This window comes from Ahaetulla prasina, chromosome 2 (genome assembly GCF_028640845.1).
Source record: "Ahaetulla prasina isolate Xishuangbanna chromosome 2, ASM2864084v1, whole genome shotgun sequence".
NCBI lineage: Eukaryota > Metazoa > Chordata > Lepidosauria > Squamata > Colubridae > Ahaetulla > Ahaetulla prasina.
Genome location: NC_080540.1, coordinates 10,089,184 through 10,148,907, shown reverse-complemented (window position 1 = coordinate 10,148,907; position 59,724 = coordinate 10,089,184). Strand labels below are relative to the sequence as shown.

General features: G+C 41.8%; 1 protein-coding gene and 1 pseudogene across 1 annotated transcript; both read right to left on the bottom strand.

Annotated features, from left to right (window-relative positions):
- Positions 1 to 7,096: 7,096 nt before the first annotated feature.
- LOC131193529 (zinc finger protein 850-like) lies at positions 7,097 to 24,340 on the bottom strand. Its single transcript, XM_058173785.1, has 2 exons — positions 19,920 to 24,340; positions 7,097 to 8,495 (listed from the first exon to the last, which is right to left on the bottom strand). Exons 1-2 carry the CDS (start codon positions 21,335 to 21,337, stop codon positions 7,409 to 7,411), a joined length of 2,505 nt encoding a protein of 834 aa, XP_058029768.1. The 5' UTR covers positions 21,338 to 24,340; the 3' UTR covers positions 7,097 to 7,408.
- Positions 24,341 to 29,082: 4,742 nt separating this feature from the next.
- LOC131193520 (zinc finger protein 850-like) lies at positions 29,083 to 58,923 on the bottom strand (annotated as a pseudogene).
- Positions 58,924 to 59,724: the final 801 nt, after the last annotated feature.

Genomic DNA, 59,724 nt, shown 5'->3' with positions numbered 1-59,724 from the left:
GTTTGCTGGTCTCCGGCATTGAGGTGTGTGTTAACGCAATGCCAAAGAGTAAAGATATCGGCAATTATCTTAGAAAAGAAATTGTTGCTGCCAAACAATTTAAAATCCATCATTCTACTGTGAGGAAGATTATTCACAAGTGGAAAACATTCCACACAGTTGGCAATCTTCTCAGGAGTGGACATCCAAGAAAATTCACCCCAAGGCCAGATGATGTAGTGGCCAGAGAAATAAGAGTTATATCTCAGACTCTACAGGCTTCAGTTAGCATGTTAAATGTTAAGATTCATGACAGTGCAATTAGAAAAAGACTGACCAACTATGGTTTGTTTGGAAGGATTGTGAGGAGAAACCCTCTTGTCTCTAAAAAGGTCATAGCAGCAGGGCTGAGGTTTGCAAAGTTGCATCTGAACAAATCACAGGAATTCTGGAACACTGTCCTTTGCACAGACCAGACTGAAATGGAGATATTTCTCCATAATGCACAATGCTGCAAGAGACTGATAACATCATACAGAAAAGAATTACTTCTAGTTGTTGCTGCTAAAGGTGGTTTAACAAATTATTGAATCATACGTTTTTCACATATGACTTTTCTGTTTTGGCTTCCTTTTTATAAAATAAATGATGACCTGATGTAATATGTCATGTGTTGTTGTTCATCTGTGGTTGTATTTACCAATTTTTAAGAACTTCTACGGACCAATTGATTTTTACTACGTCCTGATATATAAAATCATAGAAGGCAAGGAGAGTGTACTTTCTTTTTCACCTGACTGTATATCTGGAAGTCCTGGGGAGAGATTATGCATTTGCAGATATATACACTCTGAAAAATAAAAATATACAAACCTACAATATGGAAAAAATATTGTATCTTTCAAGCCTGAAAAATATCTCAAAATGGTTACAGTCAAATATTGTATGCTAAAGTTAATCAGGAATTGGATAATTGCTCATAGGTTGAGATGGCAAGGCTGAAATTCAGGCCTCAACAGGCTTCTGAGGCCATGGAAACTTTCACAGGAAACCACCAGCCTGTGGGTCAGGCATATGACCAAAATCACGGAAGGCATGCCTGACTATTTCTATAATTTCTATATATTATCTGTCATGTGCCAGTTGCCTCTTACTTTATGTAATGGAGTGAAAGCAAAAAATGTAGGTAGAAAAAGTTCTGGGTTTCTTCCTTCTTGGGAGGGAGCCATCTTTATTCAGATGAATAAATGTATGGGATTATTAATACAAACACTTGGATTCTGTCTTTTATTTTTCAAGCCACGCCTGTCAATCTGCATGACACTAGATGGGGGGGGGTTTAACTGATGAAATGATGCCTAAAGTAAGATTTGAAGCACCAGTTATGCCCATGGAAGCCATGAGCTCCAAGTAAGGGCAGAAAATACTTTCCACAACCTCTTTGGTGACATCCCAATTGACGTAGTCCTCACTTACTGACTACAATTGGGACTGGCATCTGTGTCACTAAGCATTTTATTTCCAGATCCTTTCTCCTGGCTTGGAACCGGAACGGATTTTTCTTCCTACAATTGATTTAGGTTTTAATGTGTATCTATTGTCTTCTGTCTCTAAGCCACCCACAGTTGTGTCATGGTAAGGTTGGTGGCCAATACATTTTATAAATAAATAAATACAACAGAACAATCAAAATGTTGAATAGCGATTTTTTAAAAATGTGCTGGATTAAGCAGTTGAACCTGGTTAATACACAGATGGGGGCACTAATAGGAAACACCGTGCTTGGTAGCTAGAACTGGAAGTAGAACAAAACAACAACAACCCAAAAAAGACCAGAGGCACAGAAGTCCGATATTGTTGCAACATTAGGTCCATAACCATGAGACTATTGCCTTATATACACTGTAAGCCGCCCTGAGTCTTCGGAGAAGGGCGGGATATAAATGTAAATAAATAAATAAATAAAATAACAGAATAATTGAGTTGGGGGGACCTTGGAGGTCTTCTAGTCCATCCCCTGTTCAGGCAGGAGACCCTATTCCATCCAGAACAAATGGCTGTCCAATCTCCCCTTAAAACCCTCCAGTGACGGAGCAGCCACAACCTCTGGAGGGAAGCCATTCCCGAAGAATCAACCTTAATTTAAAAGAGACTTTTTCAATCTTCCCACCAGCAGAAAATTGCAGCCACCAGTTTCACAGCCTGCAGCCCCAGTGGGCTTCCATTTGGGGAGGGAAGGAACCTGCAGCAGCAGCAGCAGCTGACCTGCTTCATCCCAGTTGCTTCTCTGCTTCCAGGCCGTGGAGGGAACCGAACAGCCCGACTTGCTCCCGGACTCTCCTCCCACCTGCTGCCCTCAACTCACCTGCCAGCTGCTGCTTCGACCCTGGGAAGAGTAGAAAAGCCGCTCTGCACTCCAACTTCCTCCCATATCCGGAAGAGGAAGTTCCTCTGCGCTTCTCCTCTCCTCCCGTCCTTTCTAGGAATGCAGTGTTGATGCCTTTCCAGGCACAGATGTTGCCTGATCGCCATCTAGCGACCACCAAGACGTTTGGAAGATGTTTTCAGTGATTATATGGCAGCAGGTCGTTTTCGACTCCTAGCAACTGACCTTCTATTCCTTTGTCTAGGTATTTTATGAAGATTTTGCTCACTGCTGGGTCTAAAATGCAATCTGGGGATACCCCACTGCTTACGTCCCTCCATGTGGGTGTAGCTCCATTGAGGACTACACCTTGAGTACAATTTGTCAGCCAGTTAGAAACCCATTTTGTGGTGAAGCTGTCTATCCCCCTTTTCTAGCTTGGCAAAAAGTAGGTTGTGATCTACTTTATCAAATGCTTTACTGAAATCTAAGTACACAATGTCCATAGCGTTTCTCTAGTTCACTAATAAAAAATTATTGCTACCAACCTGCCTTCCATTGAGGACCCGTATACTGCACGAATCAAGAAGAGGGCCGTGAAAATATTTGCAGATCCCTCGCATCCTGGACATAAACTGTTTCAACTCCTACCCTCAAAACGACGCTATAGAGCACTGCACACCAGGACAACTAGACACAAAAACAGTTTTTTCCCGAAGGCCATCACTCTGCTAAACAAATAATTCCCTCAACACTGTCAGACTATTTACTGAATCTGCACTACTATTAATCGTTTCATAGTTCCCATCACCAATCTCTTTCCACTTATGACTGTATGACTATAACTTGTTGCTGGCAATCCTTATGATTTATATTGATATATTGACCATCAATTGTGTTGTAAATGTTGTACCTTGATGAACTTATCTTTTCTTTTATGTACACTGAGAGCATATGCACCAAGACAAATTCCTTGTGTGTCCAATCACACTTGGCCAATAAATTCTATTCTAATTCTAATTTAGTCACTTTGCCATAGAATGAAATAAAGTTTGGTTGGAATGATCCGTTTTTGATCAACCCATGTTGATTACTGGTTTGCTTTTAGGTGTTCACAGATTTGTTGCCTGTTTTCCAAGATGTTACCAGGTATTAATGTCAGACTGATTTGTCCGTCATTTCCTGGATGTGTTTGTCTCAGTCTCCTCTGAATAAGATGCAAATACTGTGGACTTGAGAGATGCTTTCCTGTCATCTCTTTAGTAATGGAATTTGCATATCTCCCAAGGCATTTTCTTTAGTCTGTGCACGGGGGGGGGGGCGCTCTGGGCATAGGAAAAGGGTGAGTGACAGTGCTGGGCTAGGAGCAGGGAGATCTAGTTTGTGTTCTCTGCTCAGTCATGGAAAGTCCCCAGTGATTATCCACACAGATCATACATTCACTAGCAAACCTCTGAGACGCCCCTGCACCTGAATACTTGTATAGAGTACTTGAAGTATTGTAAGTAAACATTGAAAACAAGCTGAATTGGGCCTGAGTGGGCACTGGGGGAAGAATCAGACAGGAATTTCTGGACCAGTGGGTCAAGGTGTTTACATTCCCTGATGTCAGCTTTGGAAGCCATACTAGGCAGGCGGCTTCCATGCTGCCACTTTCCCATGTGTGGGAAAGTAGGAGGGAGGATTTGGTAGAGGGGGCCATTAGATATAACATTCTTCCTGCCGTCAGGCTCAGGCCGAGCCTACATTTGGAGAAGGAGTGGTCAGAGTGTTGTCTCGAGATGGGACGGTTGGCGATTGGAGCATGTGATCGGCAGAGGGGCCAAGGGGGTGGGGATTTTGGAGTTTGTCTTGCTGAGGAAAAACCAGATCACCAGATTCGGAGTTTCCCCAATTGTGCCAGTTTACCTCTGCTAGTAAAAGAACTTTGAAAGATGTTTGCTTCGGAGTCTTTTCTGCAGCAGGGGGTTTTCTGGAACGCTGACACCCTGACCATATCTCACAGAGAGCAGAGCTGCCAAGCTGACTTTCTATGCAGGGATATGCACTTTGGCTGACCCACCCAGGTCTGACCGAAAGTACACGTATGTAGTAAAGAGAGAACGAAACAGCGAAAAATACAGTTGTTATGCTGATGTGCGGCGAAGCATCAAGGGTGGTTTCCACAGTCTCCTGTCCTCTCAGCTGAAGCAATTTTTGCTAAAAGTATGAGATGGACAAGTGCAGCTGTCAGCCTCCACTCCAATCCTCACATATTTTTTGTACAATTTATATTCAGTAGTTAGAATGTAATGGGTTCTTTCTGTAATGTAAAATAGTTTAAGGATGTAAGATGTATCACTGCCCTATACAGGGTAAGGGAAGAGGGCCCTTTAAGAGTGTCGTCTGACATAACAGAAGGGGAGGGGTGATTAACGGTTGAATGTTAGAGCGTGGGCTTTTTCAACAGAGACTGCATTCCTGAGATGATTAACAGCTAGAGACCGGCGGAAGAAGATTACCATGGGGGCTGAGAAGGAGCTGGCATTGGACCAGACCAGCCTGACCTCCTGAGGAGAGGAGGGACAAATGGGGGGATATGGAATGTTAGCCATATTTTGTCTCAGATCCAACTTTATACTGCTGCAGTCCAGATGTATCTAGTAAAAGTACTTTTCTTTATTTGCAAATGAAGTCAAGGTGTATTCTTTCCTAGATATAATCAGAGGCAGCCTGACAGCGGCCATCTTAGTGACCATCCACTCTACAGTACTCTATAAGGTGCTTGCCTGTTTCTATATCTTTGTAATGTAGTGGGCCAATGGTATATAAGCTGTAGTTCTGCTTTAGGCCAGGGCTACTCAGAAATCTGCCAATGTTTTCCTGGAATGCAGTGTGCATAGTGATTGTTTCTATTCTTAATATATGTTGAATCTTGCAAGTGATTGGTTGCTTTAGATGAGGCAGGTTTGGGCCACAACATTTCCTTTCTTTATGCTTCTTCCTTTTATCTCTCTTCCTCCCTATTGACTGCCAGGGATTAGCTCTCGCTGAGATGTTAGCAATGTCCACAGAACTGTGTGTACTGTTTTGTTGTTGTGTGTATGTGTGTGTGAGAGAGAGGAAACACCCTGAAGAAGGAAAAAACAGTTTGTGAATTGCTGTCAAGAAATCTCTAATAACGAATCCTTTAAACCAGGAGTCTTCAACCTTGGAAACCTCTGGGAGTTGAAGTCCTCAAGTCTTAAACTTGCCAAGATTGGAGACCCCTGGTTTAAACCACCAGGCATTGAGTGCCACCCCAAAGAGACTTGGGTTCATTTTTTCTGCTGCAGAATTGCTGTCCTTCTAACTTGCTTGTTGTTCTGGGAGGCTCCCACCATCAACAGTGTTTCCCCCAGAGAAGTCACAGACCTTCCTCAGGGAACATACAGCAGCAGGAGGAGAAAGTGGACTTTTGACTCCCCTCCAAGGAGCTTGGTGGGTCCCTACAAACTGTTCTGCATCTCCTATGAGATCCATGGGCAGCAAGCAATGAAAACCATGGCCTGTTTTCCAGTCTCATTCCCTGGGATCCCACCTGGCTCAAAGAATCCTTAAGTGGGAATTAAGCATGAGGATCTGGTTACTGCTTGCACCCTGTGCATTGAGAAAATCTTGTTCCTCTGCAGGCATATGAGCAACTGATCCTCCCAGCTCCTAAATCCTTGGGAGCCAACGGAAATCAGTCATCGAGTTTTGGGATGTAGAGAGGTTTGGATCTCCACTGAGTCACCCCTAAGAAAGTGCAGGTACCTATACATCAGCTTTCTGCAAAGTATTGGCCTCTGAGTCTTTTGCCCAAACTGTTTGGGAATAATAAATCTAACTCCTGTGGAGATTGGGAAGGCTGCTCAGAGCAATTCTTCCCTCTAGTGAGATTTAGGCTCTCCAAGGATGCAGATAAAAAGAATCTCTCCTATGTAGATGTGCTTTGGAAGCAAGAAGAAGGGATGTTTCCAGTTATCCTTCTGTGTTTCATTATTCTATTGATTGGATGAAGCTGCAAATCATTTAGCGGCTGTGCACACAAACAAGAACATAATAAACAATTATGGCACAGCACCTCCCTAATCTTGAGAAGCTAAGTAGGACAAGGTTCCCTCTTTAAGGTTTGCTTAGTTTCAAAAGTAGGTTTTGGGGAGTTATCCTGGCAAGGTTTTTTTGAAGCAGATTCCACCTATTCTCGGCTTGAGAGGACGGGACAAGTCAAAATCTCTGAGATCGCTTTCTGCCTAAAGCACAACCCAAAGGTGCTTTTTAAAGAGGCAACTGGACTTTCTGTTTTTTGTTTGAAGATGTTTCCCTTCTCATCCAAGAAGCTTCTTCAGATCTTCTTCAGGGCTGAAGAAGCTTCTTGGATAAGAAGCAAAATGTCTTCAAAGAATGAGAAAGTCCAGTCCCCTCTTGAAAAAGCACCTTTGGTGACCTGGATGACTGAGAATCTCCATAGACACTAAAGCCTTACATGGAGCATTTCAAACAGAAAACCCCAAAGAATGTATAAAAGCCCATCTATCCCAACCCCATTTTGCCAGCTGTCCCAGAACAACATGCTGCTGTTGGTTCTGCTCATCTATAAACAGAATCCTTCTTTCCAATCAGCCTCCTTTTTATTTCCATCTCCTTTCTCCTGGCTTAAAACCAGACCGGGTTTTTCTTCCTACAATTTATTTAGCCTTTAATACGTATGTATTATTTTATGTCTCTAAGCTGCCCACAGTTGTGTCATGGTAAACTTGGTGGCCAATATATTTTATAAATAAATAAATACAACTGAAGAGTCAGAACATTCAATAGCTATTGTTAAAAAAAATGTGCTGGGTTAAGCACAGTTGAACCTGATTAATACACGGTTGGGGGCACCAATAGAAATGAAATTCAAGCCTTCTCTACACTCATTGCTTGGGGCCTCATGTGGATTTTCTTGTGTGGAATAAGGGTGGAAGGTTTCCTGAAGCGTCGTCCATAGGGCACTCAAATAGTTTCTCCCCTGTGTGTATAAGGACATGATTTAGAAGGCTAGTCCTAATACTGAAATCTTTCTCACAGTCTGGACACTTCTATGGTTTCTCTCCTGTGTTGAGTTCTCTGGTGTATCACTAGGTTGGAATTCCAACTGAAACTTTTTCCACAAACAGGACACTCATACCGTTTCTCTCCTGTATGAGTGCTCTGGTGTTGAACCAGGGTGGAATTCTGACTGAAACTTTTCCCACAGTCAGGACATTTAAAGGGTTTCTCTCCTGTGTGAGTCCTCTGGTGTATCACGAGCTGGGAACTCCGAGTGAAACATTTCCCACAAATAGGACATTCAAACGGTTTCTCCCTTGTGTGAATCCTCTGGTGTTGAACCAGGGTGGAATTCTGAGTAAAACCTTTCCCACAGTCAGGACATTTAAACGGTTTTTCTCCTGTGTGAATCCTCTGGTGTTGAACCAGGCTGGAATTGTGACTGAACCTTTTACCACAGTCAGGACATATAAAGGGTTTTTCTCTTGTGTGAGTCCTCTGGTGTTCCATGAGGTGGGAATTCTGACTGAAACTTTTCCCACAAATAGGACATTCAAACGGTTTCTCTCCTGTGTGAGTCCTCTGGTGTTGAACCAGGCTGGAATTGTGACTGAACCTTTTACCACAGTCAGGACATATAAAGGGTTTTTCTCTTGTGTGAGTCCTCTGGTGTTCCATGAGGTGGGAATTCTGACTGAAACTTTTCCCACAAATAGGACATTTAAACGGTTTCTCTCCTGTGTGAATCCTCTGGTGTTGAACCAGGCTGGAATTGTGACTGAACTTTTTACCACAGTCAGGACATATAAAGGGTTTTTCTCTTGTGTGAGTCCTCTGGTGTTCCATGAGGTGGGAAATCTGACTGAAACTTTTCCCACAAATAGGACATTCAAACGGTTTCTCTCCCGTGTGAATCCTCTGGTGTATCACAAGGCTGGACCTGGTACTGAAACTTTTCTCATAGTCAGGACATTCAAAGGGTTTCTCTCCTGTGTGAGTTCTCTGGTGTATCACCAGGCTGGAATTTTTACTGAAACTTTTCCCACAAACAAGACATTCAAAGGGTTTCTCTCTTGTGTGAATCCTCTGATGTTTTACCAGGCTAGAATTAGTACAGAAACTTTTCTCACAATCAGGACATTCAAAGGGTTTCTCTCCTGTGTGAATCCTCTGGTGTTTCACCAGGCTGGAATTCTGAGTGAAACATTTCCCAAAATCAGGACATTCAAACTGTTTCTCCTTAGTGTGAGTCCACATTGCCATGCTCGCTATTTACTGCATTGAGAGCACTTGCAGGGCTTTTCTCCTGTGTGGGTCCTTCTATGCAAGAAAACGGAGTTGTTCTGATCAAAGGTTTTGCCACATTCAGAATATTTGTATGGTTTTTCTCCAGTCTGGATCCTCTCAGGCATAATCAGCTGTGATTTGTAAGTTGTATCTTTCCCACAACAGGAACGTCTTTGGAGCTTTTCCACAACTAATGTTCTTGAGGAGGTCAAAAATATGGACGATCCCTTGTTTACTGATGCTTTGATTTACTGGTGATTTTCTTCCTCCCAGAGTGAGGCCTGCAACACTGTCTGTCATACGTGGTTATCCAATTGACCTTTTCCTTCCCATTGACTTCCAGCTATTCCCCTTTTGCTGAATGGAAAAATAATCTCCCTTGACTTTTGATGTAATGCATGCTTGAAGTTCACCCTCTACCTTTCTGAGCTATAAATCTCTTCTTGATTTTCTCTAGTTTTTCTCTCACTTGCTGAGGAAAGTGAAGAATTGTATGGCTCTTTGAAGGAAATAGAAATATTTTGATTTCGGGGCTGACTTGCTTTGCTATTCAATGTTGCTGGTTATCCTCAGTTGTCCAGAGTGCTCTTATTGCCATCCTCTTTGTCTATAAGATTCAAATAAAAGGATATCTTTAAAGGTTGCAGAAGATGAGAAAAAAAGAAAAACATTACAATGAAAAATGATGAAATTCACTTGTTGACTAGGTAAATCACATATTCTTAGCAGAGCAAAGGGTTTTTTCAAATATAGTAAAGTGAAAAAGAAAGTACACCTTCTTACATTTCTATGGTTTTACTTATCAGGGTATCATAAATATAATCGCAACAGAACAGGAGAATAACAGAATTGGAAGGGACCTTGCAGGTCTTCTAATCCAGCCCCTGCTCAAGCAGGAGACCCCATGCCATTTGAGACAAGTGGCTGCCTCATCTCTTATGAAAAGCCTCCAGTGATGGAGTACCACAACTTCTGAAGGGAAGCTGTTCTGCTGTTCTCACCATTAGGAAATTTCTCACTGCTTCCATAATATAAAGAGGCCAAGTAGCAGCCAAGTACTGCTAATAACGTGCCCTCGATCAATTGATCATCAGGAAGTATGACTACATCTATAAAAGCCGAAGTCGTAGAAGTTTCCTGGTGTCCGGCATCGAGGTGTGTGTTAACACAATGCCAAAGAGTACAGACATCAGCAATAATCTTAGAGAAGCAATTGTTGCTGTTGATCAATTTCAGAAGGTTTAAACGGCCATTTCCAAACAATTTAAAATCCATCGTTCTACAGTGAGGAAGATTATTCACAAGTAGGAAACATTCAGGACAGTTGCCAATCTTCCTAGGAATAGATATCCAAGAAAATTCGCCCCGGGACTTCCGTCTGACATCGCAGCAAGATCGAATGCAAGGTTTGCATCTCTGCTCTCCCATTTCTTTCTACAGTTTTCCCCCTTGGAGGGCTCCAAAAGGAGCTAAAGCCATCCTGTAGGGGTGGTGAAGGAAAGAAGGGTGCCCTGCAGGTCACGGGGGAGGTGCAACTCTCCTGCCTGATCCAGGGCTCTTTCACACTCGACATCATTGGCTGCCATGAAGCTGGGACAGCCGAGGCAACAAAGGAACTAGAGGAGCGGCGTAAATGAATAGTGACTGGAACTGGGTGAGATGATTCTTTTGCTACCTAAAATTTAACCCTAAAAGGAAAATATATCCAGAAAAGAGACTCTTAGAACTATTTGTAAAAGTGGCAAACAATTATTCAGAGAAAAATTTCAGACCTGAAAGAAAGAAACCAAGGGGAGAACAAACATTTTTAAAATAAAATAAAATATAGAAAATTGGACTTCTAAGCTGGGTAGGTGCTGTTTTGGAAAAGCATTTTAAAATGCTGGAACTTTTTACTTAAATAACTGACTTTGTTTCTATAAGTCAAATTAAAATTGGATTAAGTACCAGTTAGAATTGAGCCGTCGAAACCTATGCTGCGGGCGCCACATACTGTTGAATTGGAAATATAAAGTATCCCTACAAGCCTGGGAAAATTTCTGATAAGAGAAATAAACAACATCTATCTGAAGACCTGATAATTATTGTTTTATATTTATCTACTCTATGATCATTGGAGGCTCAACTGCAAGACCAAGGAAGAGATCTAATTAAAGCGATCTTTGAATGTTAAAGACATATGACTAAATTTATAAAGTGGATTTAAGAAGACATCTAGAAAGCTTTCTGGACTACTTAAATGGAACTGATTAATTAACTGTGGAATATAAAGAACTGCTGTATTCTCTGGGGAATAATATTAGGCCTGAATATATGGTTTTTGGACTACTGAGCAAGAATGGGACTTACTAAAACAAGATGAGTTGCTCTATCAGGGGGAAATGAGTGGATTTTTGGAACAAATGGTGTTGATGTTTCAAAACATTAAGGACATTATCACAAAGAACTCTAGAGAGATAAAGAACCTAATGCATAGCACAGATAGGAAAACAGAAAACATTTAACAAGGGACACTTGTTGATCACTATGTCCAGGAAAGGAGGCAATAACAGAAAGAATGGAGGAAAAGACAGAACAGACAAATCAACAAATAAAGCAAGAAGATAAGAAGGAGAAGACAGTAAAGATAAAACTAACTGATGAAATAAAGCAAGGAAAAAATATTTTAAGAGATTTCAAAATGGATTGGGACAAACAGGATGATACTTTTGAAAGGGAGACAAGAGAGTTAGGAGTTTGGGCAGACATTCTAGAGGCCTGGTAGTTTAAGATGGGAGAAATATATAGACTGAATAGTAAAGATGTAGAGGTCGATAGAGGATAAAGATCCAAGAGAGAAGTATGGGAGGCAACCCAAAAAGCGAATAAAAATTGAAGCATTAAAACAGACAAGAGATGATGGATAGAAAATAAATTATTAGCATACTCAAAATTAGGAACTTTATTTACATCATTAATACATCAACGTAAAAGAAGAATAGCCATGTATATTAAGGAAAAATTAGAACCAAAATTTTTCTTTGAAGATGGAGAAAGTAGAGTCTTCTTGTTGGAAATAAAAATACATTTCAAATACTTTTGATAGAGCTATATGCCCAAAACAAAAAACAAGAAGATTTTTATAAGAGACTACACAGAAAAACATTAGAACTGGATTACGAACATATTTGCATAATGGGAGATTTTAATGTCGTAACCGATGCGGAATTGGATTATAAAACAATAAAGATAAATAAAAAAGCAAGGAAAACGATGCCAAAATCTTTTCGTACAATGACAGAAGAGTTGAGTATTCAAGATATTTGGAGACAAAAGCATTTAAAAGAAAAACAATTTACTTTCTATTCAAACAGACACTTATCATGGTCGAGAATAGATATGATATGGATGTTGGCAGACTTGACAGAGAATATACAGGAAGTGAATATTGGTTCAAATATATGGGCAGACCATAATCTAATGATGATAATATGGAAAGGACAGAAGAAAAGAACAAGATGGATTTTGAATACATTAATATTAAAAGAAAATGATTTGCAACGATTTGTGCTATTTATTTTGACATTAGAAGTCTTGAACAGGAACAGTCGAAATGATAATATAAAAGGAATGAAAATTTTAAAAAGTAGACTACAAACTGCAAGCTTTTGCTGATGATTTAGTACTTATTTTGGAAGAACCACTTACATCGGCTTCTAAACTATTAGAACAAATAGAGCAGCGGTTCTCAACCTGCTGCCCTCAACTCACCTGCCAGCTGCTGCTTCGACCCTCGCAAGAGCACAAAAGCCGCTCTGCACTCCACCTTCCTCCCATGAAGTCATCCGGAAGAGGAAGTTCCTCTGTGCTTCTCCTCTCCTCCCATCCTTTCCAGCAATGCAGTACTCAATGGTTTAAAAACTCCTTTTTTAAGCTCACAAGCGGATGGCACTAAAGTGTGGGTGGCTTTCTAGGCAAAGATATTGCCTGACTGCCATCTAGCGACAGAAGATAGAAAAACACAATTGTCCAGGCTCCACAAAGACGTTTGGAAGATATTTTCAGTAATTACATGGCAGCAGGTCCTTCTCGACTCCTAGCAACTGACCTTTGCAACTCAGCCAAGTATTAATGCAGCCCAGGATTGTATTGGTTATTTTGGCTGCTGTCACTCACTGTTGGATCACATTTAAGTGAGTGTCCACTGGGACTCCAAGATCCCTCTCACAGTTATGGGCATTAAACCAGCTTATACTGGCTTAATTCACCTAGTTTATATCTATGCAGTTGGTTTTTCTGGTTTAAGTGTAAAACTTTACTTTTATATGTGTAATATTTTGTTAGATAGGGGCCACGGTTCAAGTCTGTCAAGTCTTTTCTGGATCTTGAGTTTATCTTCTGGGGTTTTGGCAATTCTTGCCAGCTTAGTGTTGTCTGCAAATTTGATGAGTTTCCCCTTCTATCCCCTCGTCTAGATTGTTTATGAAGATTTTAACAGATTAACAGAGTTAGAAGGGACCTAATAGGTCATCTAGTCCAACCTGCTGCTCAAGCAGGAGACCCCACCCCATTTCTGACAAATGGCAGTCCAATCTTTTCTTGAAAGTCTCAAGTGATGAAGCTCCCACAACTTCTGAAGGCAAACTGTTCCATTGGTTGATTGTCCTCACTGTCAGAAAGTTCCTCCTCATTTCTAGATTGAATCTCTCCTTGGTCAGTTTCCATCCATTATTCCTTGTCTGGCCTTCAGGTGCTTTGGAAAACAGCTTGACCCCCTCTTCTGTGGCAGCCCCTCAAGTATTGGAAGACGGCTATCATGTCTCCCCTGGTCCTTCTCTTCACTAGACTAGCGATACCCAGTTCATGTAACCGTATGTTGTTTTAGTCTCTAGTCCCCTAATCATCCTGGTTGCCCTCATCTACACTTTTTCTAGAGTCTATAGTGTAGTGACCAAAACTGGATGCAGTACTTTTTGATCAGTGCTGGGTCTAAAATTCAATCTGGGGATACCCATTGCTTATTTCCCTCCATGTGGGTGTAGCTCCATTGAGTACAATTTGTCAGCCAGTTAGGAATCCAGCTTGTGGTGGTACTGTCTATTTCACATTTTTCTAGATTTCCCAGAAGTAGATTGTGATCTACAGTACTTTATCAAATGCTTTACTGAAATATAAGTATACCATGCCCACATTTTGCTGGTCCACTAATTTAGTCATTTTGTCAAAGAATGAAATAAGGTTTGTTTGGCATGATCTCTTTTTGATCAACCCATGTTGGCTACTAGTTATAATTTTGCTTCATTCTAGGTGTTCACAGATTTGTTGCCTGGATATGTTTTCCAAGATGTTACCAGGTATTAATGTCAGGCGGATTTGTCTGTAAATTCCTGTATAGAATAGAATAGAATTTTATAGAATAGAATTTTATTGGCCAAGTGTGATTGGACACACAAGGAATTTGTCTTGGTGCATATGCTCTCAGTGTACATAAAAGAAAAGATACGTTCATCAAGGTACAACATTTACAACACAATTGATGATCAATATATCAATATAAATCATAAGGATTGCCAGCAACAAGTTATAGTCATACAGTCATAAGTGGAAAGAGATTGGTGATGGGAACTATGAAACGATTAATAGTAGTGCAGATTCAGTAAATAGTTTAACAGTATTGAGGGAATTATTTGGTTAGCAGAGTGATGGCCTTCAGGAAAAAACTGTTCTTGTGTCTAGTTGTTCTGGTGTGCAGTGCTCTATAGCGTCGTTTTGAGGGTAGGAGTTGAAACAGTTTATGTCCAGGATGCGAGGGATCTGCAAATATATATATATATATATATTTTAACCGTTTTTTTTTTTTTTATAAAAAGTTTTATTTTTACAATCATATCAAATAATTCATCCAATGTACAGTTATATACAATTAGTCGGGCTTGCCCAGTCACCACCCCCCTTTTTAACACTCTTCCCTCTTCTACCTTCTTCTACTTTCCAGACCTTCCTCTCCTTCTCTTATCTACATCCTCTCCTCCCTCCACCCTACACCTTCCTTCTCCCTCTTCTACCCCTCTTCCTTCCTCTTCTCCTCTTTCCTACCTCCTACTCTCTCTTTTTTTTTTTGTTTTTGTTTACATTTATACCCCGCCCTTCTCCGAAGACTCAGGGCGGCTTACAGTGTATAAGGCAATAGTCTCATTCTATTTGTATATTTTTTTTTTACAAAGTCAACTTATTGCCCCCCCAACAATCTGGGTCCTCATTTTACCTACCTTATAAAGGATGGAAGGCTGAGTCAACCTTGGGCCGGGCTCGAACCTGCAGTAATTGCAGGCTTTGTGTTCTTAATAACAGGCTTTGTGTTCTTAATAACAGGCATTACCAGCCTGCGCTATTCACCGGCCCCTATTTCTCCCTCCCCACCGTTCTAAAATGGTAACTGGGCAGACCCAACCCTGCATTAATTATATTTATACATCTTCAATAATCCCTGTACATTAACCATCACTCCATCTCTACCAAACCCCCCATTCCCTCCCCTTACCCCCACCCGACTTCCCAGAACAAAATGCAGGGTATCAAAACTAACAATCATAATCTAAAATAATTCCTAAATTATAATCTCTAGTCACACCACACTTAGTCACACTCTCAATTCCCCTCTCCTTCAAAAATATATCTAATACAAAATATTTCCTAAATTTACTCATATGCTATTCGATATTTTTTTATCTGATACTTATTTTGAATATAATCAATCCACATTTTCCATTCTAAAATATATTTTCTAGTGTATAGTCTTTCAAGTAAGCGGAGATTTTGCCATCTCTGCCAGATTTGATACTTTGAGTGTCCATTCTTCAATTGTAGGTAATTCTTCTTTCTTCCAATACTGAGCAATCAAAAGTCTTATGGCTGTTATTAAGTTCAAAATCAATTTAGTCTCTATAGCTATACAATCCATAATTATTCCTAGTAGAAAGAACTGCGGAGTAAACTTAATCTTTTTCAAAATATTCTGCATGATCCACCATACTTTAATCCAAAATGCTTTAACTTTTTTACAAGTCCACCATATATGGTAATAAGTGGCATCTTCACAATCGCATCTCCAACATTTAGCCTGTACATTAGGATACATACATGACAACTTTTTGGGGTCTAAATGCCATCTATAAAACATCTTATAAAAATTTTCTCTCATATTTTGCGCTTGTGTAAATTTAACATTCCTCACCCAAATTCTTTCCCAAGTTTCCAACATTATTGGTTGCTGAAAATTTTGTGCCCACTTAATCATACAATCCTTAACTAGTTCGGACTCTGAGTCTATTTCTACTAATACATTATACAACCTCTTAATATGCTGTTGGCCTTGATCTCTCATTTGTTTTAACAAATTATCCTCAGTTTGCTTAACACCTATTTTTGGATCTAATTGTCCATATTGGAACCATGTATAATTTTTCCCTTCTTCCCCCATCTTTTCTCTGGATTTTAATTGTAATTCCCCCTTTTCCATACAAAGAAGTTCTTTATAGGTAACTACCTCCATCTTTTGATATATATTTATATTTTCTATCATGTGTCTCGGGATTGCCCATATTGGAATCTTTCCATCTAATTTATATTGATATTTCCTCCAAACCCTCAATAATGCATTTCTAATTATATTATTTTTAAATATTTTATCTACTTTCTTATCATATAATATATAGGCGTGCCACCCATATAACAAACCATACCCTTCTATATTCAAAACTCTTTCCTCAGTTAAATTAATCCAATCAGTAATTAATGATAAAACAACTGCTTCATAATACAATTTCAAGTTAGGCATTTTAAGACCCCCTTTCCTTGTATCCTGCATTATTTTTAATTTTATTCTTGGTTTTTTGCCCATCCATACAAAGTTATTAACCCCCTTTTGCCATTCCTGTAATTTGATATCATTCTTAAGCACCGGTATCATTTGAAATAAAAATAGAAACCTGGGCAAAACATTCATTTTTATAGCCGCTATTCTTCCCAACAAGGATAGTTGTAACTTCTTCCAACTCTCCATTTCTTTCCATACCTTCTGCCACAATACCTCATAATTATTTTTATATAATTTGACGTTTGAAGCTGTAATATATATTCCTAAATATTTAACCTTTTTAACGATTTCAAAACCTGTAGTTCTTTCTAACTCTTCTTTTCTAAGAGCAAATTCCATATTTCTATATTGTATCAAAACTATTTCATCCTCTGTTTTTTCCATTTTACTTTGAAATTCATCCATTTTATTTTCTAATTTTAAATTATGTTGCTTAATTTCTGCAACCTCCTCTTCTAATAAAATCACATTTGTTGCCAAACTTTGTACTGCCATTACAAATCCTTCTTTAACTTCATTTCCCACTTGAATTTCTGATATCTGCTCTTTCATTTCAGACATCTCATCAGTTATTACTTTAAATTTTTCTTCTATAAAGCCTTTTAAGTTCTCTTGTAACGCCTCTAAATTCAATGTTCTAGTCTCTGCTGTATGAGCTGGAGAGGCACCAGCTGATAAAGTTCCAGAGCTCTTTGTTACAGTAGACTTTAATTGTTTGGCTGCCATCTTCTATAAAATTATTTATTTATTTATTTCCAACTTAATATTCACTTTAAATCTTCTTAACTTCTAAGAAACACAGTCTTTTAAAGCAATATTTAAAAATCTCCCTAGATTCTATCAGCAGGCAGCAAAGAGTTAAAGAGTTAAAGCAGCAAGTAACATGCAAATTACCAACTGCAGACGGCAAACGCTGAAAGTATCGCTTTCGCTTTCCACTCGTTAACTTGTTAACAATTCGCCTCCATTTTCTTGCTGTTTTCAAGCTTGTTACAAAGTAACGGGGAATCGGCTTAGCTACTTGCATAAAGTTCTCCCACTTTCGTTCTGTCCGGTATAATCCTTTATTGTCCAAAATAAATCTCGGCGTTTGGTCGTGGTGATTGGTTCCACCAAAGCAGAAGAATCCTCGGATCTGGAGCACTTCGGGTTACTGGAGGGAACTTAACCCTTCAAACCCCTTTTTTCTCAGGGGCTTTAGGGAAATTCAACCTCTGCCCTCAGCTCACCACCTTCTCCTTCTCCCGAAGAGGGGGTTTTCCGAACCGCTGGACAGCAGATTTAAGCTGTCCTAGCGATTCCACATAATCCAGAGGTTGGTGATCATAAAGATCACCGCCATCACCTACGGTGCCAAACCGGAAGTCTTTTATATATATATATTTTTAACCGTTTTGATGATGGGAACAACATCAGCTCTTTTCCAGTCTTCAGCTATATAAAGTCCTGAACTGTCAGGGTAATAATGATTTAATAGCTGACCAGCTGCTGTAATGTAGTAATACTGTAATGTTGTAATGGTGATGCAATGGTAGCAATGAGTCAACAGGGTTATTACCAGGTATTAATGTCAAGCTAATCTTGCCTGTAATTTCCTGGATTTCCCCCCACCCCTCTTTTGAAGATGGGAACCCCATTAGAACTTTTCCAATCCTGTTACAGATAGTCTTGAAATTACAACCACAATTGAGTCCAAAAGTTATGTGGTTAAGTGTGAAACTTGTTAAGTGGGTTTTGCCCCATTTTACGACTTTTCTTGCTACATTTGTTAAGTGAATCATTGCCGTTGTTAGATTAGTAACGCGTTTATACACGTTTGTTAAGTGAATCTGGTTTCCCCATTGAGTTTGGTTGTTAGCAGGTCACAAAAGGAGATCACATGACTCTGGGACACTGCACCCATCATAAATCTGAGTTTGTTGAGCATCCAAATGTAAATTATATGACCATGGAGGTGCTACAATGGTTGTTACTTTATAAGTCACTTTTTTCAGTGTCATTGTAACTTCAGTCACTAAATGAAATGTTGTAAATCGAGGACTATCTCTAGTCCCCCCATATTCCAAGGTCTTTGAAACATATGTTTCAATGGTTCTGAAATCACCTTCGGAACTCTGGGATGCAGTCCGTCCCAACCCAGTGATTTGAATTGGTCTAGAGCTGACAGGTGTTCTCTTATATTATTTTTGAATATTCTGATTTGCATTCCTAATCTGGCATTTATGATTCTGTTTTTGATAAGTTGTGTCATGTTTTCTTTTTGGGTAAAGTATCTTCTTTATACCCGCTTCTTATACTCCTGTGAATTAGCAAGATTTGTCTGAGACTCCTCTGAATAGGATCCACATGCTGCGGACTTGGGAGATGTTTCTCCCCTCCCCCCCCAACTCTTTAGCGATGGAGTCTGCATATCTTCCAAGGCCATTTTCCTCAGTCTGAGCATACGATAAGAATATAGTGCTGGGCTGGGATCAGGAGATACACGTTGTGTCCTCCACTCAGTCAAGGAAAGTCCACAGTGATTATCCATACAGACCACTGAGTTACATTGTTAAGAGTGTGCACAGCGTGACTACTATTTTGAGACAACCCAGGAGCAAAATACAGTACACAGAGGTTTTTCAAACAGTGGTTTATCTACAAGTTATATATATACATACACATGCTAAGCAAAGCCAGGCACTCAATCAATCAATCTTCAACTGTAACACGAAGTATACACGGAGAGAAGTTCACAGCAGGATTTGCGAATAAAGCTGGAGATCCTGTGCTCAAAACCACAATCCCTTTTCTCAATTTAATATCCCTACACCTTTTCTCCATAAAGGTCACTTGCAAGGCACAACAGCCTTTACATCTGAAATTTTACGCTAGTTTTGTCACTGCCCAAAATTTCCCCAATATATTTGCTATTCACATGGTATCTTCCACTTGCGTGCCTCATTCTTGACACAAAATGAACTTTGAAACTCCTCTACTTCGCTTCTCATTTTCTCCTTATATGAGGAGCCATATTTTTGCACAATTGCACATAATTGCACGATTTCTGCAAAAATAAATATCCAGCAACTTCTGCTGATGTCCAGATAGCCATTATCAAACAAATATGTTGCAATTTTTTTCTTTTTTCCTTCCCACCTAATATCATTACATATTTGCCTACAAAAAATCAGGCAAATACAAATTCTTTGTAGTCAGATTAAATAGTCAGTTTCTCAGCTGAACTTACAATAGGACATTAGAAATGAAATTCAAGCCTTCTCTACACTCATCACTTTGGGTCTCATGTGGATTTTCCTGTGTGCAATAAGGCTGGAATGTTGCCTGAAGGATCGTCCACACCTGGGACACTTAAATGGTTTCTCCCCTGTGTGTATACGGACATGATTTATAAGGTTACACCTGGTACTAAGATCTTTCCCACAGTCAGGACACTCATACGGTTTCTCTCCTGTGTGAGTCCTCCGGTGTGTGACCAGACTAGAATTGTGACTGAATTTTTTCCCACAATCAGGACATTCAAAGGGTTTCTCTCCTGTGTGAGTCCTCTGGTGTATCATGAGCTGGGAACTTTGAGAGAAACTTTTTCCACAATCAGAACATTCAAAGGGTTTCTCTCCTGTGTGAATCCTCTGGTGGCTAATGAGGTGGGAACGCTTACCGAAACTTTTCCCACAATCAAGACACTGAAAGGGTTTCTCTCCTGTATGAATCCTTTGGTGTATTACCAGATAGTTATTCTGACTAAAACTTTTCCCACAAACAGGACATTCAAATGGCTTTTCTCCTCTGTGAGTCCTTTTGTGTATCACCAGGTTGGAATTGTTACTGAAACGTTTCCCACAAATAGGACATTCAAACGGTTTCTCTCCTGTGTGAGTCCTCTGGTGTATCACAAGGCTGGACGTGTTATTGAAACTTTTCCCACAATCAGGACATTCAAAGGGTTTCTCTCCTGTATGAGTCCTCTGGTGTATCACCAGGCTGGAATTGGTATAGAAACATTTCTCACAATCAGGACATTCAAAGGGTTTCTCTCCTGTGTGAGTCCTCTGGTGTATCACAACACTGGACCTGGTACTGAAACTTTTCTCACAATCAGGACATTTAAAGGGTTTCTCTCCTGTGTGAGTCCTCTGGTGTATCACAACACTGGACCTGGTACTGAAATGTTTCTCACAATCAGGACATTCAAAGGGTTTCTCGCCTGTGTGAGTCCTCTGGTGTTTCACCAGGCTGGAATTCTGACTGAAAGTTTTCCCACAATCAGGACATTCAAAGGGTTTCTCTCCTGTGTGAGTCCTCTGGTGTTTCACCAGGCTGGAATTGGTACTGAAACTTTTCTCACAATCTGAACATTCAAAGGGTTTTTCACCTGTGTGAGTTCTCTGGTGTATCACCAGGCTGGAATTCTGACTGAAACTTTTCCCACAATCAGGACATTCAAAGGGTTTTTCTCCTGTGTGAGTCTTCTGGTGTTTCACAAGGCTGGAATTGGTACTGAAACTTTTCTCACAATCGGGACATTCAAATGGTTTCTCATCTGTGTGAGTTCCCTGGTGTGCAACAAGGTGGGAATTCTGACTGAAACTTTTCCCACAAACAGGATATTCAAAGGGTTTCTCTTCTGTGTGAGTCCTCTGGTGTCTAATCAGGCTGGAATTATCGCTGAAACATTTCTCACAATCAGAATATTCAAACGGTTTCTCCCTGGTGTGAGTCCTCTGGTGTAAGTGGTGAGTCCACGTTGCCATGCTCGCTAAAGCATTTACCATATTGGGTGCACTTCTAGGGCTTCTCTCCTGTGTGAGTTCTTCCATGATCCACAATGGAGTTGTTTTGACCAAAGTTATATGTAAGGTTTTTCTTCACTCTGAATCCTCTACTGCATAATCAAGTGTGATTTGCAAGTTGTTCCTATGGAGCTCTTCCACAACTCATATTCTTAAGGAGGTAAAAAATATGGATGATCCCTTGTTTAGTTGTGCTTTATTCAAGCCGTTTTCGTCCTCCCAGAACACTGTCTACTCTACATGGGTTTCTAATTTACCTTTTCCTCCCCACTGATGTCCAGATATTTCCCTCTTTGGCTGAATGAAAAAATAATCTCCCTTGACTTTTCATGTAATATGTGCTTGAATTTCACACTCTACTTTTCCCAGCTCGAAATCTCTTCCTGATTTTCTCTCGTTTCTCTCTCAATTGCTGAGGAAAGTGAAGAATTGTGTGGTTCTGTGAAGGAAATGGAAAATATTTTGATTTCTGGACTGACTTGCTTTACTATTCAAAGTTACTTGTTATTCTCAGTTATCCGGAATGCTCTTCATTGCCTTCCTCTTTGTCTATAAAATTCAGATAAAAGTGTATCTTTAATTGTGCATAAAATGGTTGCAGAAGATAAGAAAAAAAGAAAAAAGAATAGAATAGAATAGAATAGAATTTTATTGGCCAAGTGTGATTGGACACACAAGGAATTTGTCTTGGTGCATATGCTCTCAATGTACATAAAAGAAATTATCTTACAATGAAAAACAAAAATCCCACAATACTCCAATACGCTCTTAAATTAATCATGATTCATTTGACACATGGAAGACTACCCAGATCCAAGTTTGAATATCCATTCAGTGATGAAATTCACTTGTTGACTGGGCCAATCACAAATTCTTAGAGCAAAGGGTTGTTTTCAAATACAGGCAAGTGGAAAAAAACTACACCCTCTTTGATATCTTTGGTTTTACATATCAGGGCATAAAAATATAATTGCAACAAAAAAAATTAATAGAATTTGAAAGGATCTTGGAGGTCTTCTAATCCAGCCCCTGCTTAAGGAGGAGACCCTACACCAGTGGTAGTCAACCTGGTCTCTACTGCCCACTAGAGGGCATTCCAACTTTCATGGTGGGCGGTAGGGGTTTTGTCCGATTCTGAAGCACTTTCCTTTTTAATTTAATTGACTTTTTAAAAAAATTTCATAGAATTATTTAAAAACATTTTCATTAGGTTTTCATAAAATTCCCCGTGACAATTTAAATTTCTGAAAATATACTATTTGTATCGCCCGCGCATAAGTTTAGTTCATGTTATGTAAGTGAAACTAAATGGCGATATAGTGCGACCGCAAACAAAAGAGCCTTGTCCCAGAATAGCTCGCGCATCTCCCCCCAAACCGGTGGACATTTTAGAAAATAAAAAATAGAAAATTTTACTACTAACAGAGTTAGTACTCTGTAATACAAAAGTGGGCAGTATGTATAAAAAGGTTGACTACCCCTGCCCTACACCATTTCAGACAAGTGGCTGCCTCGTCACTTCTGAAAAGCCTCCAGTGATGAAGCACCACAACTTCTGAAGGCCAGCCATTCTGCTGGTTAATTGTTCTTACCATTAGGAAATTTCTCACTGCTTCCATAGTATAAAGAGGTGAAGTAGCAGACAAGTATTGCTAAAAAAATATATCTATAAAAGCTGAAGTTGTAGGAGTTTCCTGGTCTTTGGCATTGAGGTGTGTGTTAACACAATGCCAAAGAGTAAAGACACAATCAATGATCTTAGAGAAGCAATTGTTGCTGCCCACCTATTTGGGAAGGTTTAAACGGCCACTTCCAAACAATTTAAAATCTATCATTCTACTGTGAGGAAGATTATTCACAAGTGGAAAACATTCCACACAGTTGGCAATCTTCCCAGGAGTGGACATCCAAGAAAATTCACCCCAAGGTCAGATGAATAAGAGTTATATCTCAGACTCTACAGGCTTCCGATATCATGTTAAATGTTAAGATTCATGATTCATGAGAGTGCAATTAGAAAAAGACTGAACAAGTATAGTTTGTTTGGAAGGGTTGTGAGGAGAAACCCTCTTGTCTCTAAAAAGGTCATAGCAGCACGGCTGAGGTTTGCAAAGTTGCATCTGAACAAATCACAGGAATTCTGGAACATTGTCCTTTGTACAGACCAGACCAAAGTGGAGATGGCTGGCTTTAATGTACAGTGACATGTTTGACAAAAAGCAAACACAAGCACAAGCATCTCAAACAAACCGTCAAGCATGGTGGTGGAGGGGTGATGATTTGGGCTTGTTTTGCAGCCACAGGACCTGGACACTTTGCACTCTTTGAGTGGACCATGAACCTCTGTGTATACCAAAGTGTCCTAGAGTCAAAAGTGAGGCCATCTATCCAATAGTCAAAGCTTGGCTGATATAGGATTATACAAAAGGACAATGGTCGCAAAATACATTAGCAAATCTACAACATAATGGCTGAGAAAGAAAAGGATCAAGTTGTTGTAATGGCAAAGTCCAGACCTCAACCCGCCGCGAGCTTAAAACATACTTATTTAATTGCGCAGGACTGAGTTAGATTTTAAATTTATGGGTTTTAAATTGGGTTTTATTCCTATATTTTTAATTATTGGGCTTTTAGAATAAGTTTTTTAATTGTTTTTATATTGTATTTATGTGTTTTTTTAAGTGCCTGTAAACCGCCCTGAGTCCTTCGGGAGATAGGGCGGTATATAAATATGATCAAATAAAAACCCAATTGGCAGGACTTCAAGCGAGTTGTGTATAAGAAAACACCCAGAAACCTCAATGAACTGAAGTAATCATGTAAAAAAGAGTGAGCCAAAATTTCTGCCCAACGCTAAAAGAGACTGATAAAAGTCATACAGAAAATAATTACTTCTAGTTGTTGCTGCTAAAGGTGGTTCTACAAAATATTGAATCATACGTTTTTTTACACATGACATCTCTGTTTTGGCTTTCTTTTTATAAAATAAATGATGATCTGATGTAATATGTCATGTGTTCATGTTCATCTGTGGTTGTACTTACCAACTTTTAAGAACTTCTAAGGACCAATTGATTTTTACTATATCCTGATATATAAAATCATAGAAGTCAAGGAGAGTGTACTTTCTTTATCACATGACTGTATATCTGGAAGTCCTGGAGAGACAGTATGCATTTGCAAATATATACACTCAGAAAAATAAAAATATACAAACCTACGATATGGAGAAAATACGTATCTTTCACGCCTGAAAAATATCTAAAAATGATTACAGTCAAACATTCTATGCTAAATTTAATCAGGAATTTGATGAATTGGATGATTGCTCATCTGTCGAGATGGCAATGCTGAAGTTCAGACCTCAACAGGCTTCTGAGGCTATGGAAACCTTCACAGGAAACCACTAGCTTTTGGGTTAGGCACCTGACCAAAATCACAGAAGGCATGCTTGACTATTTTTATAATTTTTATGATTTCTATATTTCTATATCTTATCTGTCGTGTGCCAGCTGCCTCTTACTTTATGTAATGAAGTGAAAGCAAAAAAATTATAAATATCTGGGTTCCTTGCAGCCACCAGTTTCACAGCCTGCAGCCCCAGTGGGCTTCCATCTGGGGAGGGAAGGAACCTGCAGCAGCAGCAGCAGCTGACCTGCTTCAGCCCAGTTGCTTCTCTGCTTCCAGGCCGTGGAGGGAACCGAACAGCCCGACTTGCTCCCGGACTCTCCTCCCACCTGCTGCCCTCAACTCACCTGCCAGCTGCTGCTTCAACCCTGGGAAGAGTAGAAAAGCCGCTCTGCACACCACCTTCCTCCCATGAAGTCATCCGGAAGAGGAAGTTACTCTGTGCTTCTCCTCTCCTCCCATCCTTTCTAGCAATGCAGTACTCAATGGTTTAAAATTTCTTTTTTAAGCGTAATCACGGTTGGCCCCACTGTATCTATGCCTTTCTCGGCACAGATGTTGTCTGTCCGCCATCTAGCGACAGGAGGTGGAAAAACACGCTTGTCCAGGCTCCACCAAAGCTTTGGAAGATAATTTTAGTGATTACATGGCAGCAGGTTGTTTTCGTCCTAGCAACTGACCTTTGCAATTGAGCCAAGTCAAATAGTGAAATGTGACATTACTTAGCATCGTTTTTTGTGCCTTTGGATCAGTCTTGATGCCTGGCCTTTCAGTTTCCTAGACAAGGATTTATGGAAATGGTACCCCCCCCTCTGCCGCACTTTCCTGCTTCCTAGACTTCAGAGGACTGGCTAATGTTGAACAGATGGTTTTGCCCTTCAGGTGCAACTCGAACTTAATGTTTCTGTGTCTTTAACCTGGTGCCTTCACCACTACACCAAACTGGATCTTCTTCCTCCCCACAAAATATGGGGAGGATCTGTTCCTGCTGCTCCAACAGCAAATTCAGGGCTGCAGCTTTCAAGATAAATCAATCTATCAGGATAGATCTGGAGGAGACCTTAGTGGTCTTGAGTCAAACTCCCTGATCAAGCAGGAGACCCTAAGTTGCTTCTCTCCTTCATTAGTTTCCATCCGTTGTTCCTTCTCTTGCCTTGTGGTCCTTTGGAAAATAAGTTGACCCCATCCTCTTTATGGCAGCCACTCAAATATTGGAATACTACTATCATGCCTCCGCTTGTCCTTTTTTTCATTAGACTAGACATACCCAATTCCTTTAACCATTTTATGTTTTAGCTTCCAGCCCCCTAATCATCTTTGTTGCTCTTCTCTGCACTCTTTCCAGAGTCTCAATATCTTTTTATATTGTGGTGACTAGAATTGGATGCAGTGTTCCAAATCTGGTCTTACTAAGGCTTTGTAAAATGGTACTATAACTTCACGTGATCTTAATTCTATCTCTCTATTAATGCATTTTAGGATTGTATTGGTTATTTTTGCTGCTGCCACTCAGTGTTGGCTCACATTTAAGTGAGTGTCCACAAGGACTCCAAGATCCCTCTTACCGTTACTGTCATTAGGGGTGTCTTCCCCCACAGTATTTTTTTTTCCACATAGTAAGTCATCTGTGTACCAAGTTTTGTTGAAATTGCTCAAGGTGTTCCAGAGTTATACTGGAACACACACACACACATATAGATATATATTAAGAAATTTATTAAGAAATGTGTATCAAAGAAAGAGTAGAGCAACTTTGATATATTTTTGCATGAACATCTGTATTACCAATCTTTTTTCCAACCCTCTGAAATGCCTTTTGGAAACATTTCTCTCACCATATACAGACAGTCGTCTCCTCTTCCTAAGCCCCCCTTTTCTAAACCTGCTGGGTATGTGAGTTTTTCATTTTGACCTAATGGAGACTTCTGTGTATGCAAAGTTACAGAACCAAGACAAATTCCTTGTGTGTCCAATCACACTTGGCCAATAAAAAAAAAATCTATTCTATTCTATTGGAAGCATCTCTGGACAGCACAAATGAAGCTGGCTCCCTTTGAGCCTCTGACCCACTGATCCTCCTGAGTCTTAAATCCTTGGGAGCCACAGGAAATCAGTCTTAAAATGTTGGGATGTAAAGAGGTTTTGATCTCCACTGAGTCATCCCTAAGCAAGGTTTTTGGAAGTGAATTTCCCCTTTTTCAAGGCCTGAGTGGACAGGACAAGCCAAGATTTCTGAGATGGTTTTGTGCCTAAAGCAGGATCAGAAATGAGCGTCTCAAGCTCTATTCTGCTGATCAACACACTAGGTCTTCTTCCTCCCCACAAAATCTATCCATTCAGCTGTTCCTGCTACTCCAGCCCCAAATTCAAGGCTGCAGCTTTCAAGATCCAGTATCCTCCAAATAACACACATTTTACACCTTTCAATCTGAGCTTCGAAGTCTGATTCTGAGGAAATGGACTGTTTGTCTGAGTGGGGACTTATGACTTTTGAACTCACCCTGTAGACCATCCCCTCTGACTCTTAGGTTGTGCGGGAAGCCACACACACCCCTAGAAGAATGAAATATACATGCTCTTGGAGACAGAAAGCAGCCCCCACCTTTCTTAATTAGCCCTCAGCAGATGTCAGCACTTAAGAGTTCAAGAGCTTATTTTGAAAGAAGCCAAGTGTCTAGAGAGAATAGAAAAATAGAATTTTATTGGCCAAGTGTGATTGGACACACAAGGAATTTGTTTTGGTGCATATGCTGTCAGTGTACATAAAAGAAAAGAAAAAGAAAAAAAACCTACATCAAAGGTTGTACATTTGTGTTGTACATTTACAACACAAATGATGGTCATAGGTTGCAATTTAACCCTTAATGATAGCAACAAAAAGTTACAGTCATACAGTCATAAGTGGAAAGAGATTGATGATGAAAACGATGAGAAGATTAATAGTAGTGTAGATTTAGTAAATAGTTTGACAGTGTTGAGGGAATTATTTGTTTAGCAGAGTGATGGCCTTCGGGAAAAAACTGTTCTTGTGTCTAGTTGTTCCTGGTGTGCAATGCTCTGTAGCGTCGTTTTGATGGTAGCAGTTGAAACAGTTTATATCCAGGATGTGAGGGATCTGTAAATATTTTCAAGGCCCTCTTCTTGATTCCTGCAGTATACAGGTCCTCAATGGAAGGCAAGTTGAGAGCTCTATTCATAAGCAAATAACCTCAACCCAAGAGCCAAAACAGGACAAAAGCCATTAAGCCACAATAGGAATTACCCAACACCCTCTCAGAACACAAACCCCTTCATTGCATCATCCTGAGCAGAGTGTTGTTATACTATTAGACATGCAATGTATATCAATACTAAGTTTAAGAATAGATAAAAATGAAGATGACTGTAAATTTTAATTGTTATTCCACAAGACATAAGTACCCAGATGACACACTGTTTAATGGAAGATGGATTGTTTGTATTAAAATAAAATAAAAACAAATTCAAAAAAATAAATATAATGAAATTCAAGTCTTCTCTACACTCATCACTTTGGGCCTCATGTGGATTTTCTTGTGTATGATAAGATTGGAAGGTTTCCTGAAGCACCGATCAACCTCAGGGCACTTAAATGGTTTCTCCCGTGTGTATAAGCACATGATTTAGAAGGTTAAGCCTAGTACTGATATCTATCCCACAGTCTGGACACTCGTACAGTTTCTCTCCTGTGTGAATCCTCTGGTGGCTAATGAGGTGGGAACTCTTATTGAAACTTTTTGATACCTGGCCTTGCAGTTTCCTCGGCAAGGGTCTTTGGAAGAGGTTTCCCCCCTTTCTTGCTTCCTAGGCCTGGGGTGACTGGCCAAAGTTGAACAGATGGTTTTGCCCAGTTGTGGGATCTAACTAATTTAACAACGGGTTTGTCCAAAAGACCAGGTGGGCATGGCTGTGGGGGGGGGCATGAGACTGAGTGGATGTGACCAATTCAATGTCACTCATGTCAAGTTGGGCCAGTGCAGGCAGGGTCAAAGCAGTGGTGGCTGAAGCCTTAGACTTACCTTTGTGCAGCAACAGCGATTCTCTGACGCCCCATCTCTTGCTAGGTCTCGCTGTCCGATAGTCAGGGTTTTTAAAAAGGTTTTTGCAGCAGGAAATGGGTGGCTACTTCTGGCCTTTGTCGGTGAAGCTGGATACAGGACCCCACCCTGAGACACTGGCCTGCAGCCGCGTCCTCTTTTTTGCGCAAGAAGCCTGCAGCCGCCACTCTTTATTGGCACAAGAAGGCTACAGCTGCTGCTCTTTTACAGTGCAAGACGCCTGCAGCTGCTGCTGTTTGCTGGCGTGAACAGCCAGCCAGAACCAAGGCAGCAGTGGCAGATGAAGGCTTCTCATGCTGGCAAAGAGTGGCAGCTGGAGTCTTCTTGAGCCTGGAAAGACCGGCGGCTGCAGGCTTCTCGCACTGAAAAAGAGCGGCAGCTGCAGACTTCTCGCACCAGCAAAGAGGTGGTGGCTGCAGGCTCTTCATGCCACAAAAGACCAGTGGCTGCAGGCTTCTCACGCTGGCAGAGGTCGCGGCTGCAGTCTTTTCTGGAGGGGGGGACACGGCAAGGCTTGACAGCTTTTCAGGCTCTGCTCTGGGCTGCTGTTTGCTTAACCTCCACTCCACCTCAGGTCCTGCATTTTATTTATTTATTTATTTATTTATTTATTTTGTCATAACAATATATGTAGGTATCATACAAAAGATTATATAATATATAAACACATATATGGGTAAATATAAGGAGGTATAAGCATATATGTATATAGGAAGAAGAAAAGAAAAACAATAGGACAGGAACGGTAGGCACGTTTTGTGCGCTTATGCACGCCCCTTATGGTCCTCTTAGGAATGGGGTGAGGTCAATAGTAGACAGTGTTTGGTTGAAGATTTTAGGATTATGGGAAGAGACCACAGAGTCAGGTAAAGTATTCCAAGCACTGATGATTCTGTTACAGAAGTCATATTTTCTGCAATCTAGATTAAAGCGGTTGACATTAAGTTTAAATCTATTGGTTGCTCTAGTATTATTGCAATTGAAGCTGAAGTAGTCTTTGACAGGAAGGACATTACAATAGATGATTCTGTGAGTTAAACTTAGGTCTTGTCGTAGGCGACGGAGTTCCAAGTTTTCTAAGCCTAGGATTTCAAGTCTAGTGGGATAAGGTATTTTGCTGTTTTCAGAGGAATGGAGAACTCTTCTTGTAAAATATTTCTGGACACGTTCAATTGTATTGATGTCAGAGATGTGGTGAGGGTTCCAAACAGGTGAGCTATATTCTAGAATTGGTCTAGCAAATATTTTATATGCATCCAGGCCACAACAAGGCGACATGCCACTTCAAGGCCAGCCCAGCCAGTGGAAGGGTGAGCAGGTGGCCCTCGGGGGAGGCATTTTCTCTCAGGCCTTCCACCTGGAAGGTCCCACGGAAGCCGAAACTGGGCTCCCATCTCCCTTTTCCCATTTCCTGTCTCCTCTCTAACCTGTTTGCTTAAACTGCTGCGGAGGAGGGCAACTGGGGCAACGTCAAAATCCTCCAGCCAGGTTCCCGCTATAGAGGCTCAACTATATCACCCCCAAGAAAAGACAAGAGGTGGAAACGAAGCCCCGGGATTTTCTTTTTTCAATATGTTGCGCCCAAAAAACAAGTCAATTCCCCTTTTTTACTGGTAGAATTATGTATTATCAAATATATGTGTAAATCCTGAAGAGAGATTATACATATGCACATATACGTGGGTACTGTTGGAAAAAAAATGGTTTGGTTCCAAGCAGGGAGAAAGACACTGGAAATAAAATGGAGGCCGATTCAGTTTATGGATGAGACCACCATGAAATTCTGGGAAAGCTGACAAAATGGCTGAATAAGGGGCCTCTGGTGGCTCAGACTACTAAGACAGTCTGTTATTAGCACAGCTGCTTGCAATTACTGCAAGTTCAAGTCCCACCAGGCCCAAGGTTGACTCAGCCTTCCATCCTTTATAAGGTTAGGTAAAATGAGGACCCAGATTGTTAGGGGCAATAAGTTGACTTTGTATATAATATACAAATGGATGAAGACTATTGCTTAACATAGTGTAAGCCGCCCTGAGTCTTCGGAGAAGGGCGGGATATAAATGCAAAAAAAAAAAAAAGTGGATGGATCTTTATAGGTTTCTGTGACTTTGAAGTATAAACTGTTTTCAGGATTATGCAGTGAAGGGGCTTTTGTGTCTTTTGCTTTTTCAATGGTGGTAGGTTAATCGCATTATGTCCTAAAAGGTGACAAGTCCTGTCCTTAGAATTTCGGTGGGGGAATGCAAATTTTTATCTCATCAACTGGAGCTTAAAGTGGGTTTTTTTGGTGAATAGCCTGGCCTGGATTTTTTAATGGGCACAAAACAGCCATCTCTAAACACTTCAGGCATGTGCTGGAAGCTGTTGGGGCTGCTTTCTGCCTTTGTTAAGATTTTTTTTTCTCCATTTCTCCTTTGGGGAATTATAATGTTCTGACTTTTAATATTCCTCAAAATATTTCACTTTCTGGGGTGGTTTGTGATTACTTCTTTCAGTACACTCAAACTTTTTGATCTAACTTTAGAGCAAGGGGAGACATTAATTGATGAAATGATCCCAAGAGCCTTGGCAAGATTTAAAGGACCGGCTTTCCCCATGGAAGTCAAAAAAACTAGACAGGATAAGGAGATAAAAGGCATGGAAATAAAAAAGGAAGAATACAAACTACAGGCATTTGCAGATGATTTGGTTTTTATCTTAGAGGATCCACAAGAAACAAAATTAATAGAAAGAATAGAAGACTATGGCGAAGTGGCAGGATTGAAAATAAATAAAGAAAAAACTAAGATCTTAGTGAAAAATACCAGAGAAACAGAAAAAAAAAGTTAATGAAGAGACTAGATATTCAGATTACTAAGAAAGTAAAAAACTTGGGGATTCAATTAACAGCAAGATGTGTAACGATTAAGGAAGGTAACGATTATAAGCTGATACAGCAAATTAAGATAGATCTGTAAAAATGGAAAAGTTTGGAATTATTATTGATAGGAAGAATAGCCACAATTTAGTATTAGTATTTAGTATTTATTAGATTTTTATACCGCCCTTCTCCCGAAGGACTCAGGGCGGTTCACAGCCACTATAAAACAATGACAATTTACAGATAAAAACAGAAATTAAAAAACTTATTATATATTGGCTAAGAATTTAAAACATTTATACCGTTAAAAACCCCTTAAAATTTGTATCAAATCTAAATTAAAATTCGAACCCTTTAAAATATTGAAATTTAAAATTCCTAAGCCAGTCCCGCGCGAATAAACAAATGTGTCTTCAGCTCGCGGCGAAAGGTCCGAAGGTCAGGCAGTTGATGCAAGCCAGGGGGAAGTTCGTTCCAGAGGGTAGGAGCCCCCACAGAGAAGGACCTTCCCCTGGGGGCCGCCAGCCGACATTGCTTGGTGGACGGCACCCTGAGAAGTCCCTCTCTGTGTGAGCGTACGGGTCGGTGGGAGGCGTTTGGTAGCAGTAGGCTATATTGAGTATATTACTGAGATTATTGTATTTCTTTCAAACAATTCCGATGAGATTGAAGAAAAAATACTTTGGGGAGCTTAATAAAATTATACTAAAATATATTTGGCAGAGGGGAAAAGCAAGAATTAATTTAAAAATGTTGCAGGACACAAGAACTAGAGGTAGTTTTGGTTTACCAGATTGGGAATTATACTACCAGGCCACAGTGTTAACATGGATGAAAGAATGGATTGTACTGAGAAATGTAAGATATTGACATTGGAGGGACAATCTGAAATTGGGTTGGCATGCCTTCTTATGGTATGGGAAAAGTAAGATACATGGTTACTTTCAAAGACACTCTATGAGAAATGCCTTATTGTTAGTTTGGGAGAAAATTAGAGAACAGCATTATTTGAAGACACCAGTCTGGCTTTCTACAATGGAAGCGTTTGTTCATCCAAATATCATTAATATGGAAAATATTGTTAGATATAAAGACATTTTAAATGAAAAGGGTGAGCTCAAAACTAAACAAGAATTGAAAGAGTAAAGGATTGACATGGCTTGGTATACACAACTGCAACTACAATCTAGATATGAAAAAGATATGAAATTATATGATTTTTATTTGGAATTGACAGAATTGGATAAGATATTAACAGGAAGAGAAAAAAGGGTGATAAAGAAATTATATAGCTATTTATTGGGTATCAAATAAGAAGAACAACAAATGAAGGAGACAATGATAGCATGGGCAAAAATTTTTGGTTATACAATAGAATTAGAAAAATGATAGCAACTATGGGATAGGTAAAGGTTCCCCTCGCACATACGTGCTAGTCGTTGCCAACTCTAGGGGGCAGTGCTCATCTTTGTTTCAAAGCCGAAGAGCCAGCGCTGTCCGAAGACGTCTCCATGGTCATGTGGCCGGCATGATTCAACACCAAAAGCGCACGGAACGCTGTTATCTTCCCACCAAAGGTGGTCCCTATTTTTTCTACTTGCATTTTTATGTGCTTTCAAAACTGCTAGAAGCTGGGACAAGTAACGGGAGCTCACCCCATTATACCCCACTAGGGATTCGAACCGCCGAACTGCCAACCTTTCAATCAACAAGCTCAGCTATCCTAGCCCCTGAGCCACCGCGTCCCTTAACTATGGGGTAGAAACTACAAATTAACAATGTCAACTGCATATAAAGAAAACTTGTATAAGATGTTTTCTAGATGGCAAGACTGGCAAAGATGTTTAAAGACAAATCAGCTAAATGTTGGAAATGTCACCAGACACCTGGGTCATATTATCATATGTAGTGGAAATGCACAGAAGCCAAAAATACTGGTCAAAAATATATATGTGGTTGGAGAATATGATACAACAACATACTGATCTGAAACCCGAAATATTTTTGTTGGGGATTTTACCAGAGATTTATAGTAAAGAGAATGTATATTTGATCATTCATGTAATAACTGCAGCTAGGATTTTATTTGTACAAAACTGGAAAAGTAAAGAGATTCCTACAGATGAGAACGTGATTAGGAAAATATTAAAATGTGCAGAAATGAATAGGTTAACACTTGCAATTAAAGAGAAGGATCAAACTGAATATTCTAATGTATGGGAACAATTCTACCAATGGTTAGAAAATAAATATGAAAGTTAGAAATAAAAGTAAACTAGTGAAATAGAAAAAATAGATTAATAGAATTAAATGAGTAGAGAATCGTTATACTATTAGACATGCAATGTATATCAATAAGAATAGATAAAAATGAAGATGACTGTAAATTTTAATTGTTATTCCACAAGACATTTGTACCCAGATGACACACTGTTTAATGGAAGATGGATTGTTTGCATTAAAATAAAATAAAAACAAATTCAAAAAAATAAATATAATGAAATTCAAGCCTTCTCTACACTCATCACTTTGGGCCTTATGTGGATTTTCTTGTGTGCGATAAGATTGGAAGGTTTCCTGAAGCACCGATCACACTCAGGGCACTTAAATGGTTTCTCCCCTGTGTGTATAAGCACATGATTTAGAAGGTTAAACCTACTACTGATATCTATCCCACAGTCTGGACACTCATACGGTTTCTCTCCTGTGTGAGTCCTCTGGTGTTTCACAACATTAGAAATCTGACTGAAACCTTGCCCACAATCAGGACATTCAAAGGCTTTCTCACCTGTATGAATCCTCTGGTGGTTAATAAGGTTGGAACTCTGACTGAAACTTTTTCCACAATCAGAACATTCAAATGGTTTCTCTCCTGTGTGAATCCTCTGGTGTATCACCAGGCTGGAATTCTGACGGAAACTTTTGCCGCAATCAGGACAGTCAAATGGTTTCTCTCCTGTGTGAGTCCTCTGGTGTATGACTAGGCTGGAATTCTGACTGAAACTTTTTCCACAATCAGGACATTCAAAGGGTTTCTCACCTGTGTGAGTCCTCTGGTGTATCACCAGGCTGGAGTTACGACTGAAACATTTCCCACAATCAGGACATTCAAAGGGTTTCTCTCCTGTGTGAGTCCTCTGGTGTATCACCAGGCTGGAATTCTGACCGAAACTTTTTCCACAATCAGGACATTTAAAGGGTTTTTCTCCTGTATGAATCCTCTGGTGGTTAATAAGGTTGGAATTCTTACTGAAACTTTTTCCACAATCAGAACATTCAAAAGGTTTCTCTCCTGTGTGAGTTCTCTGGTGTTCCACCAGGCTGGAATTGTGACTAAAACTTTTACCACAATGCGGACATTCAAAGGGTTTCTCACCTGTATGAATCCTCTGGTGTATCACCAGGCTGGAATTCCGACTAAAACTTTTTCCACAATCAGGACATTCAAAGGGTTACTCACCTGTGTGAATCCTCTGGTGTATCATCAGGCTGGAAATACAACTGAAAGTTTTCCCGCAATCAGGACATTCAAAGGGTTTCTATCCTGTGTGAGTCCTCTGGTGCGTAATGAGGTGGGAATTTCTAGTGAATCTTTTCCCACAATCAGAACATTCAAAAGGTTTCTCCCTGGTGTGAGTCCTCTGGTGTATCACCACATTGCCATGATTGCTAAAGCATTTACCGCATAGGGAGCACTTGTAAGGCTTCTATCCTGTATGGATCCTTCCAAGAACCACAATGGAGTTCTTCTGACAAAAGGTTTTGCCACATTCAGAGTACTTGTATGGTTTTCCTCCAGTCTGGATGCTCTCAGGGATAATCAGCTGTGATTTGCAAGTTGTATCTTTCCCACAACAGGCACGTCTATGGAGCTTTTTCACAACTCATATTCTTGAGGAGGTCAAAAATATGGATGATCCCTTGTTAATGGAGGTTTGATTTAGTGGTGATTTTCTTCCTCCCAGACCGAGGCCTGCAACACTGTTGGCTCTACATGGCTTTCCAATTGACCTTTCCCCCCCAGTAACTTCCAGATATTTCCCTCTTTTGCTGAATGGAAAAATATTCTCCCTTGATCTTTCATGTAATGTATGCTTGAATTTCACACTCTACTTTTCCCAGCTAGGAATCTCTTCTTGATTTTCTCTCGTTTCTCTTTCATCTGCTGAGGAAGATGAAGAATTGTATAGGTCTCTGAAGGAAATGGAAAATATTTTGATTTCTGGACTGACTTGCTTTACTGTTCAATGCTGCTTGTTATCCTCAGTTGTCCAGAGTGCTCTTCATTGCCATCCCTCTTTGCATATAAGATTCAAATAAAAGTGTATCTTTAATTGTGCATAAAATGGTTGCAGAAGATGGGAAAAAAAGAAAAACATTTACATTACAATGAAAAAGCAAACATGCCACAATACTCAAAGAAGCTCTTACATTAATCACGACACATGGAAGACTACCCAGATCCAAGTTTGAATATCCATTCAATGATGAAATTCAACTGTTGACTGGGTCAATCACAAATTCTTAGTAGTGCAAACGGTTGTTTTAAATACAATCTAGTGGAAAAGAAACTACACTCTCTTTGATTTCTATGGTTTTACTTATCAGGGTATCATAAATATCACTCAACAGAACAGAAGAGAATAACATAATTGGAAGTGGCTATTACGTCTCTTATGAAAAGCTTCCAGTGATGGAGCACCACAACTTCTGAAGGCCAGCCGTTCTGCTGGTTAATTGTTTTCACCATTAGGAAATTTCTCACTGCTTCCATTGTATAAAGAGGTGACGTAGCAGCCAAGTACTGCTAATAAAGTGCCCTTGATCAATTGATCATCGGCAAGTATGACTACTTCTATAAAAGCTGAAGTTGTAGGAGTTTCCTGGTCTTTGGCATTGAGGTGTGTGTTAACACAATGCCAAATACACAAGCAATGATTTTAGAGAAGACATTGTTGCTACCCATCAATCTGGGAAGGTTTAAACAGCCATTTCCAAACAATTTAAAATCCATCATTCTACTGTGAGGAAGATTATTTACAAGTGGAAAACATTTCACACAATTGCCAATCTTCCTAAGAGTGGACATCGAAGAAAATTCACCCCAAGGCCAGAAGATGCAATGGCAAGAGAAATTGCTAAAAAAACAAAGACTCTACAGGCTTCAGTTAGCATGTTAAATGTTAAGATTCATGACAGTGCAATTAGAAAAAGACTGACCAACTATGGTTTGTTTGGAAGGATTGTGAGGAGAAGCCCTCTTGTCTCTAAAAAGGTAATAGCAGCAGGGCTGAGGTTTGCAAAGTTGCATCTGAACAAATCACAGGAATTCTGGAACACTGTCCTTTGCACAGACCAGACCAAAGAGGAGATGGTTGGCCATAAACTGTCTATCTAGACCCGTTCCAGTCCGGCTTCCGGCCCGGTTACAGCACTGAGACGGCTTTGGTCGCGTTGGTGGATGATCTCTGGAGGGCCAGGGATAGGGGATGCTCCTCTGCCCTGGTCCTATTAGACCTCTCAGCGGCTTTCGATACCATCGATCATGGTATCCTGCTGCGCCGGTTGGGGGGATTGGGAGTGGGAGGCACCGTTTATCGGTGGTTCTCCTCCTATCTCTCCGATCGGTCGCAGACGGTGTTGACAGGGGGACAGAGGTCGGCTCCGAGGCGCCTCACTTGTGGGGTGCCGCAGGGGTCGATCCTCTCGCCCCTTCTGTTCAACATTTATTTATTTATTTATTTATTTATTATTCAAATTTATATACCGCCCTATCTCCCGAAGGACTCAGGGCGGTTCACAGGCACATAAAACATTTGTATACAATTAAAATAACTATTAAAAAACTTATTCTAATGCCAAATATTAAAAATATAAATATAAATCATTAAAACCAAATTTAAAACCCCTATAAATTTAAAATCTATGAATTTAAAATCTAAGCCAGTCCTGCACAGATGAATAAATGCGTCTTGAGCTCGCGACGGAAGGTTCGGAGGTCCGGAAGTTGACGGAGTCCTGGGGGGAGTTCGTTCCAGAGGGTGGGAGCCCCACAGAAGGCCCTTCCTGGGCGTCGCCAGGCGACACTGCCTAGCTGACGGCACCCTGAGGAGTCCCTCTCTGTGAGAGCGCACGGGTCGGTGAGAGGTATTCGGTAGCAGTAGGCGGTCCGTAGATAACCCGGCCCTATGCCATGGGCGCTTTAAAGGTGGTTACCAACACCTTGAAGCGCACCCGAAGGCCACAGGTAGCCAGTGCAGTCTGTGCAGGATAGGTGTCATCACGGGAGCCACGAGGGCTCCCTCTATAACCCGCAGCCGCATTCTGAACTAACTGCAGCCTCCGGATGCCCTTCAAGGGGAGCCCCATGTAGAGAGCATTGCAGTAATCCAGGCGAGACGTCACGAGGCGTGAGTGACCGTGCATAGGGCATCCCGGTCTAGAAAGGCGCAACTGGCGCACCAGGCGAACCTGGTAAAAGCTCTCCTGGAGCGGCCGTCAAATGATCTTCAAAGACAGCCGCTCATCCAGGAGGACGCCCAAGTTGCGCACCTTCCATCGGGGCCAATGACTCGCCCCAACAGTCAGCCGAGGACTCAGCTGACTGTACCGGGATGCCGGCATCCACAGCCACTCTGTCTTGGAGGGATTGAGCTTGAGCCTGTTTCTCCCCATCCAGACCCGTACGGCCTCCAAGCACTGGGACAACACTTCGATAGCTTCGTTGGGGTGGCCCAGTGTGGAAAAGTACAGCTGGGTGTCATCAGCGTACAGCTGGTACCTCACACCGAAGCCACTGATGATCTCACCCAGCGGCTTCATATAGATGTTGAACAAAAGGGGCGAGAGGATCGACCCCTGCGGCACCCCACAAGTGAGGCGCCTCGGAGCCGACCTCTGCCCCCCCGTCAACACCGTCTGCGACCGATCGGAGAGATAGGAGGAGAACCACCGATAAACGGTGCCTCCCACTCCCAATCCCCCCAACCGGCGCAGCAAGATACCATGGTCGATGGTATCAAAAGCCGCTGAGAGGTCTAACAGGACCAGGGCAGAGGAACATCCCCTATCCCTTGCCCTCCAGAGATCATCCACCAACGCGACCAAAGCCGTCTCAGTGCTGTATCCGGGTCGGAAGCCGGACTGGAACGGGTCTAGATAGACAGTTTCATCCAGGTGTAAGGGAAACTGATATGCCACCATACTCTCTACAACCTTCGCCGCGAAGCGAAGGTTGGAGACCGGACGATAATTACCTAAAACAGCCGGGTCCAGGGAAGGCTTCTTGAGGAGGGGTCTCACCACCGCCTCTTTCAAGGCGGTCGGGAAGACTCCCTCCACCAAAGAAGCGCTTGTAATTGCCTGGAGCCAGCCTCGTATCACCTCCTGAGTGGCCAGCACCAACCAGGAGGGGCACGGGTCCAGTAAACACGTGGTGGCATTCAACCTACCCAACAACCTGTCCATGTCCTCGGGAGCCACAGGGTCAAACTCATCCCATAAAATGTCACCAAGACCGCCCTCCGCCGTCTCACCCGCGTCACTACAATTCTGGTCCAGACCATCCCGAAGCTGAACGATTTTATCATATAGATAACCGTTAAACTCCTCAGCACGTCCCTGCAACGGGTCATCCCGCTCCCCCTGATGTAAGAGGGAGCGAGTCACCCGAAACAGGGCGGCTATATGAATCTATATGACATCTATATGAAGCCGCTGGGTGAGATCATCAGTGGCTTCGGTGTGAGGTACCAGCTGTACGCTGATGACACCCAGCTGTACTTTTCCACACCGGGCCACCCCAACGAAGCTATCGAAGTGTTGTCCCAGTGCTTGGAGGCCGTACGGGTCTGGATGGGGAGAAACAGGCTCAAGCTCAATCCCTCCAAGACAGAGTGGCTGTGGATGCCGGCATCTCGGTACAGTCAGCTGAGTCCTCGGCTGACTGTTGGGGGCGAGTCATTGGCCCCGATGGAAGGGGTGCGCAACTTGGGCGCCCTCCTGGATGAACGGCTGTCTTTTGAAGATCATTTGACGGCCGTCTCCAGGAGAGCTTTTTACCAGGTTCGCCTGGTGCGCCAGTTGCGCCCCTTTCTAGACCGGGATGCCCTATGCACGGTCACTCACGCCCTTGTGACGTCTCGCCTGGATTACTGCAATGCTCTCTACATGGGGCTCCCCTTGAAGGGCATCCGGAGGCTGCAGTTAGTTCAGAATGCGGCTGCGCGGGTTATAGAGGGAGCCCCTCGTGGCTCCCGTATGACACCAATCCTGCACAGGCTGCACTGGCTACCTGTGGCCTTCTGGGTGCGCTTCAAGATTTTGGTAACCACCTTCAAAGCGCTCCATGGCATAGGGCCGGGTTATTTACGGGACCGCCTACTGCTACCGAATACCTCTCACCGACCCGTGCGCTCTCACAGAGAGGGACTCCTCAGGGTGCCGTCAGCTAGGCAGTGTCGTCTGGCGACGCCCAGGGGAATGGCCTTCTCTGTGGGGGCTCCCACCCTCTGGAACGAACTCCCCCCAGGACTCCGTCAACTTCTGGACCTCCGAACCTTCCGTCGCGAGCTCAAGACACATTTATTCATCTGTGCAGGACTGGCTTAGATTTTAAATTTTAGGGGTTTTAAATTGGTTTTAATATTTATACTTCTATTTTTAATAATTGGGCATTAGAATAAGTTTTTTAATGATTATTTTAATTTGTATATAAATGTTTTATATGCCTGTGAACCGTCCTGAGTCCTTCGGGAGATAGGGCGGTATACAAATATGAATAAATAAATAAATAAATAAATAAATAATGCACAGGGACACGTTTGACAAAAAACAAACACAGCATATCAGCACAAGCATCTCAAACAAACCATCAAGCACAGTGGTTGAGGGGTGATGATTTGGGCTTGCTTTGCAGCCACAGGACCTGGACACCTTGCACTCTTTGAGCGGACCATGAACCTCTGTGTATATCAAAGTATCCTAGAGTCAAAAGTGAGGCCATCTATCCAATAGTCAAAGCTTGGCTGACATAGGATTATACAAAAGGACAATGGTCGCAAAATACATCAGCAAATCTACAACAGAATGGCTGAGAAAGAAAAGGATCAATTTGTTGCAATGGCAGTCAAAGTCCAGACCTCAACCCAATTGGCAGGACTCAAACGGGTTGTGTATAAGAAAACACCCAGAAATCTCAATGAACTGAAGTAATGTTGTAAAAAAAAGTGAGCCACAATTTCTGCATAACGCTAAAAGAGACTGATAAAGTCACACAGAAAAGAATTATTTTTAGTTGTTGCTGCTAAAGGTGGTTCTACAAAATATTGAATCGTATTTTCAATATTTCATGTGTTTTTTTACACATGACTTCTCTGTTTTGGCTTTCTTTTTATAAAATAAATGATGATCTGATGGAACATGTCATGTGTTCTTGTTCATCTGTGGTTGTATTTACCGACTTTTAAGAACTTTTAAGGACCAATTGATTTTTACTATGTCCTGATATATAAAATCATAGAAGTCAAGGAGGGTGTACTTTCTTTTTCACATGATTGTGTATCTGAAAGTCCTTAGGAGAGATTATACATTTGTAGATATATACACTCACAGAAATAAAAATACACACACCTACAATATGGAAAAAAATCCATGTCTTTCAACCCTGAAAAATATCTCTGGATATTTTTAGTCTTACTGGTTATAACTATTTTTGGCTACTGGTTATAACTTTGTTTGCCTCTCCCTGCGAAAGAATCTAGGCAGCATAAACTGGCATAACTTGAAAAAAGGAACGAGAGGGGCTGAAACTAGGCTCCCATCCCCCTTTTCCTCTGTTGGAAAAAATGTCCATGTGGGTTCAGTTCCAAGTGGGGAAAAAGACACTGGAAACATGGAGACTACTTGGAAAGATAGTTTAATGGTGGACAAGTTCACATGGTTTTAATTCCTGAACAGAAAAGGGCTGAGATGCTGTGCGTGCCCTGGCTTTATGCCCTCTCTGAGCTTTGAACTTCCTGGGTCACAGGAAGAGTATCCTGATTGGTTGTCAGACTCCCAGGGGGATGGGGGTCTTAGTTAGCCTTGCTGGCTGATGTAATCTTCCCAGGTGCCATGTGGGGAGCTTCTGTTGCTAGATGGGTCCTATTGTGTTGCAGATGATGGTCCCATTGACAAAGGTGGGGAGAATGAGTTTCTGCCTCTGGCCCATTGACCAAAGTGGGGGGAGGCAGGAAGCTTCAGGGAGCTGCTTTGTCTTTAAAACGTTTCTCCATTTCTCATCCAGGGAAATATAATATTCTGCCCTTTTTTAATATTTTCTAAAATATTTCATTCTTCTAGGAGAGGGGTGGGTGTTAACTTCCTACAATACATTCTCTTTCATTCTTTTTTTTAACTATTTCAATTTTTATCCTAATATATTCAGATATATTTGGGGTTGCTTTTCTTCCATTTCATCTTTCCTTTTTCCACAGCAATCCTTTCTTCTCATTCCTCTTCCTCCCTTCTTTCATCCTACCTACTTTCTTCTCTCCTCTCCTGTTCCATCTCTACTTCCCCTTCCTTTCTCCCCCTCTTCCCCACTTCCTCCCTATCTAACCTTCTCTCCTACTCTTATTTCCCTTACCTTTCCTCCTCTCCTCTTCCCTTTCTTCTTTCTCTCTCCCTCCTTCTCCCTTTCCATCTCTCTCCTTTTTCTTATCTCTTTCCATTGCTGTATTTATTTTCATTTCAATATTTCTGGTATCCAGGCAACCCCGATTTTCTCATTTATTAACTATATTTCTCAAACCTCCCCTCATATATTTTAATTATTAACATTATCTTCCTCTTATTCCATTTGTATCTTACAATCAATTATTACAACCTTCCACGTCTTATTTTCTTAGTTTTTTGTTCCCAAGTCAATAGTTATTATTCTCTTCCAGTATTATACATCATTTGCTAACATTTCAATTTTGTTTCCTTTTACATCTCAATAACAATCATTTTCACTTATAAACCTTATTATCTTTCACATTCCATCTGCTGGATTATTTCATACATTTTCAGATACAAAATTAAAAGAAAACATATATCCCATTTTATCTTCCACATTTCATTTACTTCTCCATTTTACATTTTTTTAACTACCCTTTTACAATAATTTATATGTTTATTCTAATTTCCATCATTCCTAAAGGTTTCTTCCACTATTTTCATTTCTTTTCAACTATTTATTTTTTCCCTCCTTTTAACCATTTTCTTTCAGTCTTTCCACAATCCCATCTCGAAATATTTTTCTCCCTTTCTCCCATTCTTTTATCTTCTTCTTTCGCTCTTTCTTATGTTTTCTTTTCCACCTCCTTTCTCTAGCTTTTACTCTTTTAATTTTCCCCCTCCATTTTTCTCCATTTCCTCCTCTTCTCTTTAGTCTATCACTACTAATCCCAGTGTCATCATCTATTTTTTTCCACTCTTTTAGTTTTTACTTTCAATCTTTTCTTTTTTCCTTTCCCCCCTTTCTTTTTCAAGGTGTCCTTCCTCCTCTCCATTTCTATTCTTTCACTATCAATCCCAGTGTGATCATCTGTATTTTTGTACTCACTCATTTCTTTTTCAGCATTGTATTTTTGTTGCTCTTGTTTCCTCATCATTTCTTTTTTTATTTTTAAGCCACAGCTCTGCTTGTTTGTTCCCTATAAAAAATTATCACACCATTTGAAGCACCTCCCATAATTCCTCCCAATTCTCCATATTTTCAGTATAAGGAGAAAAACTGTTTGAATTTATTTACTTTAACTTTTGTATAGTGCACATTCAAGTCCAAGATATTGTCTCTTTTTCTTTTTCCCCTTCTTTTTTTCTATTTCCAAATGCAAGCCAGTTCAGATGTTTATTTATTGTTTTTTTTTCTCTTTTTTTCTGGATCGTCAGTTCCAATCTTAGACAGTCTTTTGAAGCTATGCCACAGCTGTTTAAACAAGTCCTCCTTCAGTGTTGCCTTTTTCTTTTAACAGTCTAAACAGTGTGATATTGTCTTTTCCTCTCTCCAGCGATGTTCCTTTCCAATCCACAACTCCCAATAACAAAATATCATTCGTTAATCCACAAAGCCAATTCCTTTGTCTTCCTCAATTTAATCCTTTTTTGTTAGCGAAAGATGGTTTCTCTCAATTTTCCTTTTAATTTTTTTTTTCTGAAACCAATTTTGAGCCCAGATGGAACGTTAATTCTTTTAAGGATTTTGTCTTAAAAATCCTCTTTGCTGTTTATTTCCTCTTGCATTAAATTTCCGCGTGCCAATTAGCTACTAATTCAAGCTGGAAAATTTTCTTGAGCTTTTAAAAACTTTTTTCTTCTTACCTGTGAGTTGGCCAATCGCCGGTAACAATACTCTGCTCTGATCTTCAATCCTGCTCAGTCTTGTGTGGCCGTCCCAACTTTGGCAGCTTCTAATGACTGCCTCTTGTCATTGCTGGGTCAAAGGTGGGATGCCGGAGCTACAGGGAATTCGCAACTTCCCTGTTCACTTCAGCTGGTGCCTTCTTTCTTCTCTGTCCCTCCAGGACAGCTATGGCCCGTTACAGACCCCCAAATCGATAGGAATTTCGGCGCTCTCCCGGGGTTCACGTCGTCTCACTGCGACGCTGGCCATGCCTCCCTCTCCTCCCATCCTTTCTAGAAATGCAGTGTTGATGTTTTTCTAGGCACAGATGTTGCCTGACCGCCATCTAGGGTCAGGAGGTGGAAAAACACGCTTGTCCAATCTCCACCAAGGTGTTTGGAAGATGTTTTCACTGATTACATGGCAGCAGGTCATTTTCGACTCCTAGCAACGGACCTTTGCGACTGAACCAAGTGAAATAGTAAAACATGATGCTAAGTAGCTTTGTATTTGGTGCCTTTGTGTCAGGCTTGATGCCTGGCCTTGCAGTTTCCTTGGCAAGGGTTTTTGGAAGTGGTTCCCTACATTTCCTGCTTCCTAGGCCTGAGAAGACTGGCCAAAGCTGAAAAGATGGTTTTGCCTTTCAGGTGGGGACTGGAGCTGAGCGTTTCTCTGTCTCTAACCTGGTGTCAGCGTTCCAGAAAACCGCCTCCCCAAGTAAAAATTTTCTGTGATTTTCTGTGATCATGATTTTCTGTGATCATGTGGCCGGCATGATTAAGCACGGAGTGGTGTTCCGTTCCCCTCAAAGTAGTCCCTATTTTTCTACTTGCATTTTTTACGTGCTTTTGAACTGCTAGGTTGGCAGAAGCTGGGATAAGTAACGAGAATAGAATAGAATAGAATAGAATAGAATAGAATAGAATAGAATAGAATAGAATAGAATAGAATAGAATAGAATAGAATTTTTATTGGCCAAGTGTGATTGGACCCACAAGGAATTTGTCTTGGTGCATATGCTCTCAGTTTACATAAAAGAAAAGATACCTTCATCAAGGTACAATACTTAATGATGGTCATAGGGAACTCATCCTGTTACATGGCTCTAGGGATTTGAACCACTGAACGGCCAACCTTCTGATCGATAAGCTTAGCGACCTAGCCACTGAGCCGTAGGCAGGGATAATGAGATTATCAAAAATATTCCAACATCATGCTGTACTCTATAGGGTGCCTGACTGTTTCTATATCTTTGTAATGTAATGGGCCAACTGTATACAAGCTGCGGTTCTGCTTTAGGTCAAGGCTGCTCAGAAAGCTGCCAAAGCTTTGCTGGAATCCATTGTACACCGTGATCGTTTGCATGTTTAATATATGTTGAATCTTCGAAGTGATTGATTCCTTTAGATGAGGCATGTTTTGTCCACAATATTCCCTTTCTTTATCTTCTTTTTACCTTCTCCTCTATTGACTGCCAGGGAGTAGTCAGGTTCCTCTCATTGAGATGGTGTGTGTGTGTGTGTGTGTGTGTGTGTGTGTGTGTGTCTCCCACCATCATCAGCATCTCAGAGAAGTCACAGACCTGCCCCAGGGAATGTACAGCAGCAGGAAGAGGAAGGTAACTTTTGACTCCCCTTCAAGAAAGCTTGGAGTGTCCCTAAAAACTATAGTGTGCATGTGTGCATTCTTGTTGTACATCTGCTGTGGGGTATGAGATCCCTGGGCAGCAAGCAATGAAAACCATGGCCTGTTGGTGCCATCTCTCTTCTGACCTAGGCTTCCTGAGAAAGCATAAATCACAATCTTAGTCCCAAAAAACCTTTTATTGAGACAGCTGTGAATTATGGTCATTCACAGCCCGTAATGATTCACAAAGAGTCTGTGAAGATTCCGACAGATGTCTGCTTGAGTTAACACAGTCTTTCAGGGTAATGTTGATAAGCACCCACCTTTATCTCCCTTGAAACGCTGCCAGATACACTGCTGTATTTTTCAGAGTATAAGACACACCAGAGTATAAGATGCAGCTTAATTTTTGGGGAGGAAAATAGGAAAAAAAATCTGCCTACCAGGTATTTATCTGGCGAGCGTCCTTAAGTCTGGTCAGCTTCAGCACATTAGTTTGCTGGATTTTATCCCCTGGTTGGGGATAAAAAACAGCTTCTAAATCACAATTGGTCATTGGAGAGAGAAGCAATGAGAAAGCAGGCAAACCATGGAGATCGCTTCACTCGCTAGCGCCTCATTAGGGGTGAAAAAAAACTTCACAGCTGAGAGTCAGAGGGAGCAGGCAAAGCACAGAGATTGCTTCACTCGCTATCGCCTAGTTAGGGCTGAAAAAAAAGCTATGAAAAAGCTACATTTGGAGTATAAGATGCACCCAAATTTTCAGCCTCTTTTTTTTAGGGTGAGGAGTGTGTCTTATACTCTGAAAAATACGGTAATTGTCAATTAGTTTTGCAAGCCAAAACTGAGCGCAGAGTCAAACTGACTTCTCAGAGCTTGAATTGACTATATGAACTAATTGCTTCCTCCAAAGGCTCACGTCCATTTGCTCCTCTTTTATGTCTTATGGGAGGCTCTCCAAGCCTTACTCCCAAGTCGCCCTTTTTAAAAAACTGTTCTTGCCTTCTGGCAGCTCTGCACACTGGGAACAAGCTCACACTGTTCTTCTGCCTCGCTGATGTCAGATTCTGGAGGCAGCACTTAACTACCAGATGGCCCTGGGCCCCTCTCTGCCTCCCGATGCAGAGCCCTAGTCTGAGCCTTCCCCAGACTCCAGGACTGGCCCACGTTCCTCCCCAACCTCCTGTCTGAATCTGCTGCCAGCTCTCCTGGCCACTGGTGGGCCACAACAGTCTCATTCCCTGGGATCCCATCTGGCCCAAGGAATCCTTAAGTGGAACTCTTACCATGAGGATCTGGTTACTGCTTGCTATCTGTGCATTGAGAAAGTCTCCTTGTTCCTCTGCAGATATAAGCAACGTGGAAGGGAAATGTTGGACTGGATTTCTCTGAGGAATGGACTTCAGGCCAGGATCAGTTTCCAAGGAAGTTTTCAATCAGGTCAACTGAGCAGAGATAATTTCCATATAAGAATATGTGATGACAATTTCTCAACAGAGAAAAGGGCGGAAGGTGCAATTATATTTTTCTTTTTTTGATTCCTTTCCTGCATTTCTGTATCCATTCTTTGTTTTTATTTGATTTATATATTTTATTCGATTAAAAATTTCTAATTAAAAAAAGGAATGTGTATCAAACAGAGTTAGTCTTGATGCCGAGCCTTGCAGTTTCCTTGGCAAGGATTTTGTATATTTTATTAAATTAAGATTTTCAATTAAAAAAAGAAATGTGTATCAAAGAGTGGTACATTGTTGCATGCACATCTGTATCACCAATCTTTTTTCCAGCCCTTTAAAATGCCTTTTGGAAACATTTCTCTCACCATATACACAGTCATCTCCTCTTGTTAAGCCCCCTTTTCTAGCCCTGCTGGGTATGTGACTTTCTCAGTTTGACCTAATGGAGACTTCTGTCTATGCAAAGTTACAGAAGCACAAGGCACTTAGCATGGGTGTGCTTGGAATCATCTCTGGGCAGCAGGAATGAAGCTGGCTCCCTTTGATCCTCTGACCCATTGAATCTCCTGGATCCTAAATTCTTGGGAGCCACAGGAAATCAGTCATAAAGTTTTGGGATGTAGAGAGGTTTTGATCTCCACTGACTCACCCGTACAAAAGTGCAGAAATCTATATATCAGCTTTCTACAAAGTAGTGCCCCCCAAGTCTTTTGCCCAAACTGTTTGGGAATAAAGCTAACTCCTGTAGAGACAGGGAAGGCTGCTCAGAGCAATTTTTCCCTCTAGTGAAATTTAGGCTCTGCAAGGATCTCTCCTATCTAGATGTGGTTTGGAAGGTGGATGTTTTCAGTTATTCTTCCATGTTTCATTATTCTACCGATAGAAGGAAGCTGGAAATCATTTAGCAGCTGTGAATACAAAGAAGAACTTCATAATTGGTGGGGGAGGGGGGCCGTATCGAGAGTTGGGAGCACGTGTTCGATGTTTAAAAGCGATCACGTGCTCCGGCCCCCCAGTCCCTACCCGTTCCTCGGACGGCCTTGATCCTCAGAGCTTGGATCTTCGGCTGATGTTATGCAATGCCCGGTCCGTGGTTAATAAGGCCCCCCTGATCTGTGATCTTATTCAGGGGGAGTCCGCGGACCTTATGGGCATTACGGAGACCTGGTTGGGCCCAGAGGGGGGGGGGTTCCCCTCGTTGAGATGTGTCCTCCAGGTTTCCGAACATTTCATCAGCCGAGGGCCCAAGGTAGGGGTGGGGGGGTGGCAGTTGTTATTAAGGAGGATCTGGAGCCGAGGGAGGCCACTGTTCCTCAGATTGCCGGCTGTGAATCCCTCTATGTGCGGTGGGGCCATAGGAATCAGTTGGGCTTGGTGATCGCGTACCTGGCTCCTTGCTGAGTGACCACAGCCCTGCCTGAGCTGTTGGAGGTGCTTGCCGCTGTGGCGGTTGAGACCCCCAGACTTATAGTCATGGGGGATTTCAATCTGCCATCGGTTGGCTTGTCATCGACAGCAGCTCAGGAGTTCCAGGCTTCCATGACGGCCTTGGACCTGATTCGAGTAAATGATGGCCCTACGCACATGGGGGGAGGCGCGCTGGATTTGATTTATATCTCTGGACAGTGGTTAAATGATCTGGTATTAGATGATTTAGTAACAGAACCAATGTCATGGTCCGATCATTTTCTCCTTCGCCTAGACTTCTGAACCGCCATTCACCACCGCAGGGAGACGGAAGCTATATGTTGGTTCCGTCCCAGGCGCCTGATGGACCCTGAGAGGTTCCTGACGGAGCTTGGGCCATTCCCTGAGGATCTGGCCCACGGCATGACTGAGGAACTGGTCACGGCCTGGGAACGGGCCGCGGCTGGGGCCTTGGACCGTGTCGCGCCTTTGCGGCCTCTGACCCGGCGCAGATCTCGTCCGGCCCCTTGGTTCTCCGAGGGGCTGAGGGAGATGAACGCGGAGAAGGCGCCTGAGAGCACCTGGAGGTCCAGTCGCTCCGAGGCTGATCGGACACTAGTTAGGTCCTATTCTAGGGCCTACCTAGTGGCAATGGGGGAGGCGAGGCGTTCCTACGCCTCCACCCTCATTGCGTCGGCAGATAACCGCCCGGCCGCCCTGTTTGGTAGCCGCTCCTCCTTCATCAGGAGGTGCGGGATGACCCTTGCAGGGACGAGCCGAGGAGTTTAGTGGTTATCTATCGATAAAATCGCTCAGCTCCGGGACGGTCTGGACCGAATTTGGGATGATCAAGCGAGGAGAGGAGACACGTCTTGTTGAGCTCGTTTGGGATGAGTTTGACCCTGTGGCTCCGAGGCGTGGACAGGTTGTTGGGAGGCTTCACGCCACGACATGTTTACTGGACCCGTGCCCTTCCTGGCTGGTACTGGCCACTCAGGAGGTGACACGAGGCTGGCTCAGAGGATTATCAACGCTTCTTTGCGGAAGGGTCTTCCCTGCCGCCTTGAAGGAGGCGGTGGTGAGACCCTCCTTAAGAAGCCTCCTGGACCCAGCTATGTTAGGTAATTATCGTCCTGTCTCCAACCTTCGCTTTGTTGCGAAGGTTGTAGAAAGTGCTGTGGCGCGACAGCTACCCCAATACCTGGATGAAGGCGTCTATCTAGACCCGTTCCAGTCCGGCTTCCGACCGGATACAGCACGGAGACAGCTTTGGTCGCATTGGTGGATGATCTCTGGAGGCCAGGGACAGGGTTATTCCTCTGCTCTGGTCCTATTAGACCTCTCGGCGGCTTTTGATACCATCGACCATGGTATCTTGCTGCGCCGGTTGGAGGATTGGGAGTGGGAGGCACCGTTTATCGGTGGTTCTCCTCCTATCTCTCCGACCGATCGCAGACGGTGTTGACAGGGGGCAGAGGTCGACGCGAGGTGCCTCACTTGTGGGGTCCTGCAGGGTCGATCCTCTCGCCCCTGCTATTCAACATCTACATGAAGCCGTTGGCGAGATCATCAGTGGTTTCGGGTGAGATACCAGCAGTCGCTGATGACACCCAGCTGTACTTTTCACCCGGACCACCCCAATGAAGCTGTTGAAGTGCTGTCCCGGTGTGGAGCCGTCTGCAGGTCTGGAGGGGGAGAAACAGGCACAAGCTTAACCCCCCCAAGGCGGAGTGGCTGTGGATGCCGGCATCCCGATTCAGTCAGCTGCAGCCGCGGCTGGCTGTTGGAGGCGAGTTATTGGCCCCAAAGGATAGGGTGCGCAACTTAGGTGTCCTCCTGGACGATCGGCTGTCGTTTGAAGATCATTTGGCCGTCTCCAGGAGGCCTTCCACCAGGTTCGCCTGGTTCGGCAGTTCGCCCCTTCCTTGATCGGGATGCCTTGTGCACAGTCACTCATCGCTCGTTACCTCCCGCTTGGATTATTGTAATGCTCTCTACATGGGGCTCCCTTGAAGTGCACTCGGAGGCTTCAGTTGGTCAGAATGCAGCTGCGGGTGATAGAGGAGCTACGCGTAGCTCCCACGTAACACCGCTCCTGCGCAGACTGCACTGGCTGCCTGTGGCCTCTCGGGTGCACTTTAAGGTGTTGGTTCTGACCTTTAAAGCGCTCCATGGCTTAGGGCCTGGGTACTTACGGGACCGCCTGCTGCTACCATATGCCTCCCACCGTCCCGTCGCTCCCACAGAGGGACTTCTCAGGTGCCGTCCGCCAAACAATGTCGGCAGGCGGCCCCCAGGAAGGCCTTCTCTGGGGCCCCACACTGGGCAGGCTCCCCAGGTTTACGCCAAATATCTGACCTTCGGACATTCCGTCGCAAACTAAAGACACATCTTTTTATTCGCGCGGGGCTGGCTTGAACCAAATTTTAACTTTAAATTAAATTATTAATTTTAAATTTTAAAATTTTAAATGGGGTTTTAGTTATGGTAAATTTTTAACTTTTCAGGCTAATTTAAATAGGTTTTTTAAATGATATTTTAAATTGTACATTGTTGTTGGTTTTACTTTGCCTGTACACCGCCCTGAGTCCTTCGGGAGAAGGGCGGTATAAAAATCAAATAAATAAATCAAATAAATAAATAAAAAAATAAATATTTATGGCACAGCACCTCCCTAATCTTGAGAAGCTAAGTAGGTCAGGCTTCACTCTCCCAAAGTTCGCTCAGTTGCAAAAGTAGGTTTTGGGGAGTTATCCTGCACTCCCACTTCCCTGCAATTTGCTTGGCAAGATTTTTTGAAAGTGGATTTCCCCTTTCCAAGGCCTGAGAGAACGGGATAGGTCAAAGTCTCCGAGATGGTTTTGTACCTAAAGCAGAACCCAAAGATGCTTTTTAAAGAGGCAACTGGACTTTCTAGTTTTTCTTTGAAGACATTATGTTTCTCATCCAATAAGCTTCTTCAGCTCTTCTTCAGAGCTGGAGAAGCTTCTTGACCAAGAAGATAAATATCTACAAATTCACTAATTGAATGCGTGGGTGATAGCAGTGTGCAATGTCATTCAATATAAGGGATTCACTCCCATGAAATCTTGAGTTATGGATGGAATGGGCAGCATCCATTCCATACATAACATGAGGATTACATATATCCAGCAACTTTTTGCAAAGAGTTCCCAAAGCTTAGAGTAACGCAATCCTCAAACTACACGCAGCTTCTCAGGGCTGCTTTCTTGGTGCCAGAGGTCTCGTCAGGCTGATCTGGGATGAGAAAACAGCAAATACAAGGGCAAAAGCAGGGAGTGATGTCATTCAATGTACGAGATTCACTCCCATGAATTCTCAAGTTACGGGTGGAATAGGCACGCTCCATTACGTAACTCGAGGACTACCTGTATCCAGCAACTTCTGCTGCTGATGGCAAGATAGGCATTATCAAACTAATATGTTTAGCAACATATTAGTTTGATAATGCCTATTTTTTTCTTTCCTCCTTCCAGTCTAATACAATATCTACCTACAAAAAATTAGGCAAATTCTTTATAGTCAAATTTAACAGTCAATTTCTCAGCTGAACTTTCAATGTGATATTAGAAATGAAATTAAAACTTTGTCTACGCTCATCACTTTGGGCCTTGTGGATTTTCTTGTGTACGATAAGGTTGGAAGGTTTCCTGAAGCACCATGCACACTCGGAGCACTTAAATGGTTTCTCCCCTGTGTGTATGATTTAGAAGGCTATCCTTAGTACTGAAATCTTTCCCACAGTCTGGACACTCATATGGTTTCTCTCCTGTGTGAGTTCTCTGGTGTCTAACCAAGCTAGAATTTTCACTGAAACATTTTCCACAATCAGGACATTCAAATGGTTTCTCTCCTGTGTGAGTTCTCTGGTGTCTAACCAAGCTAGAATTTTCACTGAAACATTTTCCACAATCAGGACATTTAAAGGGTTTCTCTCCTGTGTGAATCCTCTGGTGGTTAATAAGGTTGGAATTCTGATTGAAACTTTTCCCACAGTCAGGACATTTAAAGGGTTTCTCTCCTGTGTGAATCCTCTGGTGTGTCATTAGGCTGGAATTGTGACTGAAACTTTTACCACAATCAGGACACTCAAAGGGTTTCTCCCCTGTGTGAGTCCTCTGGTGTGTCACTAGGCTGGAATGCTGACTGAAACTTTTTCCACAATCGGGACATTCAAAGGGTTTCTCTCCCGTGTGAGTCCTCTGGTGTTTCACCAGGGTGGAATAATCACTGAAACATTTCTCACAATCAGGACATTCAAAGGGTTTCTCTCCTGTGTGAGTCCTCTGGTGGTTAATAAGGTTGGAATTCTGATTGAAACTTTTCCCACAGTCAGGACATTTAAAGGGTTTCTCTCCTGTGTGAATCCTCTGGTGTGTCATTAGGCTGGAATTGTGACTGAAACTTTTACCACAATCAGGACACTCAAAGGGTTTCTCCCCTGTGTGAGTCCTCTGGTGTGTCACTAGGCTGGAATGCTGACTGAAACTTTTTCCACAATCGGGACATTCAAAGGGTTTCTCTCCCGTGTGAGTCCTCTGGTGTTTCACCAGGGTGGAATAATCACTGAAACATTTCTCACAATCAGGACATTCAAAGGGTTTCTCTCCTGTGTGAGTCCTCTGGTGTTTCACCAGGGTGGAATGCTGACTGAAACCTTTTCCACAATGCGGACATTCAAATGGTTTCTCTCCCGTGTGAGTCCTCTGGTGTTTCACCAGGGTGGAATTCTCACTGAAATCTTTCCCACAATCAGGACATTCAAAGGGTTTGTATCCTGTATGCGTCCTCTGATGTGTCACGAGGCTGGAATTGTAACTGAAACTTTTCCCACACTCAGGACATTCAAATGGTTTCTCCTTGGTGTGACTCCACATTGCCATACTTGCTAAAGCGTTTACTGCGTTGGGATTACTTGTAGGGCTTCTCTCCTGTGTGGGTCCTTCCAAGAACCACAATGGAGGTGTTCTGATCAGAGGTTTTGCCACATTTAGAGTATTGTATGGCTTTTCTCCAGTCAGGATCCTCTCAGGTATAATCAGCTGTGATTTGCAAGTTGTATCTTTCCAAGAACAGGAACGTCTATGGAGCTTTTCCACAACTTATATTTCTGAGGAGGTCCAAAATATGGATGGTCTCTTGTTTAGTGGTGCTTTGATTCAAGCCGCTTTCTTCCTCCCAGAGTGAGGCCTGAAACTCTGTCTTCTCTACGTGGCTTCCAATTGACCTTTTCCTCCCCAGTAATTTCCAGATATTTCTCTCTTTTGCCCACTGGAGGAATAAACTCCCTTGACTTTTCATGTAATATATGCTTGAATTTCATACTCTACTTTTCTCAGCTAGAAATCTCTTCCTGATTTGCTCTCTCACCTGCTGAGGAAGGTGAAGAGTTGTGTGGCTCTCTGAAGGAAATGGGAAATATTTTGATTTCTGGACTGACTAGCTTTGCTGTTCAATGTTGCTTGTTATCCTCAGTTGTCCGGAGCTCTTATTGCCATCCACGTTGTCTATAAGATTCAAATAGAAATGTATCTTTAATTTGCATGAAACAGTTGCAGAAGATGAGAAAAAAAGAAAAATGTTTACATTACAATGAAAATGCAAACATGCCACAATACTCAAAGATGCTCTTACATCATGACACAAAGAAGACTACCGAGATCCAAGTTTGAATATCCATTCAATGATGAAATTCACTTGTTGACTGGGTCAATCACAAATTCTTAGCAGTGCAAATGGTTGTTTTCACATACAGTCAAGTGAAAAAGAAACCACACCCTGTTTCATTTCGGTGGTTTTACTTATCAGGGTATCATAAATATCATCAGAACAGAACAGAAGAGAATAACAGAATTAGAAGGGACCTTGCAGGTCTTCTAATCCAGCCTCCACTCAAGCAGGAGACCCTATACCATTTTGGAGAAATGGCTAGTACGTCTCTTCTGAAAAGCTTCCAGTGATGGAGCACCACAATATCTGAAGGTAAGCCGTTCTGCTGGTTAATTGTTCTCACCATTAGGAAATTTCTCACTGCTTCCATACTATAAAGAGGTGAAATAGCAGCCGAATACTGCTAGTAAAGTGCCCTCAATCAATTGATCATCAGCAAGTGTGACTACATCTATAGAAGCAGAAGTTGTAGGAGTTTGCTGGTCTCTGGCATTGAGATGTGCGTTAACACTATGTAAAGATATCAGCAATGATCTTAGAGAAGCAATTGTTGCTGCCCATCAATTTGGGGAGGTTTAAAAGGCCATTTCCAAACAATTTAAAATTCATCATTCTAAAGTGAGGAAGATTCCCGGCCAATGCACCTCAAATTTTCTTGGAAAAGATTCCTTTGATGAAAATCCTAAAGGGAAAAACAACTCAAGAATTTTGGGAAACTCTGAAAAATACAATCATAAAAGTCCAGACCAGTGCAATACCACTGAGAAAGAAAAACACAAAAAGGACAAGTATAAAAAATGGACACATAACTAAGGCAGGATATCAGCAGATAGCCAGAATCTGCAAAGCGAAAGTCAGGAAAGCAAAGGCTCAGAATGAAAAAAGACTTGCAACAAAAGTCAAAGATAAGAAAAAAAGTTTCTTCCAACATATAAATAACAAGAAAACAATCAAGGAAACAGTTGGTCCACTAAAGAGAGAAGATGGCAAGGAACTAACAGGCAACAGAGAGAAAGCAGAGCTGCTTAAAATCCTAGAGTACTATATCCAGTTTTTGTCACCACACTATAGAAAAGATGTTGAGACTCTAGAAAAAGTGCAGAGGAGAGCAACTAGGATGATTAGGGAACTAGAGACTAAAACATATGAAGAACAGTTACATGAATTGGGCATGGCTAGTCTAGTGAAGAGAAGGACCAGGGGAGACATGATAGCAGTCTTCCAATATTTGAGGAGCTGCCACAGAGTGGAGGGGATCAAGCTTTTTTCCAAAGCACCTGAAGGCCAGACAAGGAATAATGGATGGAAACTGACCAAGGAGAGATTCAATCTAGAAATGAGGAGGAACTTTCTGACAGTGAGAACAATCAACCAATGGAACAGTTTGCTTTCAGAAGGTTGTGGGACCTTCATCACTTGAGACTTTCAAGAAAAGATTCGACTGACATTTGTAAGAAATGTGGCAGGGTCGCCTGCTTGAGCGAGGGGTTGGACTAGATTACCTATAAGGTCCCTTCCAACTCTGTTAATCTTTTAAAAAGATTATTCACAAGTGGGAAACATTCAAGACAGTTGCCAATCTTCCTAGGAGTGGACGTCGAAGAAAATTCACCCCAAAGCCAGACGAAGAGAAATTGATAAAAAAAATGACTTATATCTCAGACTCTACAGGCTTCAGTTAACATGTTAAATGTTAAGATTCAAGAGAGTGCAATTAGAAAAAGACTGAAGAAGTATGGTTTGTTTGGAAGGGTTGTGAGGAGAAACCCTCTTGTCTCTAAAAAGGTCATAGCAGCACGGCTGAGGTTTGCAAAGTTGCATCTGAACAAATCACATGAATTCTGGAACACTGTCCTTTGCACAGACCAGACCAAAGTGGAGACGGTTGGCCGTAATGCACAGTGACACATTTGATGAAAAACAAACACAGCATATCAGCACAAGCATCTCATATAAACCATGATGCATGGTTGTGGAAGGGTGATGATTTGGGCTTGTTTTGCAGCCACAGGACCTGGACACCTTGCACTCTTTGAGTTGACCATGAACTCCTCTATATACCAAAGTATTCTAGAGTCAAAAGTGAGGCCATCTGTCCAATAGCTAAAGCTTGGCTGACATATGATTAATGAACAGCACAATGGTTGCAAAACGTATCAGCAAAACTACAACGGAATGGCTGGAAAAGAATTAAGGTGTTGCCATGGCTGTCAAAGTCCAGACCTCAACCCGACTGGCGGAATCTCAAGAGAGTTGTGCATAAAAAAACACCCACAAACCTCAATGAACTGAAACAATGTTGTAAAGAAGAGTGAGCCAAAATTCCTCCACAACACTGCAAGGAACTGATAAAGTCACACCTAAAAGGATTACTTCCTGTTGTTGCTGCTAAAGGTGGTTCTACAAATTATTGAATCATACTTTTTTTACACATGACTTCTCCATTTTGGCTTCCTTTTTATAAAATAAAGGATGACCTGATGTAATATGTCATGTGTTCTTGTTCATCTACGGTTGTATTTACTGACTTTTAAGAACTTCTAAGGACCAACTGATTTTTACTATGTCCTGATATATAAATTCATAGAAGTCAAGGAGAATCTACTTTCTTTATCACATGACTTTATATCTGGAAGTCCTGGAGAGAGATTATGCATTTGGAGATACAGACATTCAGAGAGAAATAATACACACAACTACAATATGGAGAAAATCAATGTCTTTCAAGCCTGAAAAACATCTCAATCATATCTTCTATGCTAATGTTAATCAGGAATCTGATCAATTTGATGTTTGCTCATATGCTGAGATGGAAAGGCTGAAGTTCAGGCCTCAACAGGCTTCTGAGGCCATGGAAACATTCACAGGAAACCAGTAGCTTGTAGGTTAGGTACGTGAACAAAACCACAGAAGGCATGCTTGACTATTTTTATAATTTATGTAAAATTATAATGTAATTACGTAATGTAATGTACATAATCTTATGTAATGAAGCAAAAGCAAAGAAATGTATAAATATCTGCCTTCCACTATGCTCAGGGTTCCTTCCTTCTTAGGAGGGACCCATCTTTATTCAGATGAATAAATGCATTAGCTTATCAACACACACACTTGGACTCTGTCTTTTTTTTTTTTTTACAGATGTGGGGGCTTTAACTGATCAAATGATGCCTAAAGACTCTGCAAGATTTGAAGCACCAGTTATGCCGATGGAAGCCAAGAGCTCCAATTAAGGGCAGAAAATGCCTTCCACAATCCCTTTGGTGACATCCCAATTGAAGTAGTCCTCACTCACTGACTGCAATTGGGACTGGAATTTTTGTCACTAAGAGGCCCAATCATGAAGCATGATGTCACATGACAGTGGCAACTTACATGTGTTCCTTTAACATATTTTAATGTGTATGTATTTTTATGTCTCTAAGCCACCCACTGTTATGTCATGGTAAGTTTGGTAGCCAATACATTTTATAAATAAATAAGTACAACTGAACAATCAAAATGTTCAATAGCAATTTTTTAAAAAAGGGCTGGGTTAAGCAGGGTTGAACCTGGTTAATACACTGATGGGAGCAGCAATAGGAAACACGGTATTTGTTATCTAGAAATGTTTGTTTGTTTATTTATTTATTTATTTATTTATTTATTTATTTATTTATTATTTATTTATTTATTTATTTATTTATTTATTCACAGCAGTATATATAAGCATAATCATGAAAGTAACTATATAATATATAAGCACATATATATAAGCATAAGCATGCAATAACTATATTAATTGGATATAATGAAAGAAAACAATAGGACAGGAACGGTAGGCACGTTTGTGCTCTTATGCACGCCCCTTACGGACCTCTTAGGAATGGGGTGAGGTCAATAGTAGACAGTTTTTGGTTAAATTTTGGTTAAAATAGAAGTAAAACAAAACAACCACCACCCAAAAAAGACCAGAGACACATAAATCCGATCTTGTTGCATGGAAAACATCAGGTCCATAACAGAATAATTGAGTTGGGGAGACCTTGGAGGTCTTCTAGTCCATCCCCTGTTCTGGCAGGAGACCCTATTCCATCCCTAACAAATGGCTATCCAATCGCCTCTTAAAACCCTCCAGTGACGGAGCAGCCACAACCTCTGGAGGGAAGCCATTCCCAAAGAATCAACTTTAATTTAATAGAGACTTTTTCAATCTTCCCAGCAGCAGAAAATTCCCGCCACCAGTTTCACAGCCTGCAGCCCCAGTGGGCTTTCATTTGGGGAGGGAAGGAACCTGCAGCAGCAGCAGCTGACCTGCTTCAGCCCAGTTGCTTCTCTGCTTCCAGGCCGTGGAGGGAACCGAACAGCCCGACTTGCTCCCGGACTCTCCTCCCACCTGCTGCCCTCAACTCACCTGCCAGCTGCTGCTTCGACCCTGGGAAGAGCAGAAAAGCCGCTCTGCACACCACTTTTCTCCCACGAGTCATCCGGAAGAGGAAGTTCCTCTGTGCTTCTCCTCCCCTCCCATCCTTTCTAGCAATGCAGTGTTGATGCCTTTCTAGGCAGAGATGTTGCCTGACCGCCATCTAGGGTCAGGAGGTGAAAAAAACACGCTTGTCCAATCTCCACCAAGGCGTTTAAAAGATGTTGTCATTGATTACATGGCAGCAGGTCGTTTTCGACTCCTAGCAACCGACCTTTGCGACTGAGCCAAGTGAAATAGTAAAACATTGTAGGAATTTAGTACCCACCCCCCTCCTAGAAGAATGAAATATTTTAAGGCAGAATATATTTCCCTGGATGAGAAATGGAGAAACATGCTCTTGGAAAGCGGCCCCCACCTTTGTTAATAGCCCCAGAAAGACAAAAGACATCTTATCTACAACACAGAAGACCTTCAGCTCCAGGGTGATGGGATTAAGACATGGCCCTCAGGACATGATAGGATTAGCCTCTACCCATCTCACCACATGGCACCTGGGAAGATTACATCAGCCAGCAAGGCTAGCTAAGACCCCCACCCCCTGGGAGTCTGACAGCCAATCAGGATACTCTTCCTGTGCCCCAGAAAGTTCAAAGCTCAGAAAAAGCATAAAACCAGAGAGCACACAGGATCTTGCCCTTTTCTGTTCAGGATCTCAAGCCATGTGATCCTGGCCACCATTAAACCATCTTTCCAAGCAGCCTCCATGTTTCCAGTGTCTTTGTCCCCACTTGGAACTGAGCCCAGATGGATATGATGCTACGTAGCTTCGTATTTAGTGCCTTTGGGTCAGTCTTGATGCCTGGCCCTGCAGTTTTCTTGGCAAGGGGTTTTGGAAGTGGTTCTCTACTTTTCCTGCTTCCTAGACCTGAGAGGACTGGCCAAAGTTTTGCCCTTCAGGTGGGACTGGAACGGAGAGTTTCTCTGTCTCTTACCTGGTGCCTTTACCCATACACCGAAATGGATCTTCTTCCTCCTCACAAAATATACCCACTGATCTGTTCCTGCTGTTCCAATAGCAAATTCAAGGCTGCAGCTTTCAAGATCAATCAATCAATCA

Coding starts and splice junctions, on each gene's coding strand:
- LOC131193529 (XM_058173785.1), bottom strand. CDS start 21,337: ATGGAAGAACTCACACAGGAGAGAAGCCCTAGAAGTGCACCCAATATG. Junction 8,496..19,919: donor GGGAAAGATCTTAGTACCAG/GTGTAACCTTAT, acceptor TTGTGAGAAAAG/TTTCTGTACTAATTCTAGCC.